Below are 60,948 nucleotides of genomic sequence, written 5' to 3' on the forward strand. Positions count from 1 at the left end.
TAAGGGCGATATCCAAATACCGGCCGTCTTCATCTTCAAGCGTCTTGCCAAACACTTGGGTAGTATTTCTTCAAGTATCTTCCATTCAACGCCCTGAGTAGACGTTCTCCTTGCAGCGTGTCCACCATATAAGAATTTCCGAAGATAACTTTGACAATCTTGTATGGACCTTCCCAAGCCGGCGACCACTTGCCAAACTTATTGCTCTTTGTCCCAAGAGGTAGAATTGTCTTCCAAACCAGCTCACCAACTTGAAAAGATTTAAGCCTTACCTTTTTTATAAGCTCTAGCCACCCGAAGCTCGTCTTTCTCAATTTCCTTCAAAACTTGTAACCGCTTGTCGCTCACTTCATCAATGTTATCCATTATCAAGTCATGATAATCAACAGTAGAAAGGTCATTTTGTTTAGCCAATCTATAAGCGTCCAAATTTACCTCAACGGGTAAAATGGCCTCTTGACCATAAACAAGCTCAAAAGGAGTAACTTTAGTAGCACTATGTCTGGATATGCGACGAGCCCATAATGCTTCGGATAGAACCTCATGCCACCTCCTAGGATTCTCTTCTATCTTTTTCTTGATGAGCCTTATCAAAATTTTGTTACTAGACTCGGTCTGACCATTGGCCTGAGCATAATATGGAGATGAATTGAGTATCTTGATTTTGTAAGATTCGGCAAATTCTCGTACCTCCTTTGAAATTAATGATGAACCTTGATCCGTTATCAAAGTTTGAGGAATGTCGAATCTATGAATAATATGCTCCGTAATGAACTCAATTACCTCTCTATGTGTCATATTCTTCAAAGGTACTACTTCGGTCCATCTAGTAAAATAATCCGTCGCCACCAACACGAAGCGATGCCCCTTTGAAGAAGGAGGATTAATTTGACCAATGAAATCCAAACCCCATCCTCTGAATGGCCAAGGCTTAATGATAGGAAGTAGTAACGCAGCAGGCACCAACTGAATATCACCAAATCGCTGACATTCTTCACATCCTTTATAATATCTAAAGCAATCCGAAATCATACTTGGCCAATAAAAACCGGCTCTCCTAAGCAACCACTTCATTTTAGGAGCCGATTGATATGTACCACAGATGCCTTCATGCACTTCTTCCATAGCAACACGGGCCTGATCGGTACCCAAACACTTAAGAAGAACATCATCGGCGGTTCGACGATAAAGCACATCGTCAACCAAAATATATTTAAATGCCCAACGCCGAATATTCCTCTCTGTACCATAACTAGGGTCCTTTAAATATGAAATGATAGGCACCCTCCAATCTTGCACTTCGGCTTCAACCTTCTGAGTAGAATTTTCGGCAGAATTGCTATTCATGCCGTCCTCAGCGGTCAAACTGGTCTCTGGACCGGTCAGACCGGTCTCAGCGACCGGTCGGACCGGTTCGTCCAGAACCAGTGACTCGGCTTTAATTCGCATCGACTTTCTAATGTTGAAATATTTCTTCGTCACATTATAGCCTGATGCTTGTTGAGCCAGAGCGTTAGCCTTTTCATTATCTTCTCTTGGAATATGTCGAATCACAAATTCATCAAAGCAAGAGATAATATCAAAATCTTCTCAAGTAACATTCAAAACTCCATTGTAACATTAGCATACCTTGGATACTTGCTGCACCATTAGAAGTGAATCACCAAAGGCTTCAACATGCTTTACACCCATGGATTGCAAAAACTCCAAGCCAAATAGAAGGGCCTCGTACTCGACTTGATTGTTCGTGTAAAATTCTTTCAATCGGTTTGATAACTCAAAAACAGCACCACTTGGAGAGATAAGAACATTAGCAATGCCAACTCCTCTCCCATCATCACAAACCGATCCATCAAAATATAATTTCCATGGTGTGCAAGTAATATAACCGACTTCCAAATCATGCTCATCATTAATCCGATGTTCAACAATAAAATCCGCTATAATTTGGCCTTTTACAGATTTCAAAGATTCATAGGTCAAATCATATTCTACAAGTGCATAAGCCCACTTGCCGATTTTCCCGCTCAAAATCGGCTTTTGTAACATATGCTTAATAACATCGGCCTGGCTAGTTACTATGCATGTACTAGATAACAAATAATGCCTCAACTTGGTACAAGCATAGTATAAAGATAAGCACAACTTTTCAATAAATGTATACCTTGGTTCCGCATCAACAAGCTATCGGCTCAAATAAGTAATAATGTACTCCTTTCCTTCGGTCTCTTGAGTCAAAACAGCACCAATAATCTTATCTTCTGTAGCCACATAAAGCCTAAAAGGAACCCCTCTCTTAGGCGCCTTAAGCACTGGCGGCGAAGACAAATAATTCTTAATCTTCTCAATTGATTCTTGCTGTTCTGGCCCCCCAAGTAAATTCGGCTTCATCTTTCAACCGAAGAATAGGAGTAAAAGAATCAATCCTCCCGAACAAGTTAAATATAAATCTTCTCAAGTAGTTCACCATGCCCAAGAATTTCTGCAAATCTTTCTTATAAGTTGGAGCCTCAACACGCTTCATGGCTTCAACTCGCTTTGGATCAATCTCTATGCCTTTCTCATAAATTATAAAGCCCAAGAATTTCCCGGCCGATACTCCAAAAGCGCATTTAAGTGGATTCATCTTCAAACCATACCGACGCATCCTCTCAAGATTCAATCTTAAACCAGCCAAATGATTACCCAAACCAGCCGATTTAATCACAATATCATCAATATAGACTTCCAAAATAACACCAAGTAAATCATATAAGATCAAATTTATAGCTCTTTGATAAGTAGCACCGGCATTTTTCAAACCAAAAGTCATGACAACCCACTCAAACAAACCGATAAATCCAGGACATCTAAAGGCCGTTTTAGACATATCTTCCTCGGCCATAAATATTTGATTGCAACCAGCGTTACCATCAGGAAAACTAATGACACGATGTCCGGATGCTTCATTAATCAACATATCGGCAATAGGCATAGGATAGTCATCTTAGGAGTAGCTTTACTAAGATTTCTGAAATCAATGCACACTCTAATCTTACCCGAATCTTTCTTCTCAACGGGCACAATATTAGAGATCCACTCCGCATATCGACAAGACCGAATAAATCCAGCTTCTAACAAGCGATTAATTTCTTCTTTAATTCGGTCATTCATTGCAGGATTAAATCGCCTAGCAGGTTGTTTATAAGGTCTAAAACTGGCCTTAATCGGCAGCCGATGCTCAACCAAATCACGACTCAAACCAGGCATTTCAGAATAACTCCATGCAAAGCAATCCACATACTCTTTCAATAACTTTATTAAGTCGGCTTTATATTCAGCCGATAAATTTGCATTTACAAAAGTCGGCCTAGGAACACTACCATCTCCAATATCTACCTTTTCTAAAGGATCAGCCGACGTAAACCCTTGGCCTAACTTATCCATGTCTTCAGTGTCTTCAATGGCCTCGCACATATCATTCATCCGCGACCGATAGTGCTCAATTCTCTCCATCAACCAGTCTGCGTCAGACCGGTCTGACCGGTTAGACTGATCGGTCTGACTGGTCGGCTCTGTGCGCCGATCTGATAACCGGTCTGACTAGTCTGGACATCCGGTCTGACCGGTCTCGCCTGAGTTGCCTGCTGCACTCATTTTACTTGCAATAATGTAGCCGATTCTCCATCGGCTTTAGAGTAGCAGGCACGAACCCATCCTTGGTGCAACTGATCAGCTCGAAATCAGACAGATCCAACCCTGAGAGACATTTGATATCATCATGCACGCCAAGAGTGTTGGAATCGGCAGTTGCAATGAAGGATGAAGTGACACCATGGACCACTTCGATCTCATCGCCGATCCACTGAATGAGAATTTGATGCAAGGTAGAAGGTACACATTGATTGGCATGAATCAAATCATGTCCAAGTATCAAGTTGAAATTACCTTGCACCTCGGAGACGAAGAAGGCTGTTGCTATGAAGCGTCCCCTCATAAGACAAGACTTAAATGTGATATAAATATCAGTTCCAGGAGTCTGATAACATATTTATTACATCAGATGGTACATCACCGTACAACTATACGCGGTAATGGGCAGTGAAGCACCACTATCGCGAGGATAACAACTAAAACCCACACAACGATATTAACTACGAAAAGGTCATCAGAGTCTTACGCCATACAGAGCTTCCTGCGGGTGACCCTATCAACAGGCAAGGTTGGGTGTATGACGGAACCCCTACTCAACGTCTTCGAAAATGAAATCTGGATCTTCCTCTGTAAAAATTAGGAAGGGGGTGAGTACAAACGTACTCAGCAAGTCCAACCACACCCACGGAGGGGGTATAAACAGAATATAATGCACAAGATAAACCAAGGATAAGGCTAGGGTTTAATTTGCGGAAATCTAATTTTTATACATGGGTTTATTTGAAAGAAAGGGGTTTTCAAAAGCCATTATCCAGCACTGTGTAACACGTAGGGTTAATCCACACAGGATCCAAGTTTTAGATTGCTACCGGACTCCTCATCCGCCGTAGCACATAGCACAACTGATGGTCACTTTTTCAAAAAAAACTCACGTCAACCCATCCATTCCCAGAAGAAATACTAGTTGTGTGACCAAACCGTAACTCGCCCAGTACCGTGGGCACGACTATTCGAATACATTTTATACTCTGCAGAGGTGTGCAACTTTATCCACAAGCGGGGTACCACAGCACGATCACCTTAGTGTCGGTGCAAATCCCAACAAAGCCATTACCCACCTTAGCTAGACCTGACTATCCAACACGGGATCCACCAAGGGGCCATTGACCTATCACTGAGGTTTAACCAGGGTATAAGTCATACAGAGCTTATCCCTTCTCCTTGGTCACCCGTTGCTCTCAGCTCTCCTGATGACTGTCAGACTAACTAGTGGGATTATAGAGATAGGAGTAATATTTTTGGGTGGTTTTTTATTGGCACGGCCGTAATTATGTCAGAGATGGTGTGGTCGAATTTTGGGAGATTCGGAGAATGTTTGGTGCACGAAATGATAGATTAAAGGAGTGGTTAGGGCTAAACGGGGGTTTAAGGACCTCTTTGTAAATAGTTTTGAGGGTGGAAGGACTGGATTATAATTTCTAGAAATATCTGGGGCATACTAGAAAGGTGTAGGGGTCCATTTAAAATTAAGTTTATACAGTGGAGGGCTAGTCCCCTAAATAAGTAAAAGTAGAAGGGTCTTTATTCAAAAGTAACATATAGGGGGGGGTTCTTTAAGAATTAGAGGGAGGGGCAGGGGGTTTTGGGCATATTTGCCCTTCTTCTTCCCCTCTCCTGCGACCAAAACAGGGGAGGGGGAGAGGACGGCGCCGGTGGCCCTGGGGGTTCGGTGGCGGCCGTGGGGAGGGGGAAAAGGGAGAGGGAGGTCAGGAGGCTCGATTCCCAGCCGCAGGTTGGGCGGAGGCGGATCGAAGCAGCTTGGCCACGAGGGCCGGTGGGCGGCCGGCGGCGGTGCTGTGGTGGTGGCACTGCGGGCTGGGGAGGAGGGCTAGCGGTGGTGGGTGAGGTACTGGGGGTCGAGGTTGCTCGATTCCCTTCCCTACCTTGAGCTGGGACAGCACGGGGAAGTGGCTCTGCAGTGGCCGGCTGAGGCGGGCGGAGCTGTGTTGTGGTGGCAGCGCTGGGAGCTTGGGGAGGGGCTGTGCAGTGGTGGAGGTGGTTGTGGAGCTCAGAGGCGAGGCGGAGGGCCTACTTATAGGCGAGGAGAGGCGATGGAGCGGTGGTGGCCGGTGGGGTGGTTTTAATGCCGCTCGGTGTCGCGGCGCGGCGGCGCGGGCGGTGAGGCGGGACAAGGTCGACAAGACGGCTCGGGCAGGTGGTGCTGTGCTTGACGGCGGGCGGCGCGGCGAGCGGCGTGGCGCGTGGTGCACGTGGGAGCAGTGCGTGCGCGTGGACGGGAGCAGGAGCAGGGCATCAGCCAGCGGCGAAGGCGGGCGCTGTGCGCGGCTCTGCTCACGCGAGCTCGGGCGCCAAGGCGGCATAGGTGACGGGGCGGCATCGGCGAGCGGCGCGGCGAGCGTCCGGGCACATGGAGCGCGTGGGGGCGGCCGGGAGCAGGGGCGCGCATGCGTGCAGCGCGTGGGGAGGGACGGTGCAGCGGCGAGCTGCTCTGCAGCGTGTGGGAGAAAGGAGAGAGAGAAGGAGAAGGAAAAAGAAAAGAGAAAAGAAGAGAGAAAAAGAAAAGAAAAAGGGGAGAAGGAAAAAGAAAAGGAGAGAAGGAAAAAAAATAGAGAGGGGCGCCGGCGGGATTCGCGGCGGCGGTCGCGAGCGTGTGCCGCGGCTTCGGCGGGAAGCGACGCGCACGAAACGAGAAAGAACAGCGAGGGGGCAGTGATTGAATTCGGGTGTCGGGACAGAGATTCGATGGTGTTGGAACGGAGATTGAGTTCTGGTGTCAGGACGGCGAATCGCCGGGAAGCATTTTGGGGTTCGAACAGAAATGATTTGAGCTCCGCGACGAACCGAGATTTTGAATTTCATTTTTAGCGAGTAATTTATTCAGGTGAATTTCCGGGATGTTATAAACCTACCCCAGTTAAAATGAATCACATCCTCGAGATTCAGCTGGCTCCTAAACATATGGGGAAACTCTTTCTTCAGAGCATCTTCACATTCCCATGTAGCTTCTTCTACTCCGTGTCTGCTCCACTGAACACTGCAAATCCGTACTTCGGAGTTTCTTGTCCTCCTAGTGACAGTGTCCAAAATCTTGACAGGTACTTTCTGGTACCGAAGGTCTATTTGTAGATCTATCTCTTCTTCTAGCACATGCTCTTTCTCTGGTACCCTCAAACATCTCCATAGCTGGGATACATGGAACACTGGGTGTATATCTGACATTCCTTCTGGTAGCTCCAGATGGTATGCTACGTCTCTGACTTTCTTCAGAACTTGGTATGGTCCAATGTATCGAGGGGCCAACTTTCCTTGTACTTGAAATCTTCGAGTTCCCCGGATAGGTGAAACCTTAAGGTAGACGAACTCTCCCGGGCTGAAGCTTATTTCTCGTCTCTTCTTGTCTGCGTAGCTCTTCTGTCGAGACTGGGTGGCCTTCAGCTTTTCTCTAATCTTGGCCACTCTTTCTTCCGCTTCCTTTATGAGTGCGGATCCAACTAGGGCACGTTCTCCAACTTCTGACCACATCAGAGGAGTTCTGCATTTTCTCCCATAAAGAGCTTCGAATGGTGACATACCCAAGCTTGCTTGATAACCATTGTTGTATGAAAATTCCGCATAGGGCAAACTCTGCTCCCAATCCTTGCCATAGGTAAGGACACATGCTCTCAACATATCCTCCACAATGTGATTTACCCTTTTTGTTTGGCCATCCGTTTGTGGGTGATAGGCAGAGCTGAAATCCAATTTGGTGCCGATGGCTTTATGCAAACTTTTCCAGAACCTAGAGGTGAATTGGGTCCCTCTATCTGAAACAATTCTGCTAGGCACACCATGCAACTTTACTATGTTTTCCACATAAAGCTTAGCTAGCTTTTCTCCACCGTAATTGGTCCGCACGGGTATGAAATGAGCCACTTTAGTGAGTCGGTCCACTATTACCCATATGGAGTCATGTCCTTTCTGTGTTCTGGGCGAACCCACTACAAAGTCCATTCCTATCTCATCCCATTTCCAAATCGGGATGGGTAGGGGTTGCAACAGTCCTACTGGCTTTTGATATTCGGCCTTGATCCTTTGACAAGTATCACAATGGGTGACAAACCGTGCAATATCCGCCTTCATTCCATTCCACCAATATTTTTTTTTAAATCCATATACATCTTGGTGGATCCTGAGTGGATGGAGTAGGCCGAGTTATGGGCTTCATCCATAATTACCTACCGGAAGTCTCATTTCTTGGGCACACAAATCCTATTTTTATACTATAAAGTTCCCTCATTATCCACTCTAAAGTCTGGTGCCTTATTTTCTCCAGTCTGCATTCGGATTTTCATCAAGTCCTTTGTCCGAACTTTGGGCCTTTCTGATTTTATCCTCCAGAGTGGGTTGAATGCTCATCTTGCGAATGGATCCTTGAGGGACAATGTGCACATTCAATCGTGCCATTTCTTCCTGTAGATGGGCATCCTTGGGTCCATAAGATTTCTGGCTTAAGGCATCAGCTACCACATTAGCTTTGCCAGGGTGGTAATGAATTTCCACATTATAATCTTTAACCGGTTCTAACCACCTTCTTTGCCTTAAGTTCAAATCTGGCTGGGTGAAAATATACTTCAAACTCTTATGGTCGGTGTAGATCTCACACTTATTTCTGATTAGATAATGTCTCCAAATCTTGAGGGCATGCACTACGGCTGCAAACTCTAGATCATGTGTTGGGTAATTCTGTTCATGAGGCCTGAGCTGTCGGGAAGCATAAGCTACTACCCTCCCGTCTTGCATGAGGACACATCCTAACCCTTGTCAGGATGCATCACAATAAATGACAAAATCCCTATGAATATCTGGTAGGGTCAGTACTGGGGCAGTTGTCAACCTATTCTTCAATTCTTGGAAACTTCTTTCACATGACTCTGTCTAGGTGAATTTCTTATCCTTCTTGAGCAGCTCTGTCATGGGCCGGGCTATCTTGGAAAATCCTTCAATGAACCTCCGATAATACCCAGCTAATCCAAGAAAGCTTCTGATTTCACTAACATTGGTCGGTTGCTGCCAGTTGGAGACTGCTTCGACCTTCTCAGGGTCCACTGCTACTCCTTCTGCGGTTAGAATATGACCAAGGAAAGCAACTTTCTTAAGCCAGAATTCACACTTGCTGAATTTGGCATATAGCTTATGTACTCTCAGCTTTTCCAATACTACCCGCAGATGTTGCTCGTGTTCCTGGACACCCTTGGAGTAAATAAGTATATCGTCGATAAAGACTACGACAAACTTATCTAACTCGTCCATAAACACCTTGTTCATGAGATTCATGAAATAAGCATGTGCATTGGTGAGGTACTGGGGGTCGAGGTGGCTCGATTCCCCTCCCTACCTTGAGCTGCGACGGCGCGGGGAGGTGGCTCTGTGGTGGCCGGCGGAGGCGGGCGGAGCTGTGTTGTGGCGGCGGCGCTGGGAGCTTGGGGAGGAGCTGCGCGGTGGTGGAGGTGGTTGTGGAGCTCGGAGGTGAGGCGGAGGGCCTACTTATAGGCGAGGAGAGGCGGTGGAGCGGTGGTGGCCGGTGGGGCGGCTTTAATGCCACTCGGTGTCGCGGTGCGGTGGCGCGAGCGGAGAGGCGACAGAGGGTCGACGAGATGGCTCGGGCAGGTGGCACTGTGCTTGACAGCGGGCGGCGCGGCGAGCGACGTGGTGCGTGGTGCACGTGGGAGCAGTGCGTGCGCATGGACGGGAGCAGGGCGTCGGCCGGCGGCCGAGGCGGGCGCTGTGCGCGGCTCTGGTCACCCGAGCTCGGGCGCTAAGGCGGCACAGGTGACAGGGCGGCATCGGCGAGCGGCGCGGCAAGCGTCCTGGCACGCGGAGTGCGTGGGGGCGGCCGGGAGCAGGGAAGGAGACGGAAAAGGAAAACAGAAAAGAAGAGAGAAAAAGGAAAGAAAAAGGGGAGAAGGAAAAAGAAAAGGAGAGAAGGAAAAAAAAGAGAGGGGCGCCGGAGGGATTCGCGGCGGCGGTCGCGAGCTCGTGTCGCGGCTTCGGTGGGAAGCGACGCGCGCGGAATGAGAAAGAACAGCGAGGGGGCGGTGATTGAATTCGGTTGTCGGGACAGAGATTTGATGGTGTTGGAACGGAGATTGAGTTCTGGTGTCAGGACGGCGAATCGCCGGGAAGGGTTTTGGGGTTCGAACAGAAACGATTTGAGCTCAGCGACGAACTAAGATTTTGAATTTTATTTTTAGCGAGTAATTTATTCGGATGAATTTCCGGGATGTTACATGCTAGCGTCTTGCTCCCCACGGTCAACTCCTTGGAAGCCACCCCTTTAGCACCAATGGGATCACCTCCACCCACGCCGCTGACCGTCATGTTCGTCTTGATCAACTCTTCGTCCGTCCCTCCAAGCTTCTTGAATCATGAATAACGCATCAAATTTACTATTGCCCCTCCATCAACAAGCATATGGAAAATCGGCTTTCCATTGATATGACCCCTCATGTAAAGGGCTTTCAAGTGATTATCCGATTCCTTGGGCTTCTGGAATACGGCCTCACGCGGCCCGAAATCTAGAAGAGCCGCTTCCTCCTCTTCCTCCGAAACAACATAGTATTCTTCGAAAAACGCACAACATTTATCTCCATGTTGCTGTGCGTCGGAGAAGCTTCGTAATCCACTAGTTCCTCTTCACCCAAAGCTACAGGAACTACTGGAACATCATTGCGTGAAGCCGATGTAACCGCTTCGGCTTTCTGCTCATCAACAGGCTAGATTGGTCTGACCGGTTGCTCCTGGCGGCTAGACCAGTCACCTGCACCGGTCAGACCGGTCGCCTTGGGCGGTTCGACCGGTCCTGCTGACTGTATAGCGGGCTTGGCTAGCCACTCTTTGCCTTGAGGAACCATGGGCTGATATTTATTGAAGTGCTCATCCCTGAGCTTTTTGGCCTCTTGCTCCTTCTGCTCCTGACGCCTCAAGCGCTGCAACCTCCTTTTTTGCAAGTGGCTTAAACCCGGCGGGCACCACCTTGGTTGATGATACTTGCTCGCTGAACTGCTGCTGCTGGCCTCATGATCATTGGCCAACACTTGCTTCTGGGGATTAGTTTGAGCCGATTTACCAAACACCATCGGCTTCTTTCCAACATCCTTGACCACCACATTCACATCACCTATTTTAACAACATCATCGGTGGTGGTCTTCCCAGAATCCACTTGCATGGGCTGCACATCCTCCTTTCTCTTCTTGACACGATATTCTTGCCTCGGAGGATGAGACTGAGCTGGTCTCTGCTGAGACCGGTCTGACCGTTCGGGCTGGACCGGTCTGACCGGTGCAGCATGTTGCTGCTGACCAGATTGGCGTGGGCCTAATCGGTCATGCACCAGTGTCCTGGAGCCTTCCCCTTGATAATGTGGCGGATATGGCATAGGGAAGCACTGCATCCAGACCCCTTCATGTTCCCACACTAGACTTGCAGCACTTGATGCTAGAGACATCCATGGTATAGTAGTATATGCCTTCTGCGGTGGGAACACAGTGACGACATCACCTCTGCGTTTGTTTGGCCCTTCCCTCATTGGAGAACCACCTCGACGTGGGGATGACCAAGATCTCTTTTTTAGTGGCCGATCTTAGTGAACGGCCTTCGTGTACTAGATCAGAAGCTGGCCAAAGGTTGGTTTCTGAGCAACCATCTTCCCTTGAATCTTCCGGGCACTTGGGCTTGAAAGTTCTTGGTCGACCCTGGGACAAACCGGTCTGACCGGTCGGTCTTGGACAGCGGGCCGACTCGCAGCAGCAGAAGAACTCTCTTGCCCCCCAGGCACTTTAGCTTTGACAGTAATTTTTATTTGCTCCTTGCCATCAGGAGCCTTTTCTAGAACCACTTCCCTAGCCAGAATCTTGTCATTGGCATTCTTCGGCATTGTTTCACCAAACACCACATTTTTGCCTTCTGCACCTTCGACTTGTTCTGGCTGAAGCAGCACCTTTGCATTGCTCAGATCAATAGTATGTGTGTTGGTGTGAACAGGAAATAGTGTCTTGTCAATTTTCATCTTAGGAAAGATCAATCATCCTTCATTCGTGGCCGATTGAACCTGGCGACGGAATACATTACAATCGTTAGTCGCATGAGAATGAGAGTTATGAAACTTACAATATGCACGCCGCTTTAACTCCTCAAGCGGCGGTATAACATGAGTAACCTTAATATGCCCCAAACACAACAACTCATCAAAAATGCAATCACATTTGGAAACATCAAATGTAAATTTCATCTCTTCTTTCAGACCCTTTTGAGTCGGCTTAAGTGATGCACAAGAAGTCGGTTTGGCTGATGATGGCCAAACAAATTTGGCGGTGTAAACCTCATTATCCTCATCGGCCGAAGAATCGGAATCATATTCAACAACATGAGTATTAGATCGATGAGGCTTATATGCATCCTTGGAATTTTTAATTTTATACTCTAGGTTCATTGCCCGAAGTTGCAAAGCATTAAGATTAAAATAATCAAACCCTTCGAGCTTTTCTTTCAATTATGAGCGCAAACCATTAAGAGCAACATCTACCAAATCTTTATCAGAAATTGACAAATTGAAGCATCTGTTCTTAACCTCTTTAAACCTCTTGAAGTAATCGGATACCGATTCATCTCTAGTTTGTTTAACCGATGTCTAATCTGTCAATTTCGCTTCATTATCCCCACTATAAAAGTGATCATGAAATTTTTGTTCTAATTCATTCCAAGAGCGGACCGAATTTGGGGGTAATGCAGAAAACCAAGAAAAAGCAGTTTCAGTTAATGATAAAGAAAACAAACGAACTCGCAAAGAGTTACTAGAACTAGCTTCACCCAATTAAGCAACATATTGACTTATGTGCTCCCAAGTTGACCGATTATCGTCCCCACTAAATTTAATAAAATCGGGAACGTGCCACCCCGTAGGATAAGGAACCAAATCATAAGTATCGGAGTACGGTCTTTGATACAACCGATTTCTACGAGGATTTATACCCAACTGACTAAGTTTGGTAGCAAGAAAAGTATTTAAATCCGCTCTCATCCTAGCAAAATCGGCTTCATAGTTTCCGCTACTAGATGTTTGGGCATTTGTTGCTAGACGATTAGTTGCTGGTTCAGTAGTACTCATCGTCTGTGTAGCATGATGGGGATTATTTTTTGTCAAATCATCCCAAACATCTTGTAGCATAGCGGGTGAAAAAGGAGGTTTGCCGTAAGATTTGGTGGTATACGGCGGCACGAAACCCTCCAACTCATCTGTTCAGCCAGGAGCAGCCGAACTCCGAATTGGCGCAAGCGCCGGAGCAGACGTCGAGCCCATCACCATGGCACCGGTCTGACCGGTCTGAGGGACCGGTCTGACCGCTCCTGCCGCCAAGGCAGCGGTCTGACCGGTCATCGCGATCGGTCTGACTGGTTTGGCCGTGGTTGGCCGAACGGCACCTGGCGGTGGTGATTGCCCAACAAAATAATTCGGTGGCATCCCAAATTCCACATTAACTGTAGACGCAGGAGCTGCCGAACTAGGGGTAAGATCTTTAGTAGAATAAATGGTATCTAGGGTGTTACCCTTCTCCATCCTATCCATGTGCTCATATAGATGAATCAAAGTATTTTGCATGAATATCTGCTCATCGTTGATCTTCTCCCCCAGATCTGATAATAACAAGTTGTATAGATCTTGAGGGTAAGAACTTACATTGAAAACAGCAGGAGCAGGCGACAGTGGTGTAGTAGATGAGATCGACGGCATGACGAACGTCTCTTTCTCGATTACGCCTTGCCGAGTCTTCCCATAATATGCTAGCATCCTCGCCTTGATCTCCTCGTTCTGCTGCTTCAAGTCAGCTTCAAACTTCTGGCGCTACTCTTCAGATAGATCTTCATAGGTGACATTGATAGCATTCAACAGACCTATCTTGGAAGCATCTCCCTTCTCACCGGCCATTGAAACCGATGCAGATTGTTTCTTCTTCTTGGTTCCCCAGCAGAGTCGCCAAAAATTATGTTGACGCTAATCTGGTCAACACACCGGTGCGCTAGAACGCGCGGCTCGCAACGATCAATCACCAGCGGGCTTCAAACGGCGACCGGTCAGACCGGTCGCTTCAACCGGTCAGACCGGTTGAAGGCAGAAACACGCGAAAACCTAGAACCTCAAGCCCGGGAGGGACCCCGTCGAAACTCGAAGATCTAGGATTGCCTTAAGGTCGGCAGGCCACTCAAGACGTACTTGAACGCCGCAGAGGAGAACAAAGAACAACAAAAGGGTTGGAAAATATTAGGGTTTGAATAAAGCGTAAAAGAGATTGTATTGATTCGATTGTGGTTAGAAAACCCTCAATCGGCCGCAGCCTTTATATTTATAGGCCGGGGAGGACGTAACCCTTCAAAATCGGGTTACAATAGGACTCTTAACATGAAACCCTAACCCTACTCGAATTACAGGCCCAGACCGGTCGACCGGTCAGACCGGTCTGCCTCTGTTATTGCTAATTTTGGCCTCCAACAACAACACGAGTGGGGAAACTAGCCCGAGCCGAGCACAATCTCTTTCACATGTTCGCCCACTAATGACCACAATGAGTCAGTACAATGCCATTGCCATACGGTGTGAGCACGGAACAACCCGAGGAACGCCGCGATCAACCAACCCTGTCTAGAGTCAACATGCCACACGCTACAAGTCCACAGCCCAAATTCAATTTTGTTGGACTACATAAAGATCATATGATATGATACGATAAATTTTTTAGTACAGATCAATCATTTAATGATTGGAGAATCATAAAAAATTCATCATAATTAGACCACAAATATATATATATATATATATATATATATATATATGAATTAATTATAAAAAAGTATATAGATCTAAAAGTAAAAAACAAATTTTACTAAATTGTATCGTATCATATGGTCACAGGGGCGGACCCAGGATTTGGGAGGTGGGTATTCAAAATTTCAAAAGACGTAAACAATTTTAACAGCTCAAATTTAATGATAAATTTCAAAACAAAGATCGAATTTATCACTAGTCATCTCATCTTGTGCTCAGACTTGGTTTCTGTCAGACCTGCTTGCTGGCCCACGCGCCACATGGGCAACTGCTGGAGCGGCGGAGTTGTGGAGCTCCGCGAAGGCCTTACCACCCTAGGTGAAGCGTCAGCGCCGCGCCCTGGCCGTGTGCTCCATGCCTTGCACGTCCAAGCCCTGCACCCATGCCTGGCCACGGCGCTAGCCTAGCCACTGCCCGCATCCCCCGTGGCCCGCCCCGGCTCCCACACCCGTGCCGCCAATCGTCTGCCTGGCCGCGGAGCCCCTACCGATGTTCGTCCTCGCGGCCGACGAGTCCCTATCTTCTTCTGGCCTCGTTGATCGCGTTCTTGCTGCCAGGATCGCCGATTCGAGGAGCTAGGGATGCATTCTTGTGGCTGGGTATTTGGGAATCGAGGGAGCACGAGGGGCTTGGCTTGTCATGTCGGTCGGGTCAGGCTGACTAATTGGCTGCCCGACCGCTATTGGGCCTATGTACCGTGTTGGGTGGGAAAGGGTGTGACATGGGCTACTATGATTCTCAGCACCAAGCAGAAACTAGAAGTTTAGAAACTCGTTATATTGTGTAATATTCTTATTTTTTATTCATACATATGCTACACTACATATATATAAAAAAATTGCCAAATAATGGGTATTCGCTTGAATACCCTTACTACAATGTAGGCCTGCCAACTGTATGTTCAGTGCACGTATCTACTCATATAGCATCCAAGAAAATTAAATTTTTTATTTTATGATTTTTTTATTTACTATGATTTTTCAAAGTTTCATCCAAAATAAACATAAAAGAAAAAGAGGAAAACCACTCAGAAAAACCACCTACCGAGGTCATATTTTCGGTATTGCAAGTTTGAAGAGCTAATATACCCGGTTTTCGAGTTCAGGATGGAAACGTAAACTCAGCCCACATTCCATGGAGGTAAATATAATTTTTCCTTATATCTATAGTTTTTTTAGAAATACAGTACAGACGCATATGCTCAAAAACACGCACGCACACTCATCCCTATGAATACACGCACGCAATCCTACCCCTATGAGCACCTCCGAAAGATTGAGCCGCAAGATTTACGAAGTCACCACAGGTGCTTTGCTGTCGACGGAGACGTCGCCTACCACTGAAAGCACAAACATCATTAAATCTTCGAAAATTCGCTCTTACATAGAGTCGAATCTAGAACCTCAGGTGCTACTGAAGCTCTTGTAACCACTAGACTGCAGGCCCTTTCGCTTCTATCTGTAGTTGGGAGAGGCTGCTGTGTGGACTTGAGTTTGGAGCCCAACTCAAATGCGGCATATCTCCAACCATTCCCCCTCTCCAATTCCCCCAAAACGTACTATTTACTATATTTTACTACCTCACTCTAAAAGATTCCTCCCCCTATAACTCCTTCTCTCCAACCATTCCCCCCATATCTATTCCCCCTATATACTATCACTTATTAACTAACTATTTATTTATCGTTTTTAATTAAAAAAATCATACAGTATTTGTATTGTCATAATACATATTATCATCATGTTACGGGGCTCAAATGGGATTAATATCGCGAAAAAACGGTGTGATTAGAATATAGTGAGAGTTGGAACTCACCCTATATATAAGGGGAGTTTCAACTCTCCCCGTATATAGGGGGAGTTTTGGGGAAACTGTTGGATCGCCAACTCCCCCAAAGCTACCCCTACGTTCGGTGGGGGGAGGTAATGGGCGCATTTTTCTTTTTATATTTAAAAAAAATAAAAATTTCAAAAATATATGTCCGTTTTGAAATATTTCAAAAATACCCCCGGTCGCCCTCCCATAGGGCGACAGGCCCTTAGTGTAATTTTTTTTCTTCAAATTTGCAATGAGGTCCCTGGAAAAAAAAGAGGGCCTGTCGCCCCCCCCCCTCGGGCGACCAGTGGGCGGGCCCGCCCCCGAGCGCGGCAGGGGCCTGTCGCCCCCCCCCCCCCCCTCGGTCGACCGGGTAGCCCCCCTTATATAAGGATTCGACCCCATTCCCTCCTCATTTCAGCCCGAAAATTCCAGCAAAAATCCAGAAAAAAAGAGAGGGGTGAGGAGAAGGGAAGTGGCGAAGCCCTGCCGGATTCAGCACTTGTGATCTGCCGGTTAGTACATTTAGTTTATATATTTTTCCATTTAAGTACTACGCATTTAAGTATGAGTAATTTAAGTAGGGGTGAGTAATTTAATTTAATTAGTGCTATCTTAGAACCAATTAAGTAGGAGTTTAATGATACTTTAGTTTGTAGTTACGTAGTAGTAAAATTAGTTTAGAAAATTAATACTACACATTTATTATTACAATTGCAGTACTATTAGAGACGTGTTTATAAATTAATTATGATTTAGAATAGAATTTGGCATATGCAGTATAGAATTTGAGTGTCATCACGTAGTTATGAATACTTATACGTTGTAGTTGAATTTCATACTTAGTTTTTACGGAATATTGAATAAGGTAGTGAAGTAAAGAGTATAACTCGATAAGTATTATGTGATATACAGATATGTCGAGCAAGATGCAGTTTCAAGTATTTTATGGTGACTACAATATTTTGTATGGGCCAAATGGAGTAGATCCTTCTGCCTTTAAGTGCACATCTAGCGCCATAGATAAACCTCTGGAAAGGAGTTTTGGTTCCACATGTAAGTGGCTGCAGCGTGGGTTCCGTGTTGATCCGTTGACACATGTGATCACCGTCCAGTCTCTTGTTAATTGGGAGGTAGAAAGTGAATTATGTGAATTGATGATGATACACAGCACTGATGACCGGCAGAAGTACATGCAAGCGGTGACAAGCATAAGAATAAACACGATTGAACACATTATCACAAAAAGAAGACAAGATTATGCATTTAGCGGTGACATTATGTTGCTTCTCTTGAAGACCATTATTTTTTACCCCTTCACTCACAACTCTCAACTTCACTCACAACTCTCCAAACGTTTAGATGATCACGTGCACCACCAACTGACAAGGATTCCCATGGAATTTCATGCTCAAATAAGCTCTGCACAGAAAGAACTTGAAGAGATTGGATGATCACGGGGTGGCCGTTGACTGAAATACCAAGTTACAGACCACCCCGTGGTTCTACACTGCCATTCAAATCGGCTATCCAGATGTTCGCCAAAAATTCTACAAAAATTGACAGAGACAGAGAATGTAGGGGTGCCTGTCTCCACGAAATTTCAAACCGAAATAAGTTCTGTAGAGGGAGAACTAAAAAAAATATTCCTGGGGTGGACGGTATTTCGTTCTATACTGGATTACAAATTGGCGATCCAAATCTGTACAAAAAATTCTAAAAAATTTTTTTACAGAGATGGAGAATATAGTTCCACATGTGTGCACAAAATTTTGCGGCCAAATAAATTCTGTAGAGGAAGAACCAAAAGGAAAAAGTCGCACGGGGTGGATGGTATTTGAATACCGTCCACCCCTGGTGCCAGCATTCCGCGCCGGCGCGTTGGGAGCTTGGGTTCCTGAGACGGTGCCGGGCCATATACAGGTCGACGAGGCGGCTAACCCGGTTACCCAGACCATCTTTTGCTCTGGTATCGTTGCGTGGAGCAGCGTGGACTGTTGGCATTTGACGGCACAGCGAGCAGAGCAGACCGCCGGCCGCGGTCGAGCCCGGCGATGGAGATGAGCGCGCCGGTCTTGTACGCGACGCAGCGCATGCATTACATGTCCAGTCTACTGCCGCTACGGCACTACAAGGCAGGCAGAAAGGGGACTCAGCCCCATGCCGACCTGAATTTTCAGACACTAATCTACCATGCATCTTCAGCTTACGAGCAATCGAATCCCTGCCCCGGAAACACATGCGCTAAACAGCGGAATCTTTTTATTTCCCGTCAAAGATCCAAGACATTTCTACAACAAGATCGATGTTCAGTTTTGCTGGCACTGCAATCCGATTAAACATTTGGTGCTGAGTAATTCGTGTCCCTGCAGCGTCCAGGTGCTCCGGGGAACGAACTCAACCACAGCAGCGTCCAGCTTTGATGACGATGATGGCAGGAAAGCTAGGCATGGTTTGGACTGATCACAACATCACTCAGTAAAGCGATTTAAGTGGAGCTTGAAGCGGTTCAGCCTTGCAGGTAAGGCCGCGGCAATTTATATTAGTAATCAGTATTGTGTTGGCCATGAGCACTGCAGTGCCATGGCGTGTTTGGACTTTGGATGGCGCCAGCAGCCACTGCCCGCCAATTGAGCCTGTTTTTCCATCTACAGCATTTGAGATTGGAAAAATCGCCACGTGCAATGCCAACTAACAAGGATTCTCACGAAATTTCAAGCTCAAATAAGCTCTGACAGAAAGAACTAGAAGAGGTTGGATGGTCACGGGGTGGTCGTTAACTGAAACACCGAGTTACAGATGTTGGGGATTGGACCCTCGGGAGAGCCCCCGGAGGTTAATTCCGCCCTCGAAAACTTCTCTTTGCATGTCTGCAGGGCTTCGGCGCCGGAAGACAAACGTACCCAAAGGGTGATCGCCGTCTGCAAGGGTGCCCAGAGCTAGGGAGCCCACCATCGGGAGGCCGAAGGAGATGGTCGACCGCCCAGAAGCCTAAGCTCGAAGGCCAGGACCTGCGAAGGGACAGTGGGCTCACCTTCGTCTGCGAAGGTGATGGCTGTTCGTCAGGGGTATAAATAGCCCCCTCGCTCCACAGCGAAAAAGGTTGAATTTTTCGATTATTATTGGAGAATTAAGTGTCTACTTTCATTGCCGTTTTTATACTGTTCATGCTCCATGCTTGGGCATCTAAGAAGCTAAGATCCCAACAGCGGCGCCCACCGTTCCAGCTCGAAAAACAACCTTCGATGGCCCCACCGAAGTGGAAAGCCCCCGCCGACACCACTAGCAACTCCACTCAGCCTGGCCCTGTCCTTGACGGCTCTCCACCACAGCACGAAGAAGCCAATCCATGAATTGAAGACATCACCACCGAAGCTGTTCTTCAGGGAGATCCGGTTGAAGACACCGAAAACACCGAAGCTCATCAAACCCAATCCGCGGAGCTCACAGAAGCAGCATTCAAGCTCAAGGCCCTTGAAATGAAGAAAAGGAACATCGCAGGCACTGGACCAGGCAAACAAGCTAGCAGAGGCCAGGCGCAAACTAGCAGAAATGGAGGCAGAAGTTGAGAATTTGCAGAGGGCATACCAAAAAATGCCCGAAGGTTCTGCCCAACAAGAAAACCGCGTCATCCACCAGACAACCTTCGCTCCCAATGAAGACCGCAGGCCACCACCGGTCAACCTCCCATTTGACCCGACCTCGCCACTTTCAGTCACTCTGCAGCGAACTTCATGGCCGCTCGGCTACAAGCCCACACAGCTCCCCAGGTACAATGCTACAACTGATCCAACCCAGTTCCTCATGGCCTACGAAGCAACCATTGCTTCAGCCGGAGGTGACAGACTCAACCATGGCCAAATCCTTCGTCATGGCTTGTTAAGGTTCTGTGGCCAACTGATATTCATACCTTCTACAACAATCAATCAATAACTGGTACCAGCTGAAAGGAAGGCTCCTCCAGGACTTCCAGGGTTTCAGAAGGCTAAATACCAACACTGTGAAAGACTTCAAGTGCCCACAACACGACCGCAAGCCTCTCTATGACTATTTTCGGAGGTTCATTCAGAAGAAGGCTCAAATCCCAAACTTCTCAGAGAAAAATGCGATTGAGAAATGCATCGAAGGTCTCCTGCCTGGCCAGCTTGCTTCTCATCTCACAAGAGAGCCCCCGAAGACCCTGGAGGAGCTCTATACATAAGCAGAGAAGTACGTGAAGTCAGATGCCGACCATCGCAGAAGGGTAGAGCAAAGAAGAATTATGCGTCAGGCAGAAAAATACAATCAGCAAATATGGCAGCAAGAGAAGCAGCCAGCTCAACGACTCATTTTACCTGTGGAACCCTCACAAGATGATGAGGAACAGCTAACCTTTGATCCTTTCATGATACCACCAGAGTCGGAACCGCAGCACACAAATGACAAGCAACTTTCGTCCAGAGCACGGGGCAGAGGTCGCGGCAGAGGAAGAAGGCCGAGGTCGCGGACCTTCGCGTGAGCCCAAAAAATTCTTCTGTCACTTCCACGGGTCTGACTCTGATCATAGAACAAACCAGTGCCCGGAGAAAAAGAAGACCCTTGAGAGAATGGAGTCCGAGAAAAAAGCCAAGCTAGTTGGGCATACTACATGGCCTCAGACTCCACAAACTCAATCTCAACAAATACAGTACACACAACCTTCATTCGTTCCACCCTCCTATTTACCCAAGCATACCACCCACCCATGTTCTACTACAACTACAACCACAACTGGCAGCCGCAGCCAAACCCCCAAACACAACCCAGTCAACCAGCCACCCAAGCTCAGCCAACACAAGAGCAGCTACCACCACCCCCAATCCATCCACCAAAACAAGAAAACCAAACCACAAATAGCCAACCCGCGGGACTACCAACCTTCGGGATGATCATGCCCATCTCCGGAGGTTCCACCCTGGACTTCGAAAACAAGAGACAGCGCAGAGACTACCCAGTAGCCACACTCTCCAATCACCTTCTCCGAAGAAGATATCAACCTCATCAGCTACCCACACACATATGCTCTTGTCATCGAGGCAAACATTCAGGGCTGGAGGATTGGCAAGATACTAGTTGACACTGGCAGTTCTGCAAACATCATCTTTTCTGACACCTTAGACAAGATGGGCATCGACCGAAGCCTGCTTCAGCCTTCGGATATCCCTTTAATGGGATTCGGAGGAAAGAGAGTGAACGCAATCGGCAAACTGTCACTCCATGTGTCCTTCGGAGACAACCAATGCTAGAACAGAGCACATCACCTTCGATGTGGTAGAGATGCCCTACCCATATCACGCAATTCTAGGAAGGGGGACAATCAACAAATTCGAAGCTATCGTTCACCAACTATACTTGTGCATGAAGATTCCAGCTCCCGCGGTGGTCATCACCGTCCGCGGGGACCAGCAGCTTGCGCGGGACATAGAGCAGGGGTACACCCCAGGCCAGAAAAATGTCCACAACCTTCGGACTGAATCCAAGTCTGTTACCTTCAAAGAGCAGCACAGAGACAACGAGAAAGCAAACTTCGAAGAAGACTGCGAAGTCAAGAAGTCCTTGACGTGCATCTACCCGACAAAATGGTAACCATCAATGCAACCCTCGAGTCCGAGGAAGAAAAAGAGCCTCTTGAGTTCCTCCGCAAGAATCAAGATGTTTTTGCATGGTCCGCCAGCGACCTACGGGGTGTCAGCAGAGATATCATTGTGCATCGCTTGGATATCAACCCAAACATCAAGCCGAAGAAGCAGAAGCTTCGCAAAATGACAGATGAAAAAGTTGCAGCAGTCAAGGCCGAAGTCCAGAGACTGCTAGATGCCAATGTCATTCGAGAAGTCAAGTACCCAACTTGGCTGGCAAACACCGTGCCGGTCAAAAAGAAGAATGGCAAGTGGCGCATATGCATCGATTTCACTGACCTCAATAAAGCCTGCCCGAAGGATGACTTCCCACTGCCAAGAATCGACAGAGTCGTTGATGATGCGGTAAACAGTCAACTGATGTCTCTGCTGGATTGTTTCCTCCGGATACCATCAGATTTGGATGAGGGAAAGAAGATGAAGAAAAAACAAGCTTCATAACCCCCTTCGGCACCTACTGCTTCAGTGAGGATGCCCGAAGGATTGAAAAATGCAGGATAGTCTTTTTCAAGAATGTCTTCGGTGGTCCTGGAGCACCAACTCAGAAAAAATGTCCTGACTTATGTTGATGATATTGTAGTAACCAGTTCAATAAGAGGTAACCATGTGGCAGACCTGGCCGAAACCTTCGCAAGCCTACGAAAAGCAGGGTTGTCCTTAAACCCCAACAAGTGCATCTTTGGAGTTCACAAAGGAAAGGTGCTAGGATGCCTCGTGTCCACCAAAGGCATCGAAGCAAATCTTGACAAAGTAAAAGCTCTCTGGAACATGGATGAGCCCAAGTCCATCTGGGGCGTTCAGAAGCTCACAGGGCGGATAGCAGCCCTAAACAGATTTATCCCTCGCTCTGCTGACCGAAGCCTACCATTCTTCAAGGTCCTTCGCAATGCAAACAAATTCGAGTGAGGCCTCGAGCAAAGCGAAGCCCTTCAGGAACTCAAAAATCATCTCCAGAACATGGTCAAAAAGACCTCACCTGACCCGAAGGATGTGTTGCTCCTGTACATCGCAGCATCCTACTCTGCTGTCAGTGCAGCGCTCGTGCTCGAGAGAGAAGTTGAAGGAAAGAAGAAGCAACTACATGTCTACTTCGTATCCGAAACTCTTGCAGGCTCAAAGCTCCTGTACTCAGAGCTAGAGAAAATTGTATATGCAGTAGTCATGTCTGCTCGGAAGCTTCGACACTATTTCGAAGCTCACAAGATAATCGTAGTCACAGATCAACCTCTGCATGATTTGTTCAGTAACAGAGTGGCCTCAGTCAGAATTGCTAAATGGGCTTTGGAACTCTCTAAGTTCTACATAGACTTCGAGAGAAGAACGGCCATCAAGTCACAAGTATTGGCAGACTTCATTGCCGATTGGATATCCCCAACCTTCAAGGAGGAACCTTCGACTGAAACCTGGATCGTGCACTGCGACGGGGCCTGGTGCAATGACGGAGTGGGTATTGCTGCAATCATAGAGTCTCCTTTGGGAGCAAAAATAAGATACGCAGCACGTCTAAGCTTCGGCAACCTCGAATCATCAACCAACAACACCACCGAGTATGAAGCCTTGCTCCTAGGCCTTCGTAAAATGAAAGTCCTTGGCCATCAAAACTTCATAGTCAGAACAGATTCGAAGGTTGTCAGAGACCACATTGAAAAAGACTCAGAAGCAAGAAAACCAGAGCTCATCGAGTACCTCGATGCCGTCAGAGTAATGGAAAAATATTTCAAGGGCTTCGATATCGTTCATATTCCAAGGCACATGAACGACGAAGCTGACAAGCTGGCAAAGGTAGCATCAAGAAAGGAGCAATTACCTTTGGATGTATTCTTCGAAGAAATCACAGAACCTTCGGACAAGCCGAAGAAAGAAAAGCAGGTTTCAGTCATATCAGCTGAAGACTGGAGAACACCAATAATGAAATACCTTCAGGGAAACAACGAACTAGCAAATGAGAAAGAAGAGAAGAAAATGTTCCAAAGAGCAAGGGGCTACATAATCTCCGAGGGTGACCTATTCAAGTCAGGCGTCACCAGCCCATGGCTAAAGTGCATCTCCATAGCCGAAGGCATTGAGCTTCTCAAGGAAATACACTCCGGGTTCTGTGGATCCCACATTGGCTTTAGACAACTCGTCTCCAAAGCCTTCAGGCAAGGATTTTTCTGGCCCACGGCGCTAAAGGACGCCCAGCACATAGTCAAGACATGCCAAGCATGCCAAATGATGGGCCCAAAATTCTCAAAACCTTCAGATCCAACCCAGCTAATACCTCCGACATGGCCCCTGCAAAGATGGGGAATTGACCTCGTTGGGCCCCTACCCACCGCTCAAAGCAATTACAAGTACGCAGCAGTTGCTGTCGAGTACTTCACAAAATGTATTGAAGCCAAGCCCCTAATCAACATCACATCAGAAACAATTAGAAAATTCTTCTGGCAGAACATCATCTGCAGGTTTGAGATCCCGCGGGAAATCACCATTGATAATGGCAAATGGTTTGATTCACAACTCTTCAGAGAGTTCTGTTACAGTGTGGGCACGAAGGCAATCTTTGCTTCGGTTTACCACCCGTAATCTAATGGGGCCGTCGAAAGAGAGCCAACGGCATCATCTTCGGCAGCATAAAAAAATGCCTGTTTGATCAGAAAAAGGGCAAATGGGCGGATGAACTACCGAAGGTCATCTGGTCCCACAACACTTCAGACTCAAGAACAACGAAGTTCACCCCATTCAGGCTACTCTATGGTGCCAAAGCAATAACACCAGAAGAGCTTAAAAACCGAAGCCTAAGGGTGCCTCATCAAGCCCAGGCCATACCATCGAGCGACGAGGATCTTATGGAATTAGATATCCTTCAAGCTTCGGAGAACCTTGAGAAGTATCAACAAGAAACCAGGAAGTGGAGAGACAAAAAGGTCGTGAAAAAGAACATTACAGTCGGGGACTGGGTCCTAAATAGAAAGTCCAAACGCCGAAACATCCGACAAACTCCACTCGAAGTGGGAAGGGCCATTCCTAGTAACCAAAAGCAACAGGCCAGGGTCTTACCACCTGTCTGACGCCGAAAGCAATGAGCTGCAGCATCCATGGAATCCTGACAGCCTCAAGAAGTACTACATATGAGCATGTAAAAAGGCCGCATCGCAAAACTATAAGCGACTGCGGACCTTCGTAGCTGTTTTCATTTCTTTTAACGTCGTAAAGGGCCGTACTCTTTTCCTCACAGGGGGAAACTCCACATCGGAGGTGAGGTTTTTGACGAGGCGGAACCATTGTAAACTATTTCAATGCAATGAATTCCCCCCAAATAAAGTGTCACCTTCGCCTAAGCAGCCCAAATGGCAAGCTTTGGCCAGCATTTACATGCTGCATAAAACAGTAAGTTAGCAAAGTATGCAGAATCCGCAAACTTAGCATACTTATCAGAACGAACGCCAAGGGGCTTCGACCTTTAAAGAGGTACGAACCAAAAAACCTTCGGCACAAAAGGCACAATAAGTGCAGAACGAACGCCAAGGGGCTTCGACCTTTATAGAGGTCCGAACTAAAAAATCTTCGGCACAAAAGGCACAATAAGTGCAAAACGAACGCCAAGGGGCTTCGACCTTTCAAAAGGTCTGAACCAAAAAACCTTCGGCACAAAAGGCACAATAAGTGCAGAACGAACGCCTAGGGGCTTCGACCTTTAAAGAGGTCCGAACCAAAAAACCTTCGGCACAAAAGGCACAATAAGTGCAAAACGAACGCCAAGGGGCCTCGACCTTTCAAAAAGTCCGAACCAAAAAACCTTCGGCACAAAAGGCACAACAAGTGCAAAACGAACGCCAAGGGGCTTCAACCTTTCAACAGGCCCGAACCAAAAAACCTTCGGCACAAAAGGCACAATAAGTGCAAAACGAACGCCAAAGGGCTTCGACCTTCAAAAAGGCCCGAACCAAAAAACCTTCAGCACAAAAGTCACAATAAGTCAGAACGAACGCCAAGGGGCTTTGACCTTTTCAAAAGGTCCGAACCAAAAAACCTTCGGCACAAAAGGCACAATAAGTGCAAAACGGACACCAAGGGGCTCCGACCTTTCAAAAGGTCCGAATCAAAAAACCTTCGGCACAAAAGGCACAATAAGTGCAAAATGAACGACAAGGGGCTTAGACCTTTCAAAAGGTCAGAACCAAAAATAACCTCGGAAGAATCGAAAGATGGATGCCAGAAAGGGGGGAGACATTTTTCCATCTGAACCATCGACACCCATCATTCGATCTACCCGAAACAAATATAAGGAAGAACAAAACCCCTCGAGACAACAGCGTGCAAGAAAGGGGGGGAGACGTTTTTCCCCAAAATACAAAATTTGCGCACGTTGCTTCGATTAGTAAACAAATTATCTATCGAAGTTCCACAAAAAGGAGGGAAACCCCTTTTTTCCTAAACTGCCCCCCGGGCGACGATTCGTTAGGAAGGGGGGAGACATTTTTCCAACAAGAAACACAATCCTAACGAGCGTCGCCTCGGATGACAGCAACTTACTTCTCGAAGGACACGTTCGGCATCCAACAAAAGGCAGAGACATTTTTCATACTCAAAGCCGGCCAATTTTCACCTAAGGGAGCTTTCCCCTGCAGAAAGCAACCTTCGAAAAGATCCTTTGGGACGACAACACGCAGGCAAGGGGGGAAACATTTTTCTGCAAAAACAAAATCCCCGCGTGTGTCGCCCAGTCCAACATTACCTAACAAACCGTCGAAAAAGAACCTTGATGAGCCATGCGCGAGGAAGGGGGGAGACGTCCCCTCGCACATCCCACATCAAAGAACCTCGAAGGATGCACACAAGAAGGCATCTCGAAGGATGCACATAACAAGGCACCTCGACGGATGCACACATCAAAGCATCTCGAAGGATGCATTCAGAAAGTCATCTTGAAGGACACACGCAGAAAGACATCTCGAAGAATGCCCGCAGAAAGGCATCTCGAAGGATGCACACAGAGAGGAAACCCGAAGGATGTGCAATAAGAAGCCCTGTTAAAGGCAATTGCGAGAATAACATACACTTCGAGAAGCATCGCGAAGGTCACATTCAGTCAAAAAAGCAAAATAGATTACAATGAATCACGACCGGACCAGCACAAGTATTCTGCCATGCTGCACCCAGGACGAGCAAGGCTAAAAGCCTCCCAGCTCATCAACAGCATAGCGCTGTTCATATCTTGCATCATGGGAATATTTACAGACCAAGTGCCAAAAACTTCCAAAGCAAACTCCTACAAACTAATCTCTAGACCTGAGCCCCCGACGAACCACCGGCGTCATGCCCCGAAGGAGACCTGCGATCCTCGGACATTCGATTGTCCTCCGAAGGTTGATTAGGAGTCGGCCCCTGCACAGAATAGACAAACTTAATAAAAAACAAGCAGAAGAAAAACGAACGGCTGGTGGAACCAACCCTACCTCAGTAGCAGCGGCTGCCAGAGTCCGTACGGCGACCTTGCCCGAAGATTCCCAGAACTGTTCAAAAAACGCAACCTTCACCTCCTGAATCTTTGAAACCTCCTCAGCCAAACCTTCGTAGGGGACATACTGAAAACCCTCCTGCAGTCGGAAAAGGTCAACTGTGCCGGTGCGAAGAAGGTTTCCAACAAGCCCCTCAAAGGAAACAGAGGCCGCGTTGTCATTTGCAATGCTCATCACCTCCCTGAGACCCTCAAACTCAGACATCATCCAATCCAAGAGCTGAAAGATGACCTGAGAACCTTCAGCCGGCTCAGGCAAGGGCAAAGGCTCCGCTCCGAGCGCAGCAAGAGCCTTTTTGTATTCTTGGTACATGCCTTTGGCCCGAGTAGCGACCCCCGTGAACACTTGTTTGAGCTCATCCACCTTAGATTGGGCCACCTCCAACTCAGCGATCCTATTCTTCAGAGCAGCCTTCTCGTTCGTGTCACTCTCCACAGTTCTCCGAAGGCTCTCTAGAACTTTTTCATTATCCGAAGCAGTTGACTCTAGCTTCGAACATTTCCCCCTTAATCGCCGGTTCTCATCCTGCAGGGACTAAACCTCCGCCTTAGCCCGCTTTAGCCTATCGGCTAGGCTCAGCCTCTCGCTGGCCTGTTTGACCCGAAGATCCGCGTTAGCTTTAGTCTTTTACTTCAAAACCCGGCTGGCAAAGGCGAGCCTCTCACTCAACTCAGCCACAATGTAGGCGGCGTCGGAGGTGGACGTCTCCGTTACTGCGGCATTAAACTCTGCATCAATATAAAAAATATTATTACCTTCGGGTACCCAAAAAGAGGGCGAAGGATTAAAAACCTTCCACCACATTACCTTTCGCCGGGGGAAGGATCCCGGTGGTCCCAGGCCCACGCATCATGGCCAAGAGCTGCTGCATTGACGCAGACACAGCTGCAAAAAGCAACAAAAATCAAAACTCCCTCAAGAGCCACGAATAAGCCAGGAACTCACAAAAAGCCAAGTAGGCGAAGCTTACCGGTCTCGTCGAAGTCCATTCTCTCCAACGTTTCCACCTCTTTGTCCGAAGGTGGAGCAGAAGAACCACCAGGAACCTCTCCACCCCTGAGCGACATCAGCGTTTCGCCAACCAAGATTTCCCCCTCTTCGACGCCCACAGCAAGAACAGACTGCACAGCTGTCATCGTCAGAGCGAATCCTTTGGGGCGTCAGCCTTCGGGGCATTAGCTGTCGGGGCAGTCAGCCTCGGCCCGGGCAGCTTCGGAAGGTCCGAAGGCTTGACCCCAGTCTTGATGAGGCTTTGATTCCTCTTCCGTTTCGTCGTACCTTCGGAGGAACAATGAAGGTTAATCAATGCTTTCGCCACCTCAACCCGACGGCCAGAACCGAAAAGCATGGTCCCGTACTCGTCACTGAGATCATAACGCGATCTAAAAAGCCTCCCTTCGGGAACTACGATCCCCCCGCCCACCGTCCCCATGAGCTCTTCCATGAATGACGGCGTACCGCTGCCGCCTGAAGAAACCTCCTAATCTCGCGCCTTCCTCTTGGCCCTCTCAGCCCTTGTAACAGAAACCTTCGTGCTCGAAGGTTTCCGGCCACGCCCGCGCCCCCGCGTGCCAGTAGCCCCGGAGCTCCCCACCTCCTCCACCTAAGCTTTACCTTTAGACTTCGACCCGGGAACCTCCGAACTAATGTTCCCAGGCGGCGTCATTCTTGTAATGGCGTTCGCCGGCACCGGCCGAGGCTCGTAAGCCACGCCCATCTCAGCCAAACACCGGTTCAACCGAAGGTTCGCTCCACACACCTCCACCAAAGAACCATACTCCTTCTTGTTCCAAGGACCTAATATCTCCGCAGCCTGACGCTCCAGCTCAGCAACAATAACTTCATCGCTGGCACCTTCGGGTCTCCGAAGCCCAAAAACCGGAGACGTCGCATCATACTTCAAACCAGCAAAACGCATACGCTCGAACCTCAACGGAGACCAGCCAAACCTTCGCAGCCAAAAACTCCTCCACCACATCCCTACCACCACAAATCTGGCAAGCCGTCATGAAAGCCTCCAGGCATGGTTTGAAACCTGGCCCACGCTGGCTAAAGGCAGGCTGATAGACGTGTTCGAACATCTCGATGTCCGAAGCCAGCAGATACTTCTCCTCGCCAGAACCTTAGGGATCAGGAAAGCCAATCTTGACGTAAAACTAGTATCCCAACCAGTTCCCCTCCCACTTGTTCTTATAAGACGTCGAAAGCATAACCTTCTCTAGGCCAGTCTTCTTGTTCGGCACGAGGAACGAAGGTGCAACAGCCGTTCTGAACCTCGCTAAGCTCAGTGTCCTCGTCCACATAGACCTTGCGAGGCTGGCAGTGCAGCTGAAAAAGACTACAAAAGGCATCCACGAACACTTCTCCTCCGAAGGTCCGTACCACCCACAAAAACTTGGCCAAAGCAACAATCCCGTTCGGGGTAAAGTGGTGCAGCTTCACGTTGAATGGCTCCAAAAGCTTCGGCACAAGTGGATCCATCGGAAGTCTAAGCCTCACAGTAAAAAAATCCTTAAAAACCACAACCTCTCCGGTCTCCGGTACAGGAATCACTTCCGCCCCTGGAGGGCGACAAACACCTTCGGCGAAAAAGACTTTCGAAACGTAGAAGTCTATCGTACTCTGAGAAATGACAGATGGCTCGAAAAGCAAAGTCTTACGTTTCTCCGGAGCCATCAGTTCCGACACGTCCGCAGACACCGCCGAAAGGCTCTCATTGGACTGTTGCTGCTGAGGCGGCCGTGAAACACCCGTCTCTCCTTCGGGAGCTGGATCAGAGTCTGCACGGAGAACCGCCCTCTTAATGAATGTCATATCTACAGAAAAGCAGAGAAAGGCACGTCAGATAAAAGAACCAACCATAACCTTCGATTAACCTTGCCGTTTGCCTAGTGCGAGCCATGAACCGCAAAACCACTCACACCGAGGGAAAAACGAAAAGGTCGATCCCGCACGAAAACGAAACCTTCGGAAGAAGCGCTTTATGACAAAAGGCGTCGAAGGTAAGCAAAGCTCAAGAGGGCACAGGTTTCACCCCCCTCCTTCGCTTATATAGGCAGGGGAAAGCTACAGTACCAACGGTAAAATCGAGGAGTCGGCCGCTTCAGCAGTGCAATCGGAGCCCAACACGTTCAAACCCAAAATCGACCGTTGCAGCCGACGGTTCGGGAGACGTTTTTCCTTGGAAGCTCCCCGAAGGAAGCGAGCAATCTTTGTCAGTAACGTGGGTTCGGACCGCCGGCTTCGGACCTCGCCCTCGAGGGGCTACTGTTGGGGATTGGACCCTCGGGAGAGCCCCCGGAGGTTAATCCCGCCCTCGAAAACATCTCTTTGCATGTCTGCAGGGCTCCGGCGCCGGGAGACAAACGTACCCAAAAGGTGATCGCCGTCTGCAAGGGTGCCCAGAGCCAGGGAGCCCACCTTCGGGAGGCCGAAGGAGATGGTCGACCGCCCAGAAGCCTAAGCTCGAAGGCCAGGACCTGCGAAGGGACAGTGGGCTCACCTTCGTCTGCGAAGGTGATGGTTGTTCGCCAAGAGTGAATAACGTCCGGGGGAGAAAGGCCTGTGAAGGATCCTGAAGCCCGAAGGGTATCAAGCACGGAATACAAGCCGAACGAAGGTTGCTAGGACCTTCGTCAAGATCTGGCCTGCGTGTAAAACGTGAACACGAGAGAAAGTCGGATTTGTACACTTCGCACCTTGTAATATTACCCAAAAACCAGTTATAAATGAGCTGGACATGAGTTGGAAGGGGGCATTTTGGAGATATCTGGCCGAGGGCCAGGGGTATAAATAGCCCCCTCGCTCCACAATGTAAAATGTTGAATTTTCCGGTTATTATTGGAAAATTAAGTGCCTACTTTCATTGCCGTTTTTATACGGTTCATACTCCTTGCTTGGGCATTTAAGAAGCTAAGATCCCAACAACAGACCAACCCTGGTTCTACTTCTACATTGGCCTTCAAATAGGCGATCCAGAAGTTCACCAAAAATTCTACAAAAATGAACAGAGACGGCGAATTCAGGGGCGCATGTCTCCACGAAATTTCAAACCCAAATAAATTCTGTAGAGGAAGAACTAAAAAAGAGAAATATTCGTGGGGTGGACGGTATTTAAATTTGACGATCCAAATCTTCACCAAAAATTCTGAAATAATTTACAGAGATGTAAAATGTAGTTCCGCATGTGTCCACAAAATTTTGCGTCCAACTAAAATCTGTAGAGGAAGATAAAAAAAAGAAGAAATTTCCACGAGGTGGACGGTATTTGAAATACCGTCCACCCCTGGTGCCAGCATTCCGGCGCCGGCCGGCTCAAATCACATGTGCGCCCGCGAGGTGGTGGCAAGGAGCAAGCGCCGGTGAAGCTGCTGGCTCGGCAGGGATATCGCGGCGCCATGAGTCTGGGACCGAGACCTAGTGCCTCAATGGCGAGGACAGCCGGCTGCCATCGCAGACAGCGGGCGTTGTGCGTGGCCGCGTGTGGCGTTCTGGTATGGCGTCTGCCGTCTGCATACAGGCGAGCTGGTGCGCGCAGAGGCTAGCATTCTTGGGAGTTGGGAAGGGGAAGGCGACGTGCGCCGGCATAGCCGTGGCTGTGCGCTGTGGCTTGGTGGTCGGCGGGACGCGACGGCGGGTGCGGGTCAAGCAGGCCGCGCGATGCGGTGATGGCGAGGCGCGACGCGGGGAGGGCCGCGTTCGAGAGGACGCCGCTGCCGCTGCGCCCGCCCGTGCGCTCAAGCACGCGGCCTGCTGCCGGCCGGAGACGAGCGCGCCGGTCTTGTACGCGACGCGGCGCATGCATTACATGTCCAGTCTATTACCACTACCTGGCAGGCAGCAAGGGGACTCAGACACCATGCCGACCTGAATTTCCAGGCATAAAACTCCCATGCATCTTCAGCTTGCGACTTGCGAGCAATCGAATCTCTGCTCCGGAAACACATGCGCTGAACAGCAGAATCACATGAGCTAACGAGCAATTCAAGAATCCTTTTCCTTCCCGTCAAAGATCCAAGACAATTATCTACAACAGGATCGATGTTCAGTTTTGCTGGCACTGCAAACCGATCAAACTCACTAAGTAATTCGTGTCCCTACAGCGTCCAGGTGCTCCAAGACAATTATCTACAACAGGAACGAACTCAACCACATCACATCCAGCTTCGTTGACGATGATGGCAGGAGAGCTAGGCATGGTTTGGACTGATCACAACATCTGTACAGAGAGAACTTGAAGAGATTGGATGCTCACGGGGTGGTCGTTGTCTGAAACACCGAGTTACTTAGGACCACCCCTGGTTCTACACTGGCCTTCAAATCGGCGATCCAGATGTTCACCCAAAAATTCTACAAAAATGTCCACAGACGGATAATGTAGGGGAACATGTCTCCACAAAATTTCAAACCCAAATAAATTCTGTATAGGAAGAAATAAAAAAGACAAATGTTCGTGGGGTGGACGGTATTTGAAATACCGTCCACCCCCGTTCTATATCGGAATTGAAAAATTGACGATCCAAACGTCTACCAAAAATTCTAAAACTTTTTATAGAGATGGAAAATGTATTTCCGCATGTGTCCACAAAATTTCGCTGCCAACTAAAATCTGTAGAGGAAGAACAAAAAGAACAAATTTCCACGGGGGTGGACGGTATTTCAAATACCGTCCACCCCCTGGCCTCAGCGTTCTGGCACTGGCCGGCTCAAATACCGTCCACCCCTGGTGTCGGCGTCCTAGCGCAGACTGGCTCAAATCGCACCAGTCGCATCGACATCTCCACTAAAAGAGCAGGCGCCAGTGAAGCTGCTGGCTCTCGGCATGGATGTCGCGGCGCCGTGACCGAGACCTAGCGTCCCAACGGCGAGGACGGCTGGCTGCCGTCGCAGACCGCGGGCGCGCGTGGCCACGTGAGGCGTTCAGGTATGGCCTCTCGATACAGGCGAGCTCGTGCGCGCAGAGGCAGGCTGGCATGCTTGGGAGCTGGGGACGGGAAGGCGACATGCGCCGGCATAGCCGTGGCTGTCCGCTGTGGCTCGATGGTCGGCGGGACGCGACGCTGGGTCAGGGTGCGGGGTCGAGCAGGCCGTGATGGCGAGGCGACGCGGGAACTGGGCGGCAGAAGTTGTCGTAGTTGCTTCTTGCCGCGATCTCAGTTCCATCCCGTTCTTCTTTCTGAACCCGCTGCGCTTGCTTCAGCTCCATTAGTTCGATGTTTTCAGGAGTGTTTTACAATAGCTCTACCATCGAGCTGAAATTGAATTACGTGCTCATAATTCATAAAGCTAAACAATGCGACGAACATAACAAGGATTTGATGCTACCAAGCTTGCCATGCAGCCAACAGCAAAAACTTTGATGGCCACCGGATGCTACATGTTGCTGGGTTCAGAGACCTTTTCTGCACCCCCAACTCCATTCCAACGCCCGGCGTTTCAGATCCTGACTGAATCACAAGTGATAGAACATCGTTACATGTTTACCATTGCCATGCCTTCACTGTACAATAGCCTATCACCAGAATCTCAAAAAATATAGCACCAATTTACCGTAATTTCTGACCCAGCTTTGAGGACACGAGATGTCGATCGGCAGCCGCTGAGGCAATGCAAGCATGTGTCCCTGACTGGAAGAAATAGAAGGCATCGTTGATTCAGAGACCTGAAGAAAAAGGGAACATTCCATCAGACATGAAGAAAAAGAACATTGGTGTGAGGGCCAAGCCAACAAAGCGTTTGCCTGTGTACGTCCAGATGCTCTGGCAACGAACACAGCCACAGCAGCATCCAGCTTCATTGACGATGATGGCAGGAGAGCTAGGCATGGTTTGGACTGATCACAACATCTGTATAGAAAGAACTTGAAGAGATTGGATGGTCACGGGGTGGTCGTTGTCTGAAACACCGAGTTAAAGACCACCCCTGGTTCTACGCTGGCCTTCAAATCGGCGATCCAGATGTTCACCGCAAATTCTACAAAAATGTGCAGAGACGGAGAATGTAGGGGCGCATGTCTCCACGAAATTTCAAACCCAAATAAGTTCTGTATAGGAAGAACTAAAAAAGACAAATGTTCGTGGGGTGGACGGTATTTGAAATACCGTCCACCCCGTTCTACATCGGAATTGAAAAATTGACGATCCAAATGTCTATTAAAAATTCTAAAAAAAATTTATAGAGACGGGAAACGTAGTTCCGCATGTGTCCACAAAATTTTGCTGCCAACTAAAATCTGTAGAGGAAGAACAAAAAGAAGAAATTTCCACGGGGTGGACGGTATTTCCCTGGTGTCAGCGTTCCGGCGCCGGTCGGCTCAAATACCGTCCACCCCTGGTGTCAGCGTTCCGGCGCCAGCTGGCTCAAATCACAACAGTCGCATCGACATCTCCACTCGAAGATGTGAAACATTGTGCACGAGGTCGCCAGTGAAGCTGATGGCTCTCGACAGGGATGTCGCGGCGCCGTGACCGAGACCTAGCGCCTCAGCGGCGGGGACGGCTGGCTGCCGTCGCAGACCGCGTGCGCGATTGGGAAAGCTCTGTTTAACCTTCCATGAAGTTGCACCGATCGGGTGCGCGATTGCTGCACAGGATCCAATGAATATAGACAACGGCCACGTAGGCTGCCGCGTTCGAGAGGACGACGCCGCCGCCGCGCCCCGCCCGTGCGCTCAAGCGCGCGGCCTGCTGCCGGAGACGAGCGCGTCGGTCTTGTACGCGACGCAGTGCATGCATTGCATGTCCAGTCTACTGCCACTACCTGGCAGGCAGCAAGGGGACTCGACACCATGCCAACCTGAATTTCCAGACATAAAACTCCCATGCATCTTCAGCTTGCGAGCATCGAATCTTTTCTCTCCGGGAACACATGCGCTAAACAGCCGAATTGCCGAGCTCAGTAGCTAACGACCAATTCAGGAATCCTTTTCCTTCCCGTCAAAGATCCAAGACAATTATCTACAACAAGATCGATGTTCTGTTTTGCTGGCACTGCAAACCGATCAAGCATTTGCTGCTGAGCAATTCGTGTGCCTGTGTGCGTCCAGGTGCTCTGGGAACGAACTCAACCACAGCAGCATCCAGCTTCGTTGACGATGATGACAGAAGAGCTAGGCATGGTTTGGACTTTGGACTGATCACAACATAAAGAACTTGAAGAGATTGGATGGTCACGGGGTGGTCGTTGTCTGAAACACTGAGTTACAGACCACCCCTGGTTCTATAATGGCCTTCAAATCGGCGATCTAGATGTTCACCGAAAATTCTACAAAAAAGTGCAGAGATGGATAATGTAGGTGCACATGTCTCCACAAAATTTCAAACCCAAACAAATTCTGTAGAGGAAGAACTAAAAAGGAGAAATTTTCGTGGGGTGGATGGTATTTCAAATACCGTCCACCCCCGTTCTATGTTGAAATTTAAAAATTGACGATCTAAATATATACCAAAAATTCTGAAAAAATTTACAGAGATGGAGAATTTAGTTCCGCATGTGTCCACGAAATTTTGCGTCCAAATAAATTCTGTGGAGGAAGAACAAAAATGAGAAATTTCCACGGGGTGGACGGTATTTGAAATACCGTCCACCCCTGGTGCCAGCATTCCAGCTCCGGCGAGCGCGTATTACACCCGTCGCGCCGACATCGCCACCAAAAGATGGGAAACATTGTGCGCGAGGAGGTGACCGAGACCTAGCGCCCGAGTGCCGAGGACGGCTGGCTGCCATCGCAGACTGCGGGCGTGCGTGGTCGCGTGAGGCATTCTGGCATGGCGTCTGGATACAGGCAGGCGAGCTCGTGCGTGCAGAGGCCGGCGTGCTTGTGAGTTGTGAACGGGGAGGTGACATGCGCCGGCATAGCCGGGGCCGTTCGCTGTGGCTCGGTGGTCTGCGGGACGCGACGGCGGATGCGGGTCGAGCAGGCCGTAACGGCAAGGCGACGCGGGAAACTGGGCGTCAGAAGTTGTCGTACTTGCTCCTTGCCGCGATATTCAGTCCCACCTCGTTCTTTCTGAACCCGCTGCGCTTGCTTCAGCTCCGTTAGTACGAGTTTTTACAGTATCTCTACCATCGAGCTGAAGTTGAATTACGTGCTCATAAAGCTAAACAATGCGATGAACATAACAGTGATTTGAGGCTACCAAGCTTGCCATGCAGCCAACAGCAAAAACTTTGATGGCCACCGGATGCTACATGTTGCTGGGTTCAGAGACCTTTTCTGCACCCCCCCCCCCAACTCCATTTCAACACCCCGCGTTTCAGATCCTGACTGAATCCCAAGTGATAGAACATCGCTACAGGTGTACCATCGCCATGCCTTCACTGTACTGGTTACACGAGATGTCATGTGTCCCTGACTGGAAGAAATCGAAGGCATCGTAGAAAAAGGGAATATTCCATCAGACCTGAAGAAGAACATTGGTGTGAGGGCCAACAGAGCGTTTGCCATCGCTTCGCTACTAGAGCAGCAAATTGTAAATTTTTGGGCCAACAAATCCTGCGCTTTTTTTCTTTTTCATATTTAAAAAAATAAAAAATTCAAAAATATATGTCTATTTTGAAATATTTCAAAAATACCCCCGGTCGCCCTCCCACAGGGCGACATGCCCTTAGTGTAATTTTTTTCCTTCAAATTTATAACGAGGTCCCTGGAAAAAAAAAGAGGGCATGTCGCCCCCCCCCCCCCCCTCGGGCGACCAGTGGGCGGGCCCACCCCCGGGCGCGGCAGGGGCCTGTCGCCCCCTCACCCCCCTCGGGCGACCGGGGTAGCCCCCTTATATAAGGATTCGACCCCCCATTCCCTCCTCATTTCAGCCCGAAAATTCCAGCAAAAATCCAGAAAAAAAGAGAAGGGTGAGGAGAAGGGAAGCGGCAAAGCCCTGCCGGATTCAGCATTTGTGATCTGTCGGTTAGTACATTTAGTTTATACATTTTTCCATTTAAGTACTACGCATTTAAGTAGGAGTAATTTAAGTAGGGGTGAGTAATTTAATTTAATTAGTGCTATATTAGAACCAATTAAGTAGGAGTTTAATGATACTTTAGTTTGTAGTTACGTAGTAGTAAAATTAGTTTAGAAAATTAATACTACGCATTTATTATTACAATTGCAGTACTATTAGAGACGTGTTTATAAATTAATTATGATTTAGAATAGAATTTGGCATATGCAGTATAGAATTTGAGTGTCATCACGTAGTTATGAATACTTATACGTTGTAGTTGAATTTCATACTTAGTTTTTACGGAATATTGAATAAGGTAGTGAAGTAAAGAGTATAACTCGATAAGTATTATGTGATATACAGATATGTCGAGCAAGATGCAGTTTCAAGTATTTTATGGTGACTACAATGTTTTGTATGGGCCAAATAGAGTAGATTTTTCTGCTTTTAAGTGCACATCTGGCGCCATAGATAAATCTCTGGAAATGAGTTTTGGTTCCACATATAAGTGGCTGCAGCGTGGGTTTCGTGTTGATCCGTTGACACATGTGATCACCGTCCAATCTCTTGTTAATTGTGAGGTAGAAAGTGAATTATGGGAATTGATGATGATACACAGCACTGATGACTGGCAGAAGTACATGCAAGCAGCTCTAGAGCGTGGGTGGCCTCTGGCCTTTCTTGTTCAAATTCGGGAGAAGACACAAAATGAAATCCAACATTGTGCAGATCAAGGAACTCCGAGTATTCGAAGAGAGACCAATTATGTTGAGCAAGATGAGTCAGAAGAGACAGAGAACCAAAACATGGGACCACAGGGCCTTACTGATGAGGGAGAGAGGATACATAGCATTGTGGAGGAGATGGAGGCAGAAGACCAAACCGCAATAGAGATGGAATAATATGAGGGCTCATCTGATGACGAGCAGTACTCATTGCCAAAAGAGTGGAAGGAGCATGGTTTTGGCAGTCATGTCGCAGAAGACATACGAAATCAGGAGTGGGAGTACAGAGGGAATGAGGTAGTACAAGGTGCAACATATCCAAACATTGAAGCCGTAAAAGATGCTGTGAGACTATGGGCAATATCATTGAAACGAGAATTCAGAGTCGTAAAGTCTGGCAGTAAAGAATATGAGGTGAAGTGTGTGAATGATGGATGTCCATGCCGAGTACATGCATTCAAGAGAAAATGGAAGTCGAACTGGAAATGTTCCATTGTGACAGAGCACACTTGTTTGCTGTCAGAAGTTCTTCCCTCGCATCGCAATATATCATGCGACTTTGTTGCAAAGCAAATGTATGGGTTTATTATGGACAACCTAAATTATGAGCCAAAAATGATTGTTCGACACATTGAGCAGACTTACCAATACACCATTAGTTATTTGAAGACAAGGCGGGCTAAACAAAGGGTGTTCGAGATGCGGTTCGGCACATACGAGGCATCATATGATAACCTACCTCGTATGTTATCCCAGGTTGCTGCTAGAAATCCTGGAAGCTTTTATGACACATGCCTCGTACCAACGGTGACTAGGGGGCAAAGAATTATGCAACGAGCTTTCTTTTGCATTGATGGCACATTTCTGACTGGAAGGTATAAAGGTCAGATACTCACTGCAATCGGGGTAGATTGCAACAACCAAATAGTTCCGCTCGCATTTGCATTTGTTGAGAATGAAAACTTAGACAGTTGGTATTGGTTCCTTGAACGAGTGAAGGTTCATGTTGTTGCTGCACGTCCAGATGTGTGCCTTATTAGTGATAGGCATGCAGGTCTGCTGCAATCAATACTGAAATTGCAACGTGGAACTGCGACAACGCCTCCATTGTGGCCCGATGTCCAAAACAGGTGGTGCATTAGGCATATGGATGCAAACTTCTATGACCACTTCAAGAACAAGGATCTTAAGAACCTGTTTAAGAGGTTGTGCACCCAAAAATCAACAGAGAAAATTCAATGCATTATGGCAGATGCTTGATCAGTTGACTGCAGAGCTAGTGAAGGTAAGGGCATCAGGAGCAGTCACGAGTCCGGCTGCAGAGGCTAGGGATTCAATTGAGAAGCCATTTTCACACTGGATTCGAGGTGCACCTAAAGGGAAATGGTCATTCCTTTATGATACCAATGGAATACGGTATGGTATTCAGACAACGAACCATACAGAGTGTTTCAATATGGTTATGCGTTCTTGTCGTGCCTTTCCTCTTGTGGGAATTGTTGAGTTCATTATGTATGGGTGCATGAAGTATTTTAGAGAGCGTTACACGGCTGCAAGCATAAACATCAGCAACCCCCAAATTCAATTTTGCACAAGAGTGACACAATATATGCAAGAGAAGATTGAAAAGGCCAAACTGCACCGCGTCATATCGACAGGTACAATGAAGCATAGATTTGAGGTTCTATGCAAGGATAGAACTGGTCGTGGTATCCGTAGAGATAGGGTGGTACAGGAGAGTTTGATTACAGTAGATGGCAAATCCTTCTGCTCCTGCATGAAGCCTAAGTTATTGCATTTGCCATGCTCCCATCTCATTGCGGCATGTGCAGAGTCTGGGTTGCAGCCAGGAGTATTTGTTTCACCTTACTTCAGCAAGGAAGCAGATGTATCCACCTAGGGACATGAGGTATACGGGATTGGAATAGTGGGGCCTTTCATTCAGGATAATGAGAATAAGATGTTTATTCCCAATCCAGCCACTAAGAAAGGCAAAGGCCGCCGTCAGACACGTCGTATTCGGAATGGTATGGACGTGTCCGAAACAAGCAAGACACAAAAGCGTTGCAGCCATTGTGGAGCATTGGGTCACAACTACAAGAAGTGTTCTCAGAATGCACTTCACGATGCTGCTGAAGTCGGTCCTCCCGGAAATCTCAGAGATGGAGCACCTCCTACGTTCAGACGAGCATCGGCGAGAATTGCTCGTGGAAGGCATTCGGTGTCATGATCCACAATTGTATTTCATTATTTATAATATGTAGTAATGAAATATTATTGTACCTATGTGTCCAGTTTGTATGATTGTGCTAGTTTACTTGTCATTTGTTTCTATAGATACTATTGATGTGAACTTGTTATGTTTGTGGGTTCCATAATGCTCGTGAAATAAGGGAAGTTCTTGCGATTTTTTTCTGTGCTTTAATGAAGGACAAGTTAGATGCGGTAGGAGTTAGCGGCCGAGATCCTGCCGACGATGATGACGACTACACGCTTGAATAGCTCAAAATAGGAATCATAGTGTATCTAGCTGCAAGTCCGAGATCACAGGTTGCCACTGCTCAGCACGGCGATCACGGGTTTCCCAAATGTCGCATTCTTTGCCCAGACATACGTGACCCAATAGCAGTGCCCTTCCACCATTTCAAAAAGATGTGACAACACGGCAACCACTACAGCTCACCTTCAAAGCAGTCTCTCTATCGAGGATGACGGACCTGTCATTCTACAGCGCAGGTCTGTGGCGTGTAGTGGAAAAGGCGACATCTAGGCGCGATCGACCGAGCGGCAGCAATGCAGCGCTGTGAGTCTGCATGCACAGAGATGCATCGAGTAGTAATTTTGAGAATCGAATCTAGCCTTTTCAGTGTTAGGTCAGCTAGACTCTTCACTGTGTTGTCATGTAGGCTTTTTAGGTGCATTTACACTCCACACTTTGGGTATCAGACCTTTGTGCGCCTATAAATACTCCGAAGTTTGTGAACTCCCAGCAGCACTTAAACACCAAACCTCATTGTATACCCAATGTCTGGAGGTGGGTCTAGCGGGAAGAATTACTACGGTTTTGGGAAAGGAAAAGAGGGGAGAAAGGGAGACCCCATAATATGGGAGGGGCCTCTTGGACCTGATTCCTTTCCGGAACCAGTGTTTGAGTTTCTGCCACAGCACAAAAGTGAATTTACCAATGAAACTCCTCTTCGACAATACGATAACCGTAGAGAACCGTGGCCAAAATGCAGACATGGTGAGGACTGCTTAGTGCAGATGTGCACCGACGGGATGGATGGCGGTCGGCGTTTCTTTAAATGTCCACACGCATGGGTAATACTCGGTTGTTTCATTTCTTTATCTTCAATGAGACACCTTACATGAAATTTGTTTTGCAGTCTTCCGATGCTCCAAAAAACTGTGGTTTTACTAGGTGGGTCGATCCTGCACCAATTGATTCTGTTCAGGAGTTCATCGAGTACCTCTAGATAAAGATATTTGATCTGGAATGCAAGGTGAACCATTATGAGGAAGTGACCGAGGATAACAAAGACGACGAAGTTGATGATACCAGCAATGCTGCCGGTTCACAGGATGAACCATACACTATTCCTTACTGCAACTGCCTTTGTCACAAGAAGAAGGGCCCTGCGCCTCCGGCACCACCGCCTGCACCACCTGCAATGGGTGGATACTGCGGAGAAGGCTCAACGCAGTTTGCTACGTGGGGGTACGGCTACTAGGACTACCCTAGTGCTAGTGACATGCTGCATCGTTGTGTTTGTTCTGTTTTTTTTAAATTACCTAAGGCATGTTAGGTTAGTCCGGAATCTGTTTACCGTAGTTTGCAACGGGTTCTGCCATGCCACTGCATGTGTGATGTGTGTTTCATTATCGTTGTATTATGATGTAAAATTTGATGGTTCACATTATGTAATACATTTCTTAGTTCTTATTTCTTATCATTATATTAATTAAATATGTGCTTTTTAGTATTCTAGTGACATGAAAAGCTCCGAGGGCCATGTCCGTGCCCAGCAGAGAGCTAAGAGGGTCCGACGCCCTAGAGGTGGTTAGATATATCTGATATTTGAATCTCTGATGTTTATTTGTAATGAGATAGCTGTGGACCGCTTATTTATACACTTCAACGTTCGCCTCTGATCACTCTCGTATTTTTCCATTACATACAATAGATGGTATGTTTATACTTCGATGCTCCATTACGACTAAGTACGATTCAAACTCGACATTATGTACATGTCCAGTGAATGCAAGTTAGGTACGAGACATACATACAAGCATAATACAACATTAACAATACAAAATGCGAATACATCTTAAACCGATGAACATCATATGTTATAGATCATGGCATGAAATCATCTAGGTCGTCATCCCAATTGACAGATGGTGCTGCAGGTGGTGTAGTATGGCTTGACGAACCTCTTGGCTTTCTCTTTCTCTCTTTTCTGGATCTACGTTCATGTACAGGGGGAGGAACATCATGTGTTGAAGGCCATGGTTTGGGGGGCATGAAGTCATCCATGTCGTCATCCCAGTTAACACAAGTTTGTGCTGCAGGTGGTGCAACATGACTTGACGAACCTCTTGCCTTTCCCTTTGTCTCTTTTCTGATTCTAGGTTCATGTAAAGGGGGAGGAACATCATATGTTGGAGGCCATGCTTTGGGGGGCATGAAGTCATCCATGTCGTCATCCCAGTTAACACAAGTTGGTGGTTGAGGTGCTGAAGCATGACTCGACGAACCTCCGGGCATCTGTTCTTGCGCAGGCCAAGTACTATCACCCGAAGATCTTATCCACCTCCTTCGTCTAGTTTGCGGCATAATGCCACCGAAGATACATACCAATTTACGGAAATTTGGTATCTTTTTGTTAATCAACTCCGTGTCCTCGGGGTAATCCTAGCATATAATTAAAAAACAATGTTACTGTTTCATAAATATGGATTCGAAATGACGGACGAGATTACAACTGAATGAGAGTTACCTTAATGTGCATCTCATACACCTCTGGCCGCATCCATATCTTACAAGAACTTTGTAAGAATCCAATGATATTAGGATGATTCGCTAGTTCACATACTCTCATGTATATCTTCCGACGTTCTAGCAGGTGTCCATTTACATCTTGCGTCGTAATACCTCGAAATTATGTGAAATCTTTAAACTCTACTACTTTGGACAACACCATCTCTATCGTACCATCCGCTAACGGATCCAACTTCTTACTGATAACAAGATGGGTCATGATATCAAGTATTATACTAGATTTTCTTCAGTCCATGAAAATCCTCCACAATTGAAGGCAGCCATTGCCTTATGATGCAATATCAATAAGGTACTTTCATAATTCTATTCTAATTCATAATTAATTTAAAAATAAGTCTGTAATATTACTGAAATTGTAATACTAAACGAGTGTTCTAAAGCACCAAATCTAATTCAGCTAATCCGCTAATTAAATTAAATTGTTATACAATATCAATGGATTCATACGGAAGTTACCGGTAGATCACAAGTACGCAATTCGGCAGAGCTTCGCCGCTTTTCTTCTCCTCACCCCTCTCTTTTTTCCTGAATTTTTAGGCTCAAATGACAAAGGAAATGGCGGCATATGGCGGCCAGGCCTTATTTATAGGGGAGGGGACCCTGTCGCCCCCCCAACAGGCGACAGGCCCTTGTCATCCGTTGGGGGGGCGACAGGCTATTTTTTTTTATCAGGTACCTCGTTGCGAATTTGAAAAAAAAACACTTAGGGCCTGCCGCCCTACGGGGGCGACAGGTATTTTTGAAATATTTTAAAACGCACATATATTTTTGAAATTTTTATTTTTAAAAAATATAAAAAAGAAAAAAACGCAGGTATTGGGGGAGCCCTTGGAACTCGCCATCAGGCCCTGTGGCGTGCACGACCAGCAGGCCTGCTGCTGGTGGCACTCGGCCCAAGGAAGCAACAGGCCGGCCAGCTGGTCACCGCTGCAGCAGCCTGTCAAGGCTCGTCGTTAAGGGCGGGTTTAGTTGCAAAACTAAAAATATTTGGTTGTCACATCATCCCTTTGACCAGATATCGGGAGGATTTTTCGGACACTAATTAAAAAACTAATTTCAGAACTCACTTGGAAACCGCGAGACGAATCTTTTGAGGCCTTTGACCGCATCATTAGCACATGTTGGTTACTGTAGCACTTATGGCTAATCATACACTAATTAGGCTTAAAAGATTCATCTCGTCATGTACATCCAAACTGTGTAATTAGTTTTATTATTTAATTATATTTAGTGCTTCATACATGTGTTTAAAAGGGAGGTGAAAAATTTTGGGTGAAAATTTTTAGGAACTAAACGGGCCCTAAATTGGCCGGGGCCATATCTGTCTCGTGCCATTGCGTCCAGTCACACGCACTAATAGACAAATCATAAATGGAACCACGATCTTTCTTTTGTCCTCTCAAAAAAAAAGATAATAAACCATAGAACGATCCTCATGAAATACGAGTACGGCTAAGCTTAGTTAAGACAAAAAAACACAAGCTACAATTGGCAACATTATCCACGTCTTTGCTCCTATCCCTACTACTTCTCTACCTAGCCTCCTAAAATGACGAAATAAACCCATCTCCAGCACCTAGCTATTATCATCATTAACGACCCTTTTTTTTAAAAAAACACCCGAATACACTAGGAAATTATGTAAAAATTCAATTGGACACCCACGTTAACTGCGCACTCAACGCAGATGGACTGCCCGGAAGTCTGAGGACGTACCTGGCGGGGCTTGCACACACGCACACACACCACACACCTGTACATGCACACACGCACGCACCCCGGTACCCCTCTGGGAATAAATCCCGGTGCGACACCAACGTCCGCTTCCGACGAGAGCCATCTGCTCCACCCGAGCGTTCTACCACAGAGCCATCTGCTCATCCGCATCATTAACGACCTCACAGCAGCACATAATCTCCATCGTCCACTGCATTCTGTCATGCCATACACGCTGAAATGCTACACGCCACGTTTTTATTGTGCACCGCGTATGTAGCATTTGGGCTTTCTTTACATGTAAACACAAAAAAGCCGTAAACGCATTAAAGTGAAACGGTATCTTGCTAATTTGAAGTACTAAATAAAGTCTATTTACAAAACTTTTTGCATGGATGGGCTGTAAATCGCGAGACGATTCTAATGAGCCTACTTAATCCATGATTTGCAACAGTGATGCTACAGTAACCATCTGCTAATTATTGATTAAACATGGATTAATTAGCATCATTAGATTCGTCTCGCGATTTACAACCCATCTATGCAAAAAGTTTTGCAAATAGACTTCATTTAATACTTCAAATGCCATGTTTACATTTTTACAAAATTTTGCAAAATGAACTAAACACACCCTTGTTACACTTTTCTTATTTCGACCATGTTTGTTCAGTGTAAAATAGGTCAATCAAATATACTAATTTTTTTGGGTTATACGAAAGTTTATTTGCATGGGCCAACAATATCAAACCAGTGTGCCTATAGGTATTACATGAGTTGGGAAACTTAGCACAAGCCGAGCACAATCTCTTTCGCGTGATCGTCCACTAATGCCCCCAAAAGACTCGGGCCTCAACACGCCACAGGCCACACGCTACAAAGTCCAAGTCCAGCTGGCAAGGTCCATGGGCCTGGCTCACCAATGACCAACCTTCCAAAACCCTCCCCCCCGGGCCACGGCTCACGCGGACAGCTCGGCACAAAACCCACTCTACTACCTACCCGCCAGCGCGATGGACCGCGTCCACGGGCGGCCCGTGCACCCGCCCGGGCGGCCCGACCCCGAAAACGAAACCAACCGGAGCCCGCCGGCGCCAAAACCCCCCAAAAGAGGGGGGGAAAACGGAGGGGGAGGGGGCGGCAGCGGGCGAAAGGAACTCGCGCGCGGAGGAAATGGCGCCAAGCTCGCGCGCGCCAATCTCCCGCCTTCTTCTCCCTCTATTTCCCCACCCCCGCGCGCCCCAATCCTCCTCCTCCCCTCACTCCCCATCCAACCCTGCCCTAGCCTCCCGGCCCAGCCACCACCGCCAGATCCGCCTCCTGCCCGCATGGCCTCCGACGCCCCCGTCCCCCCCGCCGCCGGGGCCGCGGCCACGCAGCCCGTGCCCAAGCGCCGCGGCAGCTACAACTGCGGCCGGTGCGGGCTCCCCAAGAAGGGCCACGTCTGCCCCGTCCCCGGCCCCGCCGCCAAGGCGGGGGAGCCGCCGCAGCCGCAGAACAAGCCGCGGCGCGCGCTGCAGTTCGACGACCCGGCGGCGGCGGAGGCGGCGGAGGAGGCGGTGGTGGACGCCGTGCCGCTGGCAATGGCGCCGCCGCTGCCGCCGCCGGCGCCGGGGAGGAAGAGGGCGAGGGTGGAGGTGGTGGTGGACGTGGAGAGGGAGGAGGGGGAGGAGGCGGATGACGAGGACGACGAGGGCCCGGGGTGGGTCGAGCTGGGCGACGGGCGGCGCGCGCCCGGGGAGGTGCTGGTGGAGGTGCTGCGGCGGCTGGCGCCCCGCGGCGTGGCGGCGGCGGCGGGCGTCAGCCGCGGCTGGCGCGACTGCGCGCGCCGCGTCTGGCGCGGGGCCCAGGAGGTCCGCCTCCGCGCCGCCGGGGTCGGCCCCGTCGGCGCGCTCGCGGCGCGCTGCCCCGCGCTCGCCAGGCTCGTGCTCCGCATGGACAGGTGAGGAAACCAACCGACCAACACGAACAACCACACCGAAACAGTGACCATCCCCCAACGGATCCGTCCGATCGGCGGCGCCTCCGAGATCGACGAGTTGATCTCCGGACGGCGCTCGCGCTCCTGGATCGGCACACTTGACGTCATGGAACTCGATGGTAGTAACCTCGCTCGGTCGAAATGGGAGGGGGCTACTAACGAACGAACATGAAAAATTCTCGCTGAATTCACCTTCACCTGACTGACTGGACTAGTGGAATTGCACTGATGTTCCATCGGGATGGGTTTTGAATGCCGATGTGTGGATCTGATCTGGTGCCGTGAGATCTCTCTGCTTGGAGATCATTGATCGGTGCTCGGTTAGATTATGGATGCACATCGTGTAGCAAGATCAAGTCGTCAATGGAAAGGAAAGGTGGTAAGGAGTACGATACTACGATCTATGCTTGCTGGGATCAATCTGAGTGCCGATCTGATCTCGCTGACTATATGAGCTTGGATTCTTGTTGGATGCGGTTTTCTTGGGGAAGTTCTAGCCATGGTGCCGTGAGATCTGGTCTGATCTGAGAGTAGGAACCACAGATCTGTCAGTTCGTGTAGCTTCATTGTAGAATTAGTGCGTGGTTGATGTTAGATATTGAAATGCTACTTGGCCGTTTGAGCAGCTAGGGGATGAGGCTGAAAAACAGTAGTGACGGTAAAAGGGACCTGGATATCTGATTATATGGCCTGATAGGGTCATGTTGCTTTGCAATTTTGTGCAGCAGATGCATAATTTAGGTAAGCATTAAGGACAATTTTCCTGATCTGGTGATATAAGAGGAACTTTTTTGTGGCCTTATGCAAGCATCATTTGGCAGATCTAGTGTTATTTCTGTTAGGATTCCTATTGTTCCACGGGTGACCAAAATGCAGTTGTTTCTGCCGGCATGCTTGATTTTAATTCAAGCAAAAGTGAAATCCTAACTTTGTTTTGGGTCTTCTGGCATTGGATAGTTAGTCTAGATCAAGTCTTTTAGGGTTGGACTTGTATCTTTACAAATTCTTTGTTTCAGTCTCTTGATTGTGAGATATGCTCTAACCAGATGTTATTTTCTACAATTTTTGCAGTGATGTCGATGCCACAATGCTCGCATGTATTGCATTTTCCTGTCCTAATTTACAGACCCTGGATATCAGCATGGCTAATAGCGCAGTCAACAGGATATCTGGGTATGCTGAAAGACTCCTAATACTAATCCATTTTAAGATTCATCTTTCTATATATTTTGTTCTCTTGAACATAATTCTGTATGATTTGCACTGCTGCACTTTGAATGGAACAGGAGGGTTTATGATTAGTATCTTGTACACATTCCTTTGCCAATGCGCAGTACCAAACTTAGAGCTATTGCCTGAAGATGTAATAATCTAAGTGCTGTTTCTTGTTGCTTAAAGTGTCTGTTGTGGTTTAGTGTCACCATAAGCCATCTTAAAAACACACCTGCATCTCAGTAATTTTAAATTAACACCTCGAAGTTTGGGTGATCCAACCGACGTTGTACTATTCTGTGCAGGGATGAGCTATCTAGGTTTGTTTCAGAGAAGCGAGTTATATCAGTTCTTAAATTAGATGGCTGTAGCAGTCTTGGTTTTCTGAATATTAGCTCATCAAGCCTTTCAACCCTTTGGCTATCAGGTCTTTGTTCCCTTACCAAGGCGGTAAGTTGATACACTCCTGCAATTATTTTCCATGCAATTTCTCTGTTCTTATCTTGAATTAATTCATCTGGTTATTCACTTTCCAGGTCATGAACTGCCCTAATTTGAATGAGCTCTCACTGGACTTTCCCAAACAAAATAATGATTCTACTGATCTGGTTGCTCTAATGGATAGTTTGGGCCGTACCTGCCCAAACTTGAGAAACATGCACATCTCATCAATTTGCTTATGTAATGAAGCTGTGTTTGCTCTAGAAAGTGCTAATCTCAGGTACCTTCAGTTCGTCATGCCTTGCCTTTTTTTTGTTGTTATTTTAATATCAGCGACCTATCTAATCCTTTTTTAATCCTATCACCAGGGGCCTATGCATGCTGTCTCTGGTTCTAGGTTCAAAAATAACAGATGCAGCTGTTGCATCTATTGTTCGTTCTTATGCAAGCTTGGAGTTGCTTGATTTAAGCGGGTAAGCACCAATGTTCGATGATGAAATGTTTCAATGTTCGATACATGTGATTTTGCAAAAGAGTTGCATCTGTTTTGTAAATTTACTTCATGTATCTGATTTTCCATGCTTACATATCCAGGTCTAGCATTACTGATAATGGGCTAGGGATGATCTGCAATGCATTCCCTGACACCCTAACCCGTCTCCTCATGGCTTTGTGCCCAAACATCACTTCATGTAAGCCTTCCACATAGCTATGTTCCTTCCATCCAGTTGTTTTAAAAGATTTCAATGCTCAGAGATGTGAATATGCTAATGAATTCTGTTCTCTGAACGTGCAGCTGGGATCCAGGTGGCTGCAGCACAATTGCCACTCCTTCGACTTATGGACTGTGGCAAGAGCATATGTGCTAACCCACAGCCTGAAGCTGGGAGATCGTACTTTGGTGTTCTAACTGGGGGTATCAAATTCTGCTCTAAATTGCCTATCCAGAAAAAGCAGCAGCCTACTTACCAGAAGCTGATAATAAAGCACAGCTCTCTGAAGAAACTCAGCCTGTGGGGCTGTTCAGCAATCGAGGTAAGTTTCGAAAAGCTGTATGCGATTGTTAACACATCATTGTTCTGGCTCGTGCGCATAGTAAAGCTGTGTGCTCATTACCGCTTTCACATGCGACAGGCCCTGTATGTGAATTGCCCAGAACTGGTTGATTTGAACCTCAACTCCTGCATGAATCTTCATCCAGGTGCGTTCAGGATGCAATACTCCCCTAGTTTCTTTGTCTCAGGGTTTTGAGATGTAGGCAGTAGATGGTACAAGTTCTAATCAGCTGTACCTAAGTTCTTTCTGAAAACTATGTTTCAGAACGGCTGCTGATCCAGTGCCCGAAGCTGAAAGACGTGCACGTCAATGGTTGCCGTGACATGCTGATCGGTGCGATCAGGAACCAAGTCCTGAATGAGTTTGCGGCTGTGGAGCCCCGGCTGCCCTGCAAGCGGCTGGCGGATGGGTCCAAGCGTGTGCATGTCCCTCACTTCATGATAGAACAGGTAAGGGTCAGTGGCTGCATTTGCAGAAATCCCTGATCTGATGAAGCCTTGAGCTAGAAACTCACCATCACTGTCTTCTCACTCGCCCGATCAATTCTTTTTTCTTTTCTTTCTGCAGCTAGAGGAGCAGGAGAAATGGGGAAGTCCGAAGACCCAGTGCACGGTTCACCTCACCTAGGCTGCTCAGCTGCGCCCGAAGCGAGGCCTTGGCGGCTGCCATTGTCGTCGTCGCCATTAAGAAGCAGCATAGAGCAAGCCTCCCTAGACTCTGTATGTTCAATCTAGTGTGTAGTTGTAGTACTGTTTTTCATGCTGTCGAAATTTCTCGCGTGTTAAACCTGTGGAGTCTGTAGAACAATAACTGTGTCAGTGTGCAAGCAGGCCCTGCTGTAGTCTCAAACATTGTTTGTTCATCCAGGACAATAATTGCTATGCTTTTCCATCACCAAATTGTTTGCAATCCTGGCCTGTGTCCGAGTTCACTGATGAGCTAGAACATATTTACAGTCAGGTCCCCCCTGTACTGTGTATTTAGTCAGGGACCGCGTCAGTCAATATGCAGCAAGCAGGAGGGCTAATATGCAAAAGTCGCTCTCGGATTCTGTTTCTCTCTGTATGTACCGTTGCCGATCGGCGATCACCCTCCGATTCCTCCGTCTTAAAAAAAAAGAAAAGAAATTCACACTCCGATTCGGTTTCGGCGGCGGGGCACCCTGCTCGTAGTTATCAGCCGATCCCGCCAGATCGAGGGAGCCAGAGAGGGGGAGGGATCAGCCAGCCATGGAGTTGTCGAGTTCCATGGCGTCCACGGCGGCGCAGGCGCGGCTGCTCCGGCCGCTGTCGTGTTGCCGGCCTGGCCCCGGCCCGGCAGGTAAGAGATCCGTTGATCCCCGCCTCCATCTCCCATGCTCCAATCCCCCGACTAGCAGGCCTTGCGCGTTTGGATCCCTTGCGCCACCTTGCTGTGCCTGGCTAGGCAAGAAAACTATCGATTGGTTTCTGGGCTAGTGCTCCTCGGCGGGTCTACGCCGGCAAGCTTTTTGCTTGCTTCTGATGGAGACCGATTTCTGCTCGCTTAAGCTGGGAAGGGGAGGGGAGGCGAGGCGAAGCTGGCCCAGCAACCAAACGCCCTGCTTCGCAATCTGCCGTCGCTTTGATCTTCATCCAAGGAAGTTGCAAGTGTGGCCTATCGGCTGGAATTGAACAGATTCGGAATTACTGACATGCTGAACCCCGCAGCATTTCGACCTTCTTGTGATTCTATCGGAATTGAGTGATTGCGGCGCCTAGCGTTGAATGCAAATTTCTTGCTCGTAGTAAACCTTTAAGCGCTGGCTGCCTGCTAGTGCTACCTGAATGTCTTCTCCTTTGTGGTTTGGACGCAAAGCTTAGAAGCATGATCTCGCTGCCTCTGCAGGGTTCGTGGCTTGTAGGGGTAATGCTGGGAGAAGCAAAATGATGATGAGGGCAGTGCCTCCAATCTGTGCTAGCTTCCAGCTGCCATTTCCTCAGCAGCCAAGCTTTCAAGATGCAAATAGGAAGAAACAAAATGTGAGTGTGGTGGTTTCCCTGTCTTGCGCGCAGTTTGCTATGCATGTATGTTTACTATGCTTGACTAGCATTGTCGTTTTTTTGTCAGGTTCCTTGCTATCAGAGACAACAAGCTCCACAGATAGAAGCCAAGTAAGCCACCTAGTTCTGATTTTGTAATGGGGGAAAATGTCCATTGCCACTTCATTATTGGTCTACTTGACTACTAAGTGATTCAAGCTTTTGTTACAGTACTCAAGTATCCTATTAGTTGATGTAATAGCCTACTCATTTTCGAATTGATAAAGCCATTATTTTACCCATGTTCTAGTTAGGAAATTTGATAGTTTTGTTTCTATGTAGAAATTCCCAGAAGATCTGCTGAATCCCTGGTTTTTTCAGTAGAATAGATATTTATAAAATGCTAGAAAATTAGCTGATGCCATCACCTATGAAATAAATAAATAAATAGATAAATGTTTTTTTTTGCACCAGCTGGTGCAGATTTATTGTTTTCCTTTTGGACCAGTGATTCAAACTGGATTGTATCTAGCGGACTAGCAATGCTTTGGACATGTCTCAGTTTCCATGATCAGCTTGCAACTTGTTCCTTTGTCCTTAATTTCTTTGGTTAGGCCTACTTTGGGGCAACTTGTCTTAAAACAGAAGGATTATATCTGCAATTGCTTGATCTTCTCTAATTTGATCATTAGTAGATGAGTTATATTCTTCGGTAATTGGAACACTGATAAAAGTTGATTTTAAACTTGAAGGTCGATGGAGGAGGTATATGACGCTTTGGCTGAACACCTTCTTTCTGTCTTGAAGAATATTGAACATCTTGACTCAAAGTAAGCCTTTTCTATTGATGCTGTTTTGAGACATTATTTATCGGGCAATCTTGCTCTTCTATTGCAAATTTGCAATGATCAAAGATGGTTTATATTGTTGATCTTGAATGTTAGTTCTTGAACATCATCCTCCATGTTTGCAGAGATGGCTTCTGTCGTCCAACCTCTTTTGGTCAGGAATAGTAAACTGTTAACTCACTTCCAAGAAAATTTATAGCCTTTTTCTGTCAGAGATCCTTCAGTGAACTAGCTTGGTAACAAATAGATCTGTTTAACATGAGAAGAACATTAAAGTAACACATGTATTTAACTGCTATACAAAGCATAGAATGGACCCTTCTCACTATAGATCATTTTTTTAATTCCTTTCCCCCTGATCTTTCTGCCCAGTGCTACATTTGAATTTGACATGTTAATGAGTTTTTCGACATTGCTGTTGCATTTTATTGAGAAAATTTCTTGAGCATTATTATGTTAAATCACTTGATTCTACTGCTCTCGCCAGATACATTGTTGGTCTAGCTGGCCCACCTGGTGCGGGCAAGTCCACAGTTGCCTCTGAAGTTGTTCGACGTGTTAATATGCTTTGGTCCCAGAAGCACGCAAAGGGTAGTGGAGCACTGCTTCCTACGGAGGAAATTGCTGCAATGCTTCCAATGGATGGTTTCCACCTTTATCGCGCCCAGCTTGATGCAATGGAGGTTTTGTTGTCTTTTGGGTTAAACCCGTGTCTGAACTTCAGTTGCTTTCTCAAATTGTTTGACCTTTTGTGCCTGTAGGATCCAAAAGAAGCACATGCAAGAAGAGGAGGTGTGTAATGTTCTCTGTTTGATTGTTTCACTTACTATGTTTACGTACATACTTACATAATAGTTATTAATGTTAGCTCCGTGGACATTCAATCCATCACTTTTTCTGAAATGTCTACAGACCCTAAGAACAGAGGTAACTACCAACATTCTTGAATATGAGTTCTTGATTAGCACATAGTATTTGGTCTGATCCTCTAAACATCTTGGTTTGTAGGGTTCAGTATATGCTCCATCATTTGATCATGGTGCTGGTGACCCAGTTGAGAATGACATATTTGTAAAGCCACAGTAAGTTAACTTCGCAGATTCAAATGTGCACAATGCTTGTTGTTCATACATTTCGGCAAAGGTGCCGGATGCACTGGTCTTCTAAAATCTTTTGGAACAACTTAATTTGCATCTCCTAGCATTGGAGTTTATGCAATAGCTATTCTTTATGACATGATCATTTTAACTACTGCTAACATCCCGTTTCTTTTCATGAATGGTTGTGTTAAGCTCCAAGTTGTAATTTTCTTCCCCTCTTTCTGGGTATGCCAGTGGCAGCAAAAATAAATTTTCACGAGATCTTAATCTTGTTGCTGTTCTTCTAACTTCCTATCAGATTTCTTGTAACTTCTTCCATGTGTAATGGCTGCATTCCTGCATAAACCCCACCTTTCCTTAAATGCTCCAGTTCCTTTAAGTACAGGTGTGACAAATGCTGATTGCCAATTACCATGATTTTGGTAGGCACAAAATAGTGATTGTTGAAGGGAATTATCTATTACTGGAAGAAGATGTCTGGAGGGACATTAGAGATTTGTTTGATGAGAAATGGTGAGTATGCAGATGCTGGCTATGCAACCATAAGTCGCACCAATACGTATCTATTTTATCTCCCTTCAACATCTCAATAAAACAAACACATGATTAGACATTTTAGTGAAAATAGTGGTTTCTAATGGCAAAAATTACGTTCTTAGGTTCATTGACATTGACATTGATGTCTCCATGCAAAGAGTGCTCAAGAGACATATTGCGACAGGTCAGCCCTATTGTTTGTGGTTTCCTCTTTAGAATTCCAGCTATATTTTTTATGCATCTTATTCATATTTTGTTTTATTTCTCTTGCCAGGAAAAGAGCCAGATGTAGCAGCATGGCGGGTAATTGTCTTTCCTCCTACCCCTCTTGTCCTAACCAACACAGAAAACCTGAATGTATATGCATACATGGATTCAAATAAAACTGCAATGGTTTCCTTTCAGAATGACCAAAATGATGCCCTCACATTTGCAGGAATTTTTGGTCATATTGATTTCCCAGTAAACAAACTGCATCGCTTGCAGTTTACTGTGGATTTTTTCTGCTAACTATGTTCAGCTTTAAACACTGTTACACTATCATTTCCATCCGCATGCAGTTTGTGAATATTCCTAATTCTCATTGTTTTGGAATTGGTCTTGTAAATCAGATCTCATACAACGACCGTCCGAATGCAGAGCTTATCATGGAATCAAGAAAGAATGCTGATCTTGTAATCAGATCTGTGGACTTCTCAAGCTAAAGTCCATTTCTTTGATAGGAAATAGGATTGATGCTCTAGTAATGTTGAGACGAAGGCACCAATAGGTTGTTTCCATGGAGGTTCTTGTACATATAATAAGCTGAATGTTCATTTCCAACTTCCCAAGGTGATTATGTGCATGTAATAAGATATTACTTCATGATGTACAGTCGAGGGATTATTAAATAATTTATTTGGCATTCTTTTTAACAGAATCTCTATTTAAATTTATGTCCAATATATCATCTCGTTGTCCTTTTCGAAGAGAGAAAGAGCTTTGCTGTTGCATTATTGAAGGAGCAAAATGTTCAGGATTACATGCCTACGCCCGTCACTCATTTCCGTTAACATTCCTTGCTTCTACATTTTTTTATTTCACCTGGGAGTAAAAATGCTTGCAAAGATTATTGTTCAATAAAACGAGGGGTACATATTCGTAAAACTTGTTAAACGGCCATGAATCTGAAAGTTATATTAATTAAAACCTTGTTTTACAAATGGATGGTTCTGAAAGTTGTGTTCAAATTTAGATGGTAAGCACTTGATGTACACAACATGCTGTAACCTTGGGAGACAAGTTACCAGTAGTTCATCAAAAGATGCTGCATCGATATTTGGCAGAAAAAAAAGAATGCTTATCCATAGCTATCAACATCTGCGTAGTGGACAATTTCTTGGTACAAGCAGCAGCACAGATTGTCTCGAAATAAAGGTGGACAAGCGGCAGGCACTTGAAAAGACTCAAAGCTGGCCTGTCATCATTGTTAGGGGACATGATCTCCAAAGCCAAATATGTTTTGCTTAATTAAACACATGCAAAAGCACCTTTAGTTGGGAGACACTCATTGCTACTAGGAAGGTGCAGCTGAAAGTTCCCAAAAATCATGGCAACAACTTCCAGCGCTCCAATGCATATGGCCTCTCTCTCTCTCTCTCTCTCTCTCTCTCTCTCTCTCTCTCTCTCTCTCTCTCTCTCTCTCTCTCTCTCTCTCTCTCTCTCTCGCTCTAGAAAACAGAGAAAACAACAGCTCAACTTTGGGCAGCAGCCAACCTTGCATTTGCATCCTTTATCATCCAGGACATGAGGCACAATGTACCAAACACTGGGATGTATTAAAATAGTACTCCAGCAGACAGCAAAAGATGCAGCCAAAGTGTGATGCCTCATAATAGTAATGAGAAGCTGGGAAATTTGCAGTGGTTGATGCATAAATGTATATATAGAAACACAGTGCCCCATCACTGAGCACATGCCCTGCTCCTGTCTCATAGTTGGCTCCACATATAAAAACACACAGGACAGGGATGAACAGCAATGCAATGTCTATCCACCACAAAGCAAAGCATCTCAATATCTCTCACCATGGACTTTATCTATCCTCTTCTGATTCCATTGACACCAAGATAATTAAGAAATAGCCAAAGAAAGAAAGATAAGCTCATACAATACATTTTTTTAACAGCTTGCAACAATTATTTGTTCCATTGACACACCATGGTAATATAATTAAACAACTTTTGGTGGACAAGATGCAAAAGGGCCCCTTGATTAGGAGCAGGGTGCCTTTGCATTTTGTGCCCAACAAAGAAAAAGAGCAGGTAGAGCAAAAAGACATTGTTATAGGACAGATACATGTTATTCATGGTTTCTCTCTTTTGTATATGACAAGATGAAACTTGAACACTGACTGACTGACTGCCTGGCTGGCTGACTGACTCACTGGAACTGATAGAACAGTTGACACACCAAAATGACTTCACTGATCAGGAGGTACAGGCTTGGAGAACAGGGACGAGTATGATACAGAGACGAGCAGAGCTGCAGAGCTAGAGACTTGGTCCTTGCATCTGGCTGGCGGCCCATGTGTTCAGCTTCTGTTCTTGCATTTCTCCATGGCCCTTGGCGCTGAAAAAAATCAGACCAATAAGTTGCAATGTTACTTCAACTTCTAAAGTTACTACTAATCCGAGAACTACAGATAAAGCTAAGTAAAAAATATAAAAAAAGAATGAGAATTAATTATGCAATACTAACCCAGGCCAATGGCTTCTGATCCCTTCATGATCCGAAGGCGCTTGCACGATTCGACGAACATCCTGAAACGAAATTTCCACACCCAGTGAGGAAGCTGATCGATCGCCATTGCCATGGCAAAGACGTCAGAGTAGAATGCAACAAGGCCAAGTGCTCAATGCTCACTCCCATGGGACGTCGCCGACGAGCATCCAGTCGCCGTCCTTGTCCTCGTAGGTCAGCACGTACTCGGAGCCGTTAAGCAGATCCACCAGCTTGCTCTCGTTCATGCCGTTCATCCCTTGGGACCCACAGCTTCCTGAAGAATCATCATCGCAAGAGAAATAAAATTATCACAAATTTGATTCTGAACCCATTTCCAGGTACTGATCTGCAACTGCAACCAACTGACGACTCTACACTTTTTGGAAATTAACAAACACATCATTGTTAATGGCTTTTATTAGGCTCGACAAATCTGTGGTTGTTGCTCAGCCACATCAGTGCCTAAGCTACGTACCGACCCTTTTTCTCTGTATGATATGTGCACGCCGATGAACACGTGGATTAGTTTAGACATGGAGGGTCCAAGAACAGCACATGGCAATGATGGACCAACTGCTAGCTCATCGAGAGCTAAACTACTGAAGCGTGCACACATGATCATGAGCTACATGCACAGGCAGCTAGCTAGAGGATGAGAAGAGATACTGGATCGATGATGAGTGATCTGTGTGTTGGAGGGACAAGGGCATTATGCCAGCCAGGGCAGACACCTACCAAGGATGCAAATCATGGAGGGCACCACTGGCGAAACCACATGGTGACCACCACCGTACCACACATGCGAATGGCGCCAGTGCAATCATACACCCAATGCAAGTTCCAACCCGTGCAAAATTGTGGAGTGCATTGGTGATCACAAGTTACTTTTCTGAATGTTCAGAGTTTCATTCATTCATGAACCGACTACATGCATGGTTCGTGCAGAAATAAGTGAGCAGTCGACGAAAGGCGAACAATGTTGCAAGAATGATTTACCTACTTTATTTTGCGTGTATTTCTACTGTATATTTGTTTGGTGGCACTCTTTTAATTTGGTGAATTTTAGAAAAAAATAAATAAATAAATTCATGCATGATGATGTGTTGGGTTGATGTGGTAAGTACCATTGGTGAAGGAGCTGACCATCTTCTCGAGAGCCTTGGACAGCTCCTGGTAGCTCTTGTACATCTTGAGGTCCACCTTGCGCAGGTACGGCGCGCCGTCCAGGCTCACCTTCACGAACGCGGCGCCGCCGCCGGCTGCCGGCGAGGACTTGTCGGCGTCGGCGTCCTTGCTGCCGGCGCCCTTCTCGGACTGCACAGACATGATGTTCTTCCGGAACGAGCGCACCGGCGGCCATCCGACCACCTGAGCCCTGCATGCAGATAAAATCACCAAGTCAACATCATTTGGTTAAATTCTGTCAAAAGACAACAATAGCTAATAACATTATTAGTTTTTTTTGCGAAAAGCTAATAACATTATTATTATTATCATGGAGGTTAAAACAAACACTGACACTCACTAGATTCCCAGCTCATTAATCTACTGCAAATTGCATGTGCAACCGAAATATTCTTCCCCCTTTTTGCCTTCTACTTTTTACTGCACCATTTTGTTTTCTACGTTGGAGCAAACATATAGATGTGTATAGAACTATAGATCATCAGCTCGTCCAGTGGTCCATGGTACTATTGGGAGGAGAGAGAGGTGCCAATTGTTTTCATGGAAAAGGAGGAACCTTTTGTGGTGGCACATGGAGTGTGTACTACCATGGCCACCTTCCAATTTGCTACCTTTTGTTTCTTCTCCCCCTTTTTTTCTCTTAAACGTGGTCATGTAAAATGTGCACTAACTCTAGATTTACATATTTTTCACCAAAAGATAATTCCAAAACTAACATCTCGTCCTTATCACTTTACTGTCCAACACAACTATTTGCAAAATGATAGCAAAAAAAAGCAAAAACAAAAAAAAGGGGCCGGACGACAGGCAGATCTAGAGTGGTGATCCGTGAACGGTGAACCCAATGTAGCTCAGGACCATGCTGCATGCGTGTATAGTCATCGGCAGGCAATCAAGGGCAGTATGGGCAATAAAAAACAAAAACAAAAACAGTTCTTGTTTCTACCGTGCCATCAATTCTAAGCCTCGACCGATCAGGATCAGCAGCAGCAAGTGATGTGGAAAATGATGTTGATGTGGACAAAAATGACACTGTGCCAGAAAGAGAGAGAAAGAGAAGCTAAAGGAGAAGAAAGGCAGGCGCGTGGCTTTCTTTTATCGTGTCGGCACTAGGCGCTGTCTCCCGGTGCCCCACACGTAACATGCCCGCTGTCCCTCCCTCTCTCCTAGTTCGTGTCCGGCCGGTGCATCGTGTTCTTCGATCAAACTATTAAACAAATCTGCCCTAGCTAGCTAGATCCAGCTAGTAATTCCGTGCCTCTAAATTTGCACGCAAAGTTTGTGGTTTTTGCTTTGCAAAGATCTTTAGTTTGCTTTTGCTAGCTAGCTTTTCAATTTTGATGCTTAGAGCAGTATCACTAGGCTAGCTACTCCATGTTTTTGTTTTAGATCTCAGCAAATGATGAAGCAGCATCTACCTGTTTTCAAATAATAAAGTTTTGATCATTTCACGATTTGTAAATATATAAATGTCTATCTTTTCTCGTAAAGGTTGAGGCATTTCCTTAGCTGCTTGTACTACTGCGACATGAGAAATGGTTGTGGATTTGCAGGTTCTGCACGGACAAGACAGTCATGGCGGCAGATCGACAAAAGATAGCTAGAGCCGTGTGATAATTCAGGCTGCTGCTTCATGCATCCTGATGAGAGATTCTGCTTCGATCGTTGGCGACGGCTACTTAGTTAGGGTTAAATTTCTGCTTAGCTCTAGCTCTACATCATCCATGGCATGGAGAAGCAGCTAAGCATGCACGTACGGAGATCAACAAGCAGCTGCAGGGAAGAAGCTAGCTAGGAAGCTTGAGGAGTGAAGTGAGTGAGTGGGCACGACGACGACGTACTTGGGGGCGCGCGGCTTCTCGGCGGGGTCGGGCTGCGAGGCGGCGGCGGTGACGACGCTGCTCTGGCTGGGCGACCGCTTCATCTTCCCGGCCGGGGACTCCTCGGTCGCCGCCGCGGCCTCCTTGGCGGCATCCACTACCTCCTTCTCCTCTTCCACGACGGCCGCCGCCGCCGGCTCCAGCTTCAGCTTGAGGTCGATGGTCTCGGCGAAGCCCCTCTTGCCGGAGGCGCTCCTTGTCCCCTCGCCGTCTCCAACCCCTCCCCCGCCGCCACCGGGCAGGCCCAGCCGGAGCTCGGTCTCCTCGAACCCCAGGTCCGCCGCCATTGCCGCCGCCGCAGCCACCTCGCTCCTCACCTCCTCGCCTTCCTGCTCCCTCTGCTAGCTCGCGCGGCTTCTTGCTCGCTGGCTGGCTGTTTGGCTTCTTGCTTGGCTGCTTTGAGAGGGAGGAAGGGTGGTAGGAGGAGGCTTGCGATTGCAATGTAAAGGCATGCAAATGCAATGGAAGGGAAACTGATAAAGAGGAGGAAGAGGGCAAGCTAACGAGGGGCCACGAGTAATAATGCCACCAGGGTGTGGGTGTGTAGAATAATAGGGCCATCATAATGCATGGCCGCTGAATTTTTGCGCATGCCTCCCTGCAAAGACAAGACTCTTCTTGTAATGTATAGGCCCATTTTGAGAGGGGTTTAGTTGCAAATTCGGATCAAATAATAAGGCCTATCTCAGTGCATAGTTTCATAACACAGCCACTAAAATTGAAAACTTGCAACTATATATATCAGCCCTCTCATTCCATGAAACTCCCTCCTCGCTCCTCGCCATGTTAGCAAAATTATTGATGTGACATAAACTTTTATGCTATAAAGCTCTCCATAAAACTCCTATTGAGACCGGTCTAAATCCACTTCTTTTTTAGCTACGTGTATATCCTTGGCCTTACCATCAACATATACGTTGATCCAATTTAATTTTTCTCTCTAATATAAGAAGGCTGCTACTATATATATTATTAGTCGTGTCCACAAAAAATGTCTACTTGTTTTTTTTAAGCGTCGTCC

At 47.1% G+C, this 60,948-nt stretch overlaps 3 protein-coding genes across 4 annotated transcripts; 2 read left to right on the forward strand and 1 right to left on the reverse strand.

The window, feature by feature from the left end:
- Positions 1-46,084: 46,084 nt before the first annotated feature.
- On the forward strand, positions 46,085-50,508 carry LOC120700039 (F-box/LRR-repeat protein 17-like). Its single transcript, XM_039984195.1, has 10 exons — positions 46,085-46,866; positions 47,977-48,078; positions 48,423-48,567; positions 48,654-48,838; positions 48,927-49,031; positions 49,153-49,250; positions 49,355-49,593; positions 49,693-49,759; positions 49,879-50,063; positions 50,182-50,508. The coding sequence occupies exons 1-10, from the start codon at positions 46,253-46,255 to the stop codon at positions 50,239-50,241; spliced, it is 1,800 nt and encodes a 599-aa protein (XP_039840129.1). The 5' UTR covers positions 46,085-46,252; the 3' UTR covers positions 50,242-50,508.
- A 192-nt stretch (positions 50,509-50,700) lies between these two features.
- Positions 50,701-55,015, forward strand: LOC120700040 (putative uridine kinase C227.14). Of its 2 annotated transcripts, none has more exons than XM_039984196.1 (12): positions 50,701-50,934; positions 51,481-51,614; positions 51,703-51,746; positions 52,367-52,444; positions 52,950-53,145; positions 53,224-53,254; positions 53,331-53,389; positions 53,471-53,544; positions 53,989-54,075; positions 54,222-54,283; positions 54,374-54,402; positions 54,711-55,015. In XM_039984196.1, the coding sequence occupies exons 1-12, from the start codon at positions 50,844-50,846 to the stop codon at positions 54,801-54,803; spliced, it is 978 nt and encodes a 325-aa protein (XP_039840130.1). In that variant the 5' UTR covers positions 50,701-50,843; the 3' UTR covers positions 54,804-55,015. The 2 variants fall into 2 exon arrangements, with proteins under 2 accessions (XP_039840130.1, XP_039840131.1); XM_039984197.1 differs by having other exon boundaries at positions 54,370-54,402; positions 54,711-55,013.
- A 1,216-nt stretch (positions 55,016-56,231) lies between these two features.
- On the reverse strand, positions 56,232-60,457 carry LOC120700041 (auxin-responsive protein IAA30-like). The gene is made up of 5 exons (XM_039984198.1): positions 59,889-60,457; positions 57,987-58,237; positions 57,004-57,136; positions 56,839-56,900; positions 56,232-56,709 (listed from the first exon to the last, which is right to left on the reverse strand). Exons 1-5 carry the CDS (start codon positions 60,212-60,214, stop codon positions 56,672-56,674), a joined length of 810 nt encoding a protein of 269 aa, XP_039840132.1. The 5' UTR covers positions 60,215-60,457; the 3' UTR covers positions 56,232-56,671.
- Between the last annotated feature and the right edge of the window lie 491 nt (positions 60,458-60,948).

This window comes from Panicum virgatum, chromosome 3K, assembly GCF_016808335.1.
Source record: "Panicum virgatum strain AP13 chromosome 3K, P.virgatum_v5, whole genome shotgun sequence".
Taxonomy (NCBI): domain Eukaryota; kingdom Viridiplantae; phylum Streptophyta; class Magnoliopsida; order Poales; family Poaceae; genus Panicum; species Panicum virgatum.

Coding starts and splice junctions, on each gene's coding strand:
- LOC120700041 (XM_039984198.1), bottom strand. CDS start 60,214: ATGGCGGCGGACCTGGGGTTCGAGGAGACCGAGCTCCGGCTGGGCCTG. Junction 56,901..57,003: donor GTCGGCGACGTCCCATGGGA/GTGAGCATTGAG, acceptor ATTTCGTTTCAG/GATGTTCGTCGAATCGTGCA. Junction 56,710..56,838: donor ATCAGAAGCCATTGGCCTGG/GTTAGTATTGCA, acceptor GATTTTTTTCAG/CGCCAAGGGCCATGGAGAAA.
- LOC120700039 (XM_039984195.1), top strand. CDS start 46,253: ATGGCCTCCGACGCCCCCGTCCCCCCCGCCGCCGGGGCCGCGGCCACG. Junction 48,568..48,653: donor TTTGTTCCCTTACCAAGGCG/GTAAGTTGATAC, acceptor TTCACTTTCCAG/GTCATGAACTGCCCTAATTT. Junction 50,064..50,181: donor CTCACTTCATGATAGAACAG/GTAAGGGTCAGT, acceptor TTCTTTCTGCAG/CTAGAGGAGCAGGAGAAATG.
- LOC120700040 (XM_039984196.1), top strand. CDS start 50,844: ATGGAGTTGTCGAGTTCCATGGCGTCCACGGCGGCGCAGGCGCGGCTG. Junction 51,747..52,366: donor GCTCCACAGATAGAAGCCAA/GTAAGCCACCTA, acceptor TTAAACTTGAAG/GTCGATGGAGGAGGTATATG. Junction 54,403..54,710: donor CAGATGTAGCAGCATGGCGG/GTAATTGTCTTT, acceptor CTTGTAAATCAG/ATCTCATACAACGACCGTCC.